This window comes from Xiphophorus hellerii, chromosome 4 (assembly GCF_003331165.1).
Source record: "Xiphophorus hellerii strain 12219 chromosome 4, Xiphophorus_hellerii-4.1, whole genome shotgun sequence".
In the NCBI taxonomy this organism is placed as follows: domain Eukaryota; kingdom Metazoa; phylum Chordata; class Actinopteri; order Cyprinodontiformes; family Poeciliidae; genus Xiphophorus; species Xiphophorus hellerii.
Window position 1 is genome coordinate 12,974,770 of NC_045675.1, and position 69,346 is coordinate 13,044,115.

Sequence of the window (69,346 nt, forward strand, 5' to 3'; positions counted from 1 at the left end):
TGAATTACTTACATCACTTTTAGGTATACATATATTTTATAAACATGATCTCTTATGGTGATATTTGTATTATTAATATGCAAACAAAGTTTGTTTTCTTCTCCGTCTGACATTAAAACAGACTAGACCTTTTCTGTTTTAGTTCAGGTGGGATTGCCAGAACAAAACCTTTATTGTTTCCTTTTAGACTTTATGGCTTGAGTCAAACATTTAGGATATGCTTCCTCAAGCTTCTCATAATAGTTTAGTCTAATTTTAGCCCGTTCCTCCTGGCAGAACTTGTGTAACCGGCACACTTTTCCAGCTCTTTCTACACGTTTTCTGCTGAACTGAGACCACAGCTTTATGACGGCCACTCCAAAACAGTGACTTTAGCATCTTGTGTAATCTGTATAACCTACTTTCTGATATATTTGGTTCCATTTATCAACTTGGAAACCAATTTCTGCCCATCTTTAACTTCCTAGCTTGAATTGTTACTCCAACATTTCCACATAATATTCTTTCCTCATGGTGTGGTCTATTTGGGTAGTTGGGTTCTCTCCAGGTTCGCTGGCCTCCTCCTACGATCCAGTGAGTGTGTGCATGGATGCTTGTTTGTTCTGTGTGTCTCCATGTTGTCCTGCGATGGACTGGCGACCTGTCCAGGATGGCCAAATGACTGCTGGAGATAGACACCATAATTCAGAATTATTTAAGTGGATCTATAATGCAAAATTCTTATTTTGCCCATTTTTTAAAATCCATCCAAATGGATTTTATAGATCTAATTGGATGTATAAAATCCAACTACTTGTAAAAACAGTCCAAGCACTTAAAAACCACCCAACCTCTGTGTTCACACTGCAGCCTGAATGACCTAATTCTGACTTCTTTTTTTTTTTTTTGCCATAATGTCACCTGTATCTGATTTTTTCATGACAGTCTGAACAACACAGGTGGGATTTTTTTCAAATGCAACCCAGACCACCTGGATATCTGATGCGTATCCGATGCCATCTTGAATGTGGCAGTAGAGTGATCAGAGCTCCCTAAGTCATGTGCTGTGCGGACTTGTTTCAATCGTTTTACAATACAAACTGGATTCATTGGCATTACCTTTCACAGGATGAAAGAAAATAACAATTTTTACCAGCAGAATTACTTGACTTTGCAGTCAGAAACTCGCTTCTAAACAACGGAGAAATATTTCCTATGTAGCTAAATTGGCCCAAAGTAACCACTGACTGTTAGCGTAGCTAACGTTTTCATACTGTGTTTTCTAATGAGAGAGCTGATGAGAAACCACTGTTAGAGGGAAAGTGCATTAAAGATCAGGGGATTTTGTGAGAAAAGGTCAGTCAGGATCAGAGCTGGAGCTGCTGTTCTTCTGTTTCACAGCTCAGCTTCGCAATGTCAGTATTTAACTATACAGATGCTACGAGCCCCAACATGCTGAAAATATACGTTTTCTGAATGTGAAAGATTTAGATATGTATTTTCTATTACACTTTTTGACCATTTCTCTTTTATCCTTGGCTTTAGCCTGTGTACCAGGACGTCTCAGAACTCACTGTTTAAAATGACAAGTAGTTGTGTAGTTGTTTAGTAGTTAGTTAGGTCATTTTAAAACTGTTTAGTAGTCATTTAGGTTATTTTAAACTTGTTTGTTTTTAACAAGACTTAATCTGTTCAGTATGATAAAGATAGCTAATTAATAAAAAATGAGCCAAAGTGCTTATTTTAGGCACAAGGCTAATGTTAGCATACGGGCTATATTAGTATATTGAGTCACTAGCATGTTGATACTACCATATGGATGAGGGTTATCGCTAGCATGTTAACTAACACAAAATTACTCCATTCAGTATGCTAACAGTGTATAAATTAAAATGATTCAAAATGCTAAATTTAGCTTAATTGATGCAATATCGACATGCTGGTGACTCAATATTCTAATGACAGCCATCCTGCTAACATTAGCCTTGTACCTAAAATAAGCATTTTACATAAGTTCATATTTATTAGCAATATTTACCATACTAAATGGATTAAGTCAATGTAAGTAAACATGCTGGTGACATCACACGTGCTACTGACATCATTCAGTATGCTAATATTAGTGTATAAATTAAAATTATTTAAAATGCTAAAGTTAGCTTAAATGCTGTCTGTAACGTGTGGCACCAGCAAGTTAATTTACAGTGACTTAATCCATTCAGTATGATAAACATAGCTAATACATATGAAATTATGTAAAATGCCTTGTATTTTATTTACAAGGCTAATGTTAGCATGAGGGCATGGTGTTGCCACCCGTCCCCTAAAATATGGAATTGTATTTGGCTGTTAAATGTTGCGTGAACCGATACGATTTGTTCCGTATTTCTATAAATGTCCAATATGCACGCCTATCAAACACATATCAACACTGAGTAAAACAATAATGACCAAAATAAAACACAGGAAATATCAAGGTCAGCTAAATTGTAGTGGCGGCACCATAGATATTAATACATAGACGCGTCATTGAGCGCTGAGTCCTATGTTACGTCGCTGCTGTCTTGCAGGGCCGGCCCAAGGCATAAGCAAACTAAGCAGCCGCTTAGGGCCCCAGGGCCACTAAGGGGCCCCCTCAGTGGAGCTGATTTTTTTATTTATTTTTTTTGTAATAATTTCTATGTCATTATAATGTCAAAAACACACAATTTCACTATGAAGTGATTTGTTTTTACAATAATATATATTTGATAATGTATGTAGGAATTATTATTTTATAGATAAAAAGAAAAAGAAATTGCTCTTGGGGCCCCCTGGTGGCCACGGTAGGTACCGCATGCTTCGCCGGTAACATGAGCTGCTGTGCAGAGCTCATCCAAACGTCCAAAGCTCCAGTCAGAAGTTAAGTAAGCAAAACAATGTCTCAAGAAAGGACTTATCCTTCAGGGAGGGAGAAAAGAAAGAGAATAGAAGAATAGAAAAAAGCCAAGATAAAGGTTTGTTTTAATCTGCCTTGGTAACGTAAAAGATTTGTAAAGCTGCTAATAGAAAATTAGCTTGATAGCGACCTGGAACGGTCCAGTTCAACAGCCAAACATCTTGCTAGGGTCTTTGTGTTTGTGTGAAACTGAGTTTAAACTTTAAATGAATTGATTCTCCTGCTTGGCTCTGTATATTTCTGAGGTATTTTGGCTTCAATGATGTTTGATAACGTTTGATAATAATTAAAACTTCTCAATGTTTGACATTGTTTAGCAAAATGTTTCTACGTCAGGCTACATAGTTGCTACATCGATGAGCTGCTCTATGCTGTAGTTGGGGATTTGTTGTTTGCTACTGAGCAAAATCATTTTGTGGCTAAAACAAACATTATTTTTACATCAACTACTAAGTTATAACTTATGTGAAAATCATTTGAAAGCTCAGAATCAGTCCAGTACCGGTACTGGTCCACATTCTCAGGGAGAAAAACTCACCTGGTATGAATTAAATTTTTAGCCATTGGAGTAACGCTTAAGAGAAATTAATTTAATCAAAGAATGTCATGAATATATGTGTAGAGCTTGCACCAATTCCAGTTTTCTGGCAGATCCCTGGTTACCGATCTTTAAAAGGCCTGACTTGCCCATTTTGATTTTGACTGATATGAATTTTTTTGTCTGAAATGTCGCTAAATATAGCCAGAAAGTCACTGAGTTGGCAACAGTGGAGTGAATATTGTTAACTGTAAACGTTCAGACCTGACCTGGTGGGTCAGTCGGTCAGTCAAACCTCTCACTGCAGAGCAGACAAGGACAGAGACTGATTTTAAACCTTTGCTGACAAAGATAAGATTAGGGGATGAGATCGGCTTCACATGTAAGTATCGGCCAATAACGATCCGCCAAAATTAAGTAAATCGGCGCCCAGAAATCAACTGGTCGATAAATCAGTTGGCCAATAAATGTATCCTACTATACATGTATATAATGTAAACAGCAATGCCAGAGATGCAATAAGTTTATGGCAGGTGTGTGAATGATCTAATGATCGGGCTGCTGATTGCAGCCAGTCCACATTGTTAGCAGAACCAGAGGGCCCCAAAACCAGATTTCGCTTAGGGCCCCATGGAGGCTTGGGCCGGCCTGCTGTCTTGTATTTGGCAGTAGAGCGATCTGAGCTCCCTAAGTCATGTGCTGTGCGGACTTTGTTTCAACCATTTTACAATACAAACTAGATTCATTGGCATTACCTTTCTGTGAGGATGAAAGGTAATGCCTTTGACACAATCAAAGTTTATTGTTTTTACAATAAAATGTCAAAACATAAAATAAAATAATTTTTTTTTTCTTCATATCTTGAAACGTTAAATGTACATTAAATTATGGAATCATGTAAATATGTTCTTGAATAAAACACTGTAAAAGTGTGTATCTGTTCATCAATGTTAATATAAAAACTACTTATCAGAATAATTTCTATAAAATAAAAACATTGTGCTCTTTATTCAGAAATCCCCCAAAATAATCACATCAAACGTTAGAACATTTCAAAAAGCTTCTGAGTGTTAAGTCACGTTTAACGGTCACTGCGCCGTTACCTAGCAACCCCAGCGAAACCCAGCCCATCACCTAGCAACCCTAGCCAAGCTGAGGTCCAGAGCGTTTGGTCGGCTGGCTTTACCGCTGTATTCGCTGTACAGTGGTTGATGAAAAGGACAAGCGTTTTGTTGTTGACTTGCCATTCAGAAACCAATTGCTGCACATGTACGGCGGCAGAATTGCGCATCTGTTTGAAGCCATTTTTATGCGTGAGTGTGAACAGTCAGTTGGGGGGCGTGGCCAGCAGCCTCTTATTTGGATTTAAAGTGACAGCTCATTCTGAAAGGAGCTCAAAACGGACAAAACTGAGCAGACCAAAATATCATTATACAGAAATTATTCTGTGAAAAACTGTAATAAACATGCTTTGCATAGCATGTAGGCCTAAAATAACCTGTATACGGTCATCTCTTCAAGAAATGGTATTTTGAAATGCATTTTGACTTCTTTTAATACCAATATTTCACAGATGCTGGTCACTTGGGATTACAGGTTGTTTTGACTAAGAATCCTGGAAGAATGTGTTTTCTAAACGCTAGAAGCAATCAGTTAAATGTGTGTGAAAGGTCAGATTTAACTGGGGTTCATGGTCACTACAGACGCTGCTTGACAGTATGAGACACAGAAATCTTCTTCTGTCATTACAGAACCATTCAACAAAACTTTCATCATGGTATTTTGTATGCCTGTGTGTGTGTGTGGTGTGTGTGTGTGTGTGTGAGGGAGGGAGAGACACAAAGAGATTGTTTGGGAGTGTAACAAGGGAGGAGAAAAGAAGTTTCCACTTGGCCAGTGACTGTCCTTTTGTCTGGTTACCTGTCAAACACACCAGCAGGCATTAACGTGGATTTTTACACATGGGATTTCAGATTGCACCAGCAAACACACACACATATACACACACTTAGATTTTCTAAAAGATCTGCAACAAGAGAGGAGTGGAGAGGGGTGCATGAATGGACAAATTAATCAGATTATAGCAGTGACACACTTAAACAGGCTGTTCTCTGGATTAGCCACGGTCCTGCCTACACTTCACCACAATGAAAAGTGCAAGAGGAGAGATCAGATTATCACACAAAATATATATTAAAACTTTTAAATTTGTCTGATTCATTTGAAGTATTACCCATGTTTTAGTTTTGTTTTTGTTCCATGTCCTACAATTTAAATAAAGCCACAGCCTGGACATTGGGAAAAGCTCAGCTCTTGCTAAATATTAGCAGCAGATGAAAATTAGAAGCAAGCTCTGTTGAGTGAATGAGTATTTCTCTATATATTTGACCATGAAGAAGTTTCGATTTCACCCCAGAAGTTCAAAGAGTGCTGCTCTTTATGTGCAGCAGGGCAGCATATGGCAGCCAGTGACCAGGGCTTTGTCTGACTACTGACACCAGATAGATGCCGCGAGGGAGGACACGAGTGTTTGCGACTGTTTCGGGGGCCGGAGGACAGCCTGACAACAACAAAGGGCCAGCTTTAAGCCTGTCTCCTGTGATTTTCCAACTCAGCGAAAAGCTATTGTGGCACTGAAAAAAAGTTAAGTTAAAAAGCTTAGCATGGTATGTGCTAACAACTGCCTGCTGCTCATGTAATACAAGCAAATACTTTTCTGAGCAGCCACAGTGGCAGTCTTTAGAAGGGTAACCGTCACCGTGTCTGCAGCCGGTGTGCAGGTCACTGGTTCAATGTTCTGGTCTCCAGAGCCTGATGGGCTGCATGGACGGTTCGGTTAAGGAGGCGCTGAAAAAGCTGCAAACCCCCGTCAAAATTACGGCTTTTTGAGACTTGATGAGAGACATTTCCAAACTTTTCCCATATAACTTGTGACACTAGTTCAGTAGAATTCAGCTACAAAACAAACAAAGCTGTTAGGGGGGAGAATAGGAATTAAAGACCTGAAATAACTTACTTGCATAAGTGTGTACACTATTGAATAAATTCTTTGCTGTGAAAGAATTTCACATGATACCATGATATTATTATTATGTAAATAATAACATGTAAATGTTTGGTCTTCTTGAGCTGACACCATGAACTACGGTAACTCCAATGAACCCTGAACAATTTATTGGAGTCGTAGTCAGATTTTCTAATTTCCATCCCTCAGCTACATCCATAGTTTCCAGGATCAACATAAGCTCAACATATGGCCCTTCAGTCAGAAGAAGAGTAAATTATGGCCATACCAAGGTACCAGTCAACACTGGAAAAATATCTCAGGTCATCTCTGAGAACATGTATTTAATGGTGACCTATTATGCATCCTAGAACAAGTTAGTATGGGTCTCTGAGCTGTACAAAACATGTTCATTAATTTTTTTTTGCACAAAATCAATCTGCTCAGTTCTGCCTATTTTGAACTCCTCATAATGAGCTTTTTTATGATCTCTTGTCACTTTAAATCCAAATAAGCTGCTGTTGGCCACGCCCACTAACTTCATGTTTACACTGCCTGTGAAAATGCCTGCAAACAGATGCACAATTATACAACTGTACATCTTTGAAAAGCAGAAGTGGAGCCTCATACACAACCAACAAGAATGCAGCAAGTGGTTTCTGGTGGGTCCAACCAAACACTTGTATTTTCCCGTAGCCATTGTAGAGCAAATACAGCTGTAATACCGTCTGACCAAACATGCTGGAGCTCAGCTTGGATTTCTAGGTGGAGAGCTGAACTCTGCTGGAGTTGCCTGTTAAATGTGACTTAATAATGAGGAGACTTTTGAAACAACTAATTGCTCACACACCAAAGAAATTGACTTAATGCCAACAATGGTTTTATGTTTTTTTCTTTTTAAAAAAAATTACTTTGGTTGTTTTTAGAAGCAGAACCAAATGAAAGTATAAAACCTGCAAAATGTGAACTTTGCATAATTTGTCCCCTTTTCAGCACCTTGTTGAGTCTATAACATGAGGATTTAAGGCACGGTGAAGGCAAAATGTGGTCCAATCTCAAATTAGCCAGCTGTACTTATTGAAGTGTCTGTTTATAATTGTTTTAAAAAATATTTTTTTTTGGGTTGGTAGGTTCGGTCTTTGGTCTTTGGACCCTACAGACTAGCAGTTAGCTACATCATCCAGGTTCTTAAAGTTATCTAGAGAAGATAAAATATTAGTTGCTTGAAACCCCACTTCAAAAATGAGTCAGACCTTTGGAGCTTTTGTTAATTTTAATGTGATTTACACTGATTCAGTTTGAAAACAATGAGAAATTATATGACTCTGAGTCTTATCAGGCCTTATGCATTCACATTTAAAAGTGTGAGACACAAACTGTAATATAAAAGATGACTTTTAGGACATGAAATGAGGAAAGAATAAATGTAAACTACATGTCACATCAATATGTACAGTGCATAAAAATGTACAAATATTTGCGAGCAACACAAGGTTGACTTATTTTTTATGTTGCTGGTAAAAATAATGCAAAGCGATGTTAAAGAGTTGTCCTTAATTTCTTCTATTTCTTATTTTGAGATCAGATCATTATGACCTCTGTGTCTCTGTGTTAATGTGACGAATGTCAACACTTAATCCCGTTCATCTTTTTTTAAAAGTTCTGATCATCCGTCATCCAGTTTTAAAGCCTATCTGGTGTGTGTTTATAAAAGAATTCAAACCATATGAGTTTCTTTGATGGCTGCCTCTACTCTCTCAGTGGTCGCTAAATGGGACACACACACACTTACACACACATTTATATACAGAGTGTAGTCAGGCAGGGGCAACTGGGACTAAATCCAGACTGGTGGTTTCTATCTCCAGCTATAAATACCCCTCTTCTTAAACAAGATCACATACATGAACTTGTACGCAAATAAAGAGGCTCATAGACAAAAAGAGATACAGTCACAAACACATTAAGGAAATGAAACACACACATTTGGACTAACATTCGGATCCGCACAGAGAAATGACTTTGGCCTCAGAGGAGGCTTGCTAAGCGGTCTATGATTATGGGGTGTGTCTTTGTCTCATTTAGTGGTTCCACAAGGAGACAGTCTTCTGCTGTGTCAGACAGATACACACACACACACAGACACCCCCCCCCCACACACACACACACACACCATGCAAACACTACTTACACAATCACTTTGTGACGGCAAATCCCTCTGCCTAAATTTGTTCGACAACTTTTTAACGTGCTTGTGCTTTTGTTGCCGTCTTCCGAGTTAATCTAATGCCTTAGCATGAAAATATTTTCCAGCACCAGAGTAGATTTCATTTCTCTTTTATTTTGGAAAAATATCGCATTTTCCAGTTATAAAAATGACAGGCTCTGTACATACGACTTTTCTCTTAAATACAACACAGTCACAGTGGTCTCAAGTGCCTAAGACATGCATACATACATACTTACATACATACATCATCTGCCAAATAAAAACAGCACAACTTAAATTATAACAAGATTAACAAAAACAACACAACAAAAAGAAGCAAAAATAATTACATAATTAAATTAAACGCATACATCTTTCTTTAGATAACAAATAAATTTTAAAAAACAAAACAAAAGATTCTAACCAGCGGCAGGAGGAGTCATGGTGTCCTTGAATTGGCTGATAGTGGAAGACTGGGGCGGGAGAGGACAGTGCATACATCGACACCAAAAGCGGCCATTTACTTCTTCTGTACACACACACTTGCACACACACATATGCACACACACCTCTATAGTGCAATGAGGTCTTGGCAGTTAAGACTTTATAGCGCGGCCTTGTTCTCTTGGAAAAACATCATTACGAAGTCAGGAAAAAAAGAAGCCAAACAGTCAGGTTTAAGTTGAACAGATGATTTGATAATTAAATATGATGCATGTATTGGTCTGATTTATATCCCTTGCCCCAAGCATTGCCCTTTCTATCAGACGTTTCAGGGCTCAGAGGCCAGTATGGCCCAACAGTATCCATGGTGGATCGATCTGCAGTCACTACTGGAGTTTTCAGTTCTCTGTTTCCTGCTGAGAACCAGCTCAGCTACATCTGCCAGTGCTGTAGAGTTGAAGGTGTTCGGCTGTCCTACAAGTGGTCCTAAACTTTAGATAATCTGATATGGAAAGTTCTGCTTGTGATGCCTTGAATAAATTTCTAAAAATGGTCAGCCTAAAATTACAGGGACTCCTACTGTTGCAACAGCTCCACACTCTACTCTGCAGCACTGTGCAGAACATAAACTACCGGAAATCCAGGACAGATTTTACACAGCAATGTAAAACCACAGCACGTAACAGTACTACAGCAGTACTTTAAAGGCTTTCAGTACACTAAAGGTACTACATTGTTCATTCAGTCGGTACATCACCGTACAATATCATCGGTCAATATCCAAGTCAATGCTCCGCTGCTTATCAGGAGAGAATAGTTCATCCACTGATGAGCTGTAAATCTTCCAGTGCTGCAAGGAGACGTCAAGCAAGTTCTTCGTGAGTTCTCCAGCAGTTTTTGACTGTCTGAGACAGCCTTGTGTCTGTACAACGTCTGTACAACGTCTGTACAAGTGCTGGCACCTTGTTCTGGCGCTTCATCCATAGCATAGAGTCACCAAAAGACCTGCGTCCATCGAAGGCCAAGGATATTGTAAATTGACCCGTAGTATCACTGTAGTCCTCAGTCAAGGCCAAGCAGGTGATGCGTCTGCACTGGCACATCATCACCTTGGCTCAAAGTCCTCTAGGAAATCCCAGGGAACAGCAGCAAACAGCAGGAGTAAAACCTCCCAGAAACAAGCTGAGCTCTACTGCTCAGGGTTGGTGTGTGTGGACAAACATCAACCACAGGAAACTTTGTACCGTAATTATACCTGGAAAACAAAGAAAACAAAGTTAGTGATGGGGCACCAGTACAGATGGAAGGTTATTTTTCTGGTGTGGTAGCTCAAACAGATAAAACAGACTGTGTTCTCACCTCTGTAGCAATGATACATTCATCTTTCTGGTCTGATATGACGTAAACAGACTGGTATTTGGTATCGCTGGAACAGGGGTACCGGCTGTCACTGGGAGTAGGGTACATAGCCTCACTGGTTGGCTGGAATTTGAGGTCGCAGGTTGACTGGTACTGAGGATCCCTCTCTGTATGACAGTTTAAATCAGAGGATGGCTGATCTTTTGCTTCGCTGCATCCTGGTGACTCTGCTGATGCTTTCTTTTCCGAAACATCACTGTAGGATGAACAACAAAGAGATTAGAAATACTGTTCTTCATTCTACGTGGGGTTGTAATGTGTTTAGGGTGATTCTTGAGTACCTGTTCTGTCTTTTCCTGAATCCTTCCCCTCTGCTAGGCTCATCCAGTGGCTCACATTTGGGCTCTGGCTGTTTGCATTCCTCTTCTGTACATGGTGACAGATCTTCTTGCCGGAGTTCATGGACCAGGTTGTACTCCACACTTGGGTAACGAGGCTTAAAGCCATTTTTCTCAGATCCATTGAGGCTGCTGATTCCACTCAGACCCCCAATTGACCCAGCAAGGTCCGAATGATAATCTGCTTTCTTATTGGTGTTTTTAATTGATGTCGTCATCATACCACCAAGCTCTTTGTCACTTCGAAGACAGTTATTGGTTGTGAGGTTATTCATGGTCTCCTGGCTATCACTGTGAACACTGTCGCTATGGTGACTGTGTCGGGTTTGTAGTTTGACGCGAACATAGACCACCAACACAGAGCAACTGATCAGGATCACAAGAACGAGGAAAACGCCTGCACAGACAGCCGTCCACGGGAGTCCACTGTCGTCATCCTCCTCAGTGTCAGTATTCCCACTTTCTGAAGATGAATATCGCCGATCTGGTCCATCAACAACCGGCTGGGAACCCTTGGGAACCTCTGGTAGGAGGAACTGGCAGTTATTCCCACCATAACCCGGCACACAGGCACACACATAGCGACCACCACGTTCATGGCAAGTGGCTCCATTATGACACGGGTTGTGAATGCAGCGAGAGATCGGAGAGCTACAGTTTTTGCCCGTATATCCTGCAAGGAAAAGTTCAGAGTCTCAAAAATGGGTCCAAACAATATTTAGCAAGAAAGTAGATTAAAAACGGCCATACCTGGTGGGCAATTGCATGTGTAGCCATCCACTGTGTCCTGGCAAGTTCCACCATTCTGACAAGGAAAGGACTGGCACAATGCAGAAATGCCGCTGCTAACCTCACAGTTGGGCCCTGAAAAGCCCTCTGGACACTCACACAGGTAAGAGTTAACCAGGTCCACACATTCTGCCCCTGTAAAGTGAAGCATCATTAAGATTAGTCTCCCAATTCCCCACCACTTGATTCAGAAGTAAATGTGGAGTAGGGTATACTGATAAAACACAACAACCTACCACTTAGACAGGGATTGGAGGAGCAATGGTCAATTTTCTTCTCACAAGTGAACCCAGCATACCCCATTAGGCACTGACAGAAGTAGCCACCTTCAGGGTTGTCCACACAGCGTCCACCGTTGAAACACGGCCCGTCTGCACATGTATTGGCGCTTAGCTCACAGTTGTTTCCATAAAAACCAGGTGGACATGTGCACTTATAGCCATTGTCATTGTCCTGTGGACAACAATTCTTGGTTAGGCACAAGTTTAAGGCCGTTGCTGTACCCAAAGACATTCTCGTGTCTTTAAAGTGGTACTCACAATGCAGCTGCCTCCATTTCGACAGGGATTTCCTGAGCATTCATTGACTTGGATCTCACAGTTAGCACCGGTGTGTCCAGGAGGGCAGGAGCATGTGTAGCTGCCCTGACCCGTGTTGGTGCAGGTGGCTCCATTAAGACAAGGCTTATGGTGTGTACAGTAATTCAGGTCTGAAAATACAAACAGTTGCACTTATGAGCCAAACAGATTAAATACAAAACAAGCAAAGACAGAAGGAATTCAAAGAGCAACGCAGCATTTTAGTGAACTTGTCTACAAACTCACCCTGGTTGCAGAAGAGCCCACCCCACCCCTCCTGACAGTTGCACTGCCAGGGTTGTTGGCAGGTGCCGTGGAGGCAACCTGGGTAACGGATGCAGTCATCACAGTAACGCCCACTGAATCCCACGCGACACCTGGGAACACACCAACCAGTTAATGTCAAACTAAAGGAGACGGAGGTCAGGGTAGCTTAGGATAGAGAAGGGCTGGACAAGATGGCTGATAAACGTATTATGATATAAGCATTTCATATCAGTCGATATTGGTAATTATTGATTGAATCATTGCTTTAAATATCTGAAATGCTACCAGACTAGTGATATGACATTTACTCTTTTATTCACAGCTTTTACTCCAGGCTGTAGTTTTTTTTTATTTTTAAGTAGTTATGAGGCACAGTGGCGAAACCTTAAACTGCTGCTGGACAAGTTACTCAACGGGTTGCTGCTACTTAACCAAACGTTCCTCAGCAAGTTGTTGCTAGGTAACCAAAGAGTGAGTGAGTTAGTTGAAGCCACCAATTCAATTCAAAAATAATTTATTGATCCCAAAGAGAAATTGCTTTGGTAACTTTGAGAGGCTGAGTGGCTAAAGCCTTTAATCTGCCTACGTCTCCCAGAATGCTGTGCGGTTCTGGAGTTCAGTGAATATTCTATTAGATGTATTATCTATTTAAAGTTGATCATGAGTCTATCGCAGTATATATTGTTATTGATTTACTGTCCAGCCCTAGTTTAGAGACACATAAAAGCAGCTTGTTTTGAACTTACTTGCATTCTCCTGGTTTGTCACAGAATCCATGTTCTTCATCACATCCGGGAAGACAAATAGCTGTAAAAAGAAAACAAACAGATCAGCCAAACCATGAAAAACAAGATTTTCAAACGGCAACCCTGAAAAAAACAGCAACATTTACATTGCTTCTTGCTTGTCTGCCTTCTGAATTGTGTGTTTACTCATCTGACTCCTCTTTCAGTCTCTCTGGTTCACGTTTTAGCATGTTGAAGGGAATCATTGTCATCGGGTCATGTGTGACCACCCTTAGGTTTTGGGTGTTTTGATGAAATACTACCTTTCAGCCAAGCTGGAAGCTATCACAGTTTGGGTCTCAAAGAAGGAGAACCAGCCAAGAAGCCCCTCTTTTAACAGGCTAGCTCCACAACAAAAAGCCCCCCACACAAAGCCCCCTTTCTCCCCTTGACTGTGGGTCAGAAGTCTCCTTTTCTCACCCCTTGCCTCTGTCCTCCTCCTTTTTATTTCCTTCATCCTCCATCCCCTCCCCTACTCCTTATCTCCTCTTCCTCCTCCTCTCCCCTTCTTTCCCTCTCTCCTCATCCCCCTCCACCTTTTCCCCCCAGGGCCAGCTGGTCTGTGAGGAGCTAACCACCAGACAGCTGCTCCATTGTCTCCTCTCACTGAGCAGCTGCCCCCTCCACAACAATACACGACCCGGCTCGGCCAATCACCGGCCCCAGCCGCAACAATATAGGACCCCCACTTGGCCAATCGGGGAGGAGGTTTGGGGGCGAGGAGGCCCCAGCGGTCTAATGGAAGGCACGCGGCGTGTGAATTACTGAGGAGCCACCGCGGCTCATTAGAACCGAGGCCTCTGGTGCAATGGGATAACTGACTGACGCCTGTTGCACACGGGCCCTCCATTATGAGCTGGAAAAAGTCTCCGAGAATAAAGAGAGGCAAACGACTGCTGGAGAAATAAACTTCAGATTGAAAACACTGTTGTTCAAACTGTGCAGGAAAAAGAAAAACCCCAAAATCTTGATGATGATTGAAAGACAATTCCTTTAAAATGGAAGCGATTAGGTAGCAACTAATCAGAGTTTGGTGGTGACTACTTACATTTACCTCTGTAGGTTTTTGGAAAAAATTTACTTTTATAAGTATTTTTGCTATGCTTTTAATTCAGTATTATTAAGTATCTCTGCTCTTACTTGAGTAAAATCTCCGGATCTTTTATCCAATGAATGAAAAACAAGCATGTTTTAACCAAACACTTAGTAGATACAAACACTTGGAGTTTTTGTTAAAGTTTTCCAAAGAAAGAAATTGATTTTGAAAATTTGTGATTTTGTTATATGAACAGGTTTCATTCTGGTCCTTAACAAAATGTACACATAACTTATATTTTGATCCGTCTGATGATGTATTTTTTAAATATTAAATGATTGATCAGTTACTCAGTACTTGAATAGACTTTTACCAAATACTTTTTTGAGTAATTTCTTGGCTGCTTTTTACTTTTACTGGAGTGAAAACATGTTGAAATAGTGCTACTCTTACTTAAGTACAACTTTTTGGGAACTCTACTCACCTCTGCATCTGACGTATGTGCTATTGTTGTGTTAGTCAATAATATACAGACTACAAGACACTGTGAGCTTGATGCACACATCAGCATCCTCTGCATGAGATCCAAATATTAGCCACTGCTTCACCACTAAGTTGGAAAAGCCTCCCTTCACTTTTTATCCCTCCTTCCTGCTCTTTCATTTAGCTTCCCTGCACCGGCGTAATGAAAGAGTTCGATCAATGAGCAAACCCACTCACGTTCAGTGCAGTACTGGCCCTTCCAGCCAGAGTTGCATATGATTTCCCCTCGCTCGCCACAGGTAAAGTGTCCAAAGGCATCGTCCCGGGGCCGGCAGAAGACGGAGCAGCCGTCGCCGTAGTAGTGCTCATCGCACAGGAAGCGGTAGGAGAAGCGCAGCTCCGTCCTGCTGGCCGTCTGCATGTCCTTGGACCATTCCTCTCCTACGGTCAGGTGCCGCTGCGTGGTGAACCTGCTGATCAGCCGCTCTGGGTTGTCTGCAGAAGAAGTGAATCACAGTTTGAACAAGGTCATTTGTTGTCACTCTGAAGGTTAAGATGCAATAGAACAATTTCTACTGTCACTGACTGTAACTCCAGAGCAATAAATGATGGGAAAATGCTAAGAGAGCAAAGGGCAACTTTAAAATAAAACCCAAAATAAGAGTCAAAATGACACACAAATGACCTTATTTTAGGTGAAATGTTGAAATGTAAAAAGCATGAGTGTATCCTGATGATATCTGAGTGGGAAAACATGCCTCTGCACACCAACAAGACCACCCCTTCACACACACACACACACACACACACACCCCTATCCTGTCACCCACCTGTTGTCAGGTCGTCCAGGGAGTCCGTGTGCAGAGCTTCAATGATCAGTGAAAACGTCCCCTGAGGAAAGACAGACATACAGACAGAATCAACAGCTGCTCTGCTTGCAGATAAACCTCCCCCTTACCTTTAGCCTCCAGAGCCACAGAGGGCCATTAGGAGCCCTCATAAACTTCACAGTCTAATTCTAATACTGATTAGAGGCCTAATAAGGCCAGGCTACCTGCTTCTTCTTTTTTTCACACCCCTGCTACTATCACACTCACCGCTGTGAAACCCAAAATGAGGTGGAATTTCACGCTGCGCTGCAAATGATGTGCCAACTCAGAGGATGTTAGATTTCCCACCACGGCTGATCGGAGGGGGAAATCTTTTTGGTGACACCGCCCCTCTCTCCCTCTTTCTCACCCGCATCCCCTCCCTGTTTTATCCCACCAAAGAGCGCAGAGTTACTACAATAGCCCCTCTCACACGCTGCTGACAAAGACCCTCACAAGTGTTGAGTCTGGGAGCATCTGTTAGGGCTTTTTTTCCCCCCTTCATAAAATCCATCACAAAAGTCCAATTCCAACGCCAGTAACATAAAACGTGACGATAAGTGATGTGGGGGATAACAACTGTCATCTCCGGTTACTCACCGGCCACGTGAAGCCGAAGGAAAAGCGGATCGGGTTAGGTGAAGCTGTCCGCGTTGGTCTCCGGCACCTGGAAGGAGTTGGAGCCGAGCACGGGAGTCACCGCGCCGCCGTAGGTGCAGGGAGGCTCCGGAGAGACGCTGGCCTGGTAGTGCTTCAGGCAGACCCGAAAGAAAGTCTTGCACTCGCACTGCTGGTGGCCCTGCGGGTGCGCGGCGCCTCCCGGGCAACAGTTGGTGTTCCCAGCTATTCCCTTCTTGTTGAGAAACTCCTGCAGCTTGAGCTCGAACACGCCTGAGCACAAAACCTACAACACAGGGGGGGAAACACTCATATGGGATCGATCTGAGATAAGAATCTCAAGAGTGAGGAAATTAGAATGAGATTTTAGGAGCCCTGGGTGTTGGGACGTACCTGGCAGGTGAGTGAGGACAGACTGACCATGAGGAGCAGACGCAGGCGTCCCATTGTGTTGACAGCCTCCTCAACAAGCAGTGAAAGCTCCGCGGGTCCGAGTCTCACCACTCAAACACTCATGGAGAAAGTTTTCAAAGCTGCGCTCACGGTCAAGGCGACGCTTTTACGCACAAGGCTGAAAATTAGGAGACACTTTTCCTGGAGCGCGTCAGTCACCTGTCCATCTGCTCACTCCCTCAAAAGTGTCGGATTTTTTTTTCTTTTCGTTTCTCAAAGCGAATCGGACTTTCACAGATTCAAGTAAGATCCAGCGGAATAGTCCCCCTTAGAGAAATCCAGAGCGGAAATATCGGAGTTAATTCCAACTAGGTTGTAGAAAAGATGATCTTCTTCATTTGGTCCAGTTTATTTCTTTGTTTTCAGGATGTTTTCATCCTAAACACAGAAAACAACCTCCGCTCCTCTCCTTTGATGACATGTATCAGTGAGTAAGTCTGATAGGTTTTCTGCCCTGCGCAGGGTTTTATACAGGGCCAGCAAGCGAAGGGTAATAAGATGCAAATGAGGCCCTCTGCCTCTCTTCTTCCCCTCCTTCCACCACCACCACAAGTCCGCCCCGGGGCCATTACAAAGAAACAGGAGGAGGAGGAGGAGGGTAGGAGTCCCCCCTCCAAAAAAAAAAAAAGAGGAGTCCCCCCCCCCTCTCTCTCTTTTTCTCTCAAGGGGACAGACCAAATGGCTACTGAGCTGTTAAATGTACAACAACCCCTCGCTTCCCCTGATGGCTCCCTCCTCCACAGCGCGGAGCCTATTTACATTCCGACAAATTCTTTTACCTCCACACGAAATCCTCAACTCTACCGGGAGATTTATTATTTGCGCAGCGGCGGCAGAAGCCAGTTAGACGGTGGGTTCTCATATCTGAGCTGACTATGGTGAAGTCTTGGCTGGCCTGATGCTGGCTGGCTGGCCGCGCAAGCCAGCCGCTAACGACCATCTGCTCCATCGCATTCCTATGGTGTTACCCCGTTTTTTTGAACGTTCCCACCCAAAACCAGTCAATCTGTTCCTGTTGAAGTAATTTATTGACGCGTAGATCTGCTCCGTGCAGGCTAACAAAACTAAAATGTGCGCCCATAATCGTTAAATTTATTATAGTTTTGCTGGCAGATGAGCTATTTTGGTTAATTAATAAATAGTTCCCTAAGTATCTGTGACAACATCTTAAAAAGAGCTTATCTACTAGTTAAATCACAGCTTTCTATAAATGTTTACTGTGCATTTGTGTTTATCTTGAGTCGCGTAAGGCCAGTAAACATCAATTTTGCGTTCTCCAAACAAAAACATCACGTCGGTGCGCAAATATCCCCCAAATTACGCACAAGGATCACAGATCAGCGCACCTCAAACGTTAATTTTTCTTCATGTCTGTATTTTCCTTACACGCTCTTTGGTATAGGCAGCAAAAAAAAAAAAGTACACGGTGGTGTGTCACTCGCGTGGCTGTCATTAAGGGACTTTGTGAGGAGAGGGCGGAGGGAGGATGAGGAGGAGGGGACTCACAGAGGGAGTAAACTTTTTTCTCTTTGTGCTTTCAGCTGTATGTTAATTGGGCCGGCAGCACCTGCTCTCTCACAATAATACAACACCAGAGACACACACACACACACCGACACGAAAAGCACGGCCAGTTTTATAAACGGTAATCTGAACGTGTGTTTATATACATATAAATAAATATTTTATCATCTAGAGACGCGAGCATGAGCTGGTTTTTACAATCTGCTGCTAAAAAAGTGACCCGCAGGCCTGTTTGTCTCACAGCCGGATGACATCAGCTCACATGAACTCACAGGCTCATTTGCATATGTGTGTGTTGTTGTTTTTTTTATCCGCAGAAAAATGCGGGGAAGAATGCGCACTTGTTGCCATGAAGTTATCATGAGCTGGCCTCTGGCCCTAAAGCAGCTTTAGATGCTAATGGTTCTTTGATCAAACTTTAAGTAAATCCCTCAGCATGCTACTCTTCTTCTGCTGTGTCACATTTGTAAAATATCTTAAGGCTTTCTCATTTCAACCATCGGTTACAGCTAAAATATGCTAGCTGTGAATACGTGGGCTATGTCCACAAAAAGTAAATGAAAGGCTTTAAAGAGAGTTGCTGATTGGCCAGAACAGTTAATTGGTGTTTGGTGCCACACTTGTCAATCACCTCAGGCGTAAAGCTTTGCAGCAGAGACCGGAGAGACGGCCTCCTTTCTCAATTATTTATTTATTACTGTGTTGGCACAGCAGCAGCGGAACAGGCGCGCTGCATCAGAGCGCTATGCCACTTCTTATGTCTATCAACATGCACGCAGGTTGGTGAGGAGGAGGAGGAAAAGGAGGAAGGAAGAAGGAGGGGCCTTAATTAACATCTCCAGTAGAAGCTGCGCTGCAGAGCATCAGTGTTTTGGTTCACAAAAAAGGAGCTAATTCACAATCTACAGCTAACATATGGCCGGCTTTCAGCCATGTCAACACATACAGGGCTGATGCGTTTCTATGTTGAAGGTGGAAAGAGCAACAGAGTGTTCCCACAGCATGATGCTGCCTCCACCATGTCTGGGACAGTGAGTACAATGAAAAGAAACATTGTGCAGCCTCAGCCTGTGTCACATGCACAGGTTAGAGTTTACTAACGACTACTCACATTTAGTCTTTTACATTTATTTAAGTAAAACTTTCAAAAAAATTGACTCTTAGGACTGTTTCTACTTTTACTTTTACCTAAGTAATTTTATTATTAAGTATTTCTACTCTTACCTGAGTAGAATTTCAAGATTCTCTCCCCACTTTGACCAAAATGTGAAGTTTGTTATAATCAAAAAATCACCAGAAATCACCTAACCCCCCAGACCTGCAGCTTTATACTGAAAGAAATTTATTTTTATTTTCTTTTGCCTGATTTTATTGTTTTATAGTGATGTTATTTATATGAATTAGTTTCATTTTTTCCCTTAAAATACTAACATTTACACATAACGTTATATTTTGTAATTTCTTTAAAGTAGTTTTATTAGTTTTGTGTTTTCACAAACAAACTAAAGAACACAGAATTGTGCACCAAGCTTTTATATCACATTTACTAAGTGGAGGAGAAGAAAAAAGGGGTAAAACTACCACTGCACTACAGTCACAGTCATATCATTTTGAATCTTCTTTGGTCTTATGAATTACCTACTGCAATAATGATCAATGATGTAACTTTTAAATGAATGATGTTTTGATCAGATATTATTAATTGAGTCGCCTTTTTATTTTTACTCCTAGTTATGTTGAAGTAATGCTACTTTTACTTGACGACATGTTTTTGGTAGTCTACCCGCCTCTTTAGTCTCTTGGTGTTTTAAAAGTTATGTTGTACTTTAGAAATTGCAATGGCAGTTATTGCAATTTTTTATTACACTTTTATACTAATTTAACAGCCTAGCATCTGATTCATATTATTACCCATATGAACCAATGTTGACTTCTCTCTGTTAAAAATGCAAATAAATAAAAATAAGTTTAAGCTAAAGATATGTTGAAGCAGTGCTACTCTTCCTTGCAGGGCCGGCCCAAGGAAAATGCGAATTAAGCGGGTGATTAAGGCCCCTAGTGCTCCACTGTATAGCATTATAACATACATATTTAAAATGGCATTGAATAATACAAGCTGAATGCTGTTACACATGGAAAAACGATTTCTTTCTATCACTTTTATGATAAAAGGTTGCTGCCACTCTTGGGAAGATATCAAACTTGCTAACTGTAAATTTGGGGTTTATCCGCTGATGTAACTTTCAAATAGATAAAATAATATGGCACACTTAAATTCCACTCTGCTTTCCAAAACTCAAGTTTTGTTTTGTTTGTTTGCTACTCCTCTAGGGTTAAAATAACACTGGGTGATGTAAGCCAATGACAAACAACGATACACAGTAGCGTAGCAACGATAAAGCATCTGGTGTTGACATGTTGGCATGGGGGGCCCCCAAATAAGAATCTGCTTAGGGCCTCAAAAAGGTTTGGACCGGCCCTGCTTCCTTGAGTATAATGTTTGGGTACTGTGCAGTTTTGTTGCAGCATAAGCTTGTTTTGGTGTCTGTGGATTGCCTGACTGAAAGGCCTTTAACCTAAGAGCTGACGCCATTATGTTGCTGCCTGCCTCAGTTTTTCCACATTTACCCCCTGAACTGCAGGACGCTGCTGATTTCTGATTTCAGCCCACAGTGTTGCTGCCACCGGTGCTCGTTTGGCATGCCGTAAAATCTGTGTCTTGAAGGCTTTTATTCAAACTCATCCCGACTTTCAGAGGTCCTCTGTGGTCTCTCTGTATCTACCATCAGTCACTCATCGCCATGACGTGGCGCACATTTCCTGATTATGGCAGCAAAGCGTGACTGAAAGGCATGTGAGATGAGCCCCCTCAGCTCAGCAACATCAAGACGACACTTCTCCCCCCCAAAGCATAATTTATGTCAGGAGATTGTGTGTCTTAAGGAAACAGCAGAAACTCCTCCCCTCTGATCCCTCTTCTTTTGCGTGCGTGCATGTAGATGCGTGGACGCGCGTGAGTGGGAGTGGGGGCGGGGTAAAAATTGTTTAAGTGGAGGTCTGATTGTTTAATTGAAGTGCTTTCCTGTTGTCTATCTGTGTGTGCGCGCGTGTGAGACAGAATAGCTGCATGTGAGCGCGTGCTTGTCGGCGCACGCGCGCTCGCTCAGCGGGAACAACAAAGGGAGAGGTCTCGCGCCCCGCCGCCCATTCATCTCTTTCTCTGGTGAAGTAATTCCCATTGATTCCTATTGAACGGCGAGTCGTGAGCCCCTCAGGGGAGAACTTGTGATTTGTGAAGGGTCGCGAGGACAGGACACGCCCCTCCTCGAGCCCCGGCCATCTGCTCACCAAACACCACAACACCGACCGAGCCGCCACCAAATGTCCTCTCATCACTGACTGCCTACTGCCTCCTATAACGCATCATTTTCTGTGCCATCGTTTTTATTTCTCGGCCTAATCTGCAGCAGCAGCAGCAGCAGCAGCAGAAGAAGAAGAAGCCACGCCAAGCTGTGGATGTAAGCTGCTGGCCTCCGGAGCCAAATCACAGTGGTGGCATGCAGGGGCTGTGAGGTGGCCATATGGCCTGTGAGTGTGTATGTGCGTGCCAAGAAATGGATGGATGGCCATCGTGGGAACCTCCACATCATCACCATCACACCAGCTACACACACACATGCACATTGTTGCACATAGCGTGATGGCCTTTGCTTCAGTCAGCTGTAGAAATCAAAGTTCAAAAGGACTCTGGACTGCATGGGTCAGCATAGCGCTGGTTCTGGTTTACATGGAAGAATACTCATTCAGATTAGCATCACTGCTAAGTGAGATAAAGCTCAACTGAGATGGATATTCAGTCATGCAGAAGTCTAGCTGTTAGAGAACATTGATAGATTGTAAAGGCCAACTGAGTGTAGTTACTTTTGTTTATTGTAACTACGGTATTGTGTTAAAGTTCTACTGACCTTTAGCACGTGACGTCACGCTCTTCAGAACTCTGCCCGCTCCGCCATAGCAACCAATGAGCTCCTGTAAAGCCTGTCAACAAACAGACATCTGGTGGCAAAATATTGCTTTGATTTAGTTGATTTCACTTTTAAAATGGTCACAGGGTATGTTTGTCGGCTGCACAAACAGACAAGGATGCAAACCAAAACTTGTCATTTTATTTTATGGCTTTTAATGAGGATAGATATGGCGGCGACGGATAGCAGCCGTCAATCATAATGACTGGCAGCCCTCGGCGTAACTGCGGATCTGCAGTGAACATTTTTACAAGGTAAGAGTATTACCGTTAATATACTTTATAAGTATAATTAGAAAAATATCAAACATTGTGTTATGGAGAAGGTACGTGTGTAACCATTAGGAACCATGGAAACAATGCCGCACCGTCATAGCAAGGGGAGACGCTGCTTATGACATAGTGACGTCACGTGGCGTGAATTCAGGCAAAGTCGGTAATTTGATCAACACATCACGAGGGAGGAGGTACGGGTCGGTTTCTAAGCTAACTGTTCTGTAAATACCGCCATCTATGAGCCTCAACCAGGTGTGTTACGTTCACAGATAAATTAGCTCGATCCGAACAAGTAGAATCTGTGAATAAACTGGCAAAAACAACTTCAGTCGCTCTGTTCAGTACTGAAGTCCCTGACTTCCGACGTCCATCATGGCGCTTCGAATGATTAAGTGACGTAGTTGCACAGGGTCAATGCTTTTATTTTGGTAACTTCCTAGTTAAGGTAGCTATGGTAACAGAACACATAGCTGTTACCATAAAAAAAACAACGGAAAAACTAATAAAAAGCAACTTAAAATTTTAACTCCAGTCAATAAGGGAACAAGGCGATACAAGTTTATTTGAGTAATTTCACATGTTCATGAAAATTAAGTTAGTGCTTGCATTAATGAATAAATTGTACCGATGTTTTATTTGTTCATGTCTAGCTCTTACAGTGGTTGATGGGTTTAATAAATCTTTATTTAACCATCAGTTCCGGCCTTCTCAAAATTGACTGGATGCCACACAGAGATAGATAGACAATTATTTAACACTGGTGTCATACTATAACTCATATTAATCAATCAAGTTTAAAAGTAAAGTCTTAAAAACATCATATAGTCACCAATTGAGAAACCAGTAACAGACATACAGTATGTTATAAGTTAATATGGTTTGTTCCACTGGCAGATTATTTCTCTTATAACTAGAACTTTTTCCATCAAGATTAAGGAATTACTGACTCAAAACAAACTCATATTTCTTGCTGAAAAGTTACTTGTAAATTAGTTTTTCTTATTTCAAGTGTACTTTGCTCTAGAAACTAGAAACAGACCCTCAGTTTAAAGTATTAATCTTCTGTTTCCTCTAAGGTTTTGTTCTTTTGCAGTGCAAATATTATTTAATTTTAAGAAGTACTCATTGAATCCACAGAAATGGTGTAACATTTTAACAGCTTGTTAATAGGAAGCTTTAGCAACACGTTTTGCCACAACTGGTAATCAAAAAAATAAAGTATAAAAAATCAGTGTGAATTTTGATACTGGATACGAACTAAAAACAACCAGACAAATCCGTCTCCCCTGGATTATGAACAAATCACAGAGAAGCTGCCCCTGGAGATGCCTGACCCGCCGCTCTCCAGGACTCCTTGGCCTTTAGCTTGAGAAGCAGCGGTCTCCAGCAGCTGGATTAGCCGGGCCAGCTGCCCGCAGAGACGCTGGACCCTGACACCAGGCCCGACCCCCAGTGTTCCTGCTATCAGGAGACCTGAGGGGATCTGGACAGGGCTTGGTGTGTGTGACTGCGTATCTGTGTGTGCTGCTCATTCAATCGGACAACTGTTGAGCTCTTACAGATTTGGGCAGCAGAGCTCTTTGTGCGAGTGTGTGCGTGCTTGTATGGCCGATTCTTTCCGGGGGTTAACTGCTGATCCAGTACAAATGGGAGGTGCTGGGGGTGGGTGGGGGCTTTCAGCGGGGCTGAGGGCAGTCGTGTGCTCCTGGAACATCTGCCTCTGTTACCCCCGAGTCAAGCTTTGGTCAGGACAGGAGAAGAGGGGAGGCGGGGGGGGGGGCTGCAGGGAGACGGGAATCAAAGGGGATGCCATCGAAGAGGAGAAAGAAGAGCAAGTGTAGGAGGAGGAGGAAGCTGAAAAGATATAACGTGAATAGGCAGCAGACCCAAACTATGAGAAATGAGAATGAGATGCAGGATTATAGAGTTTAAGCCCCACTCTGGACTGGCCACTGTGTAGCACTTTGTGGGGGGTTGTGTATGAATGTATGCATGCAGATGTGTGCAAAAGCAGGTGTTCAGTTCACTGGAGCAAACGCGTATTTTACGAGCAGGTGTTTATTTATAGGCTGGAGTTTTGATAAGACTCAACATTAAAGCTGCAGTAACTTTTATAAATGTTTTTTTTTTACATATCTGTAAAACTGTCAGCATGTTGTGACAGTTTGAGACAGATAATCTGTGAAAAGATCGATCTCTCCCTGAGCTACTGTTGCCGTCTGATGAAATGCACTGATCCCAACCAACAACAGCAGAGAGGAGGGTCTTAATGCTGTCAATCATCCTCATGTATTGGCTGCTAAATGTGGTGGTAGTGGAGAAACAGGTTACAGTTACAGGAAAACCGTCATTGGTGGCTATGCTAATTAGCATGAACATCCATAACAGGCAATGCAAGCTGCAGAGTAGCAGAGAGCAAGAGAGGAAGCAAGAGAGAGGATGAGTAGCACCTCACAGAAGGTGATTGACAGCGCTAAGACCCTCCTCCTGGCTCTGATTGGTTGCTTCGAGTTTGCACTGGAAGAAGGCAGAAGAGCTCATTTTTCACAGATTATCTGTTTCGTACCAACATGTAACGACAAAGTGATGGTTTCAACAAATATGTAAAAAAAAATACATTTTTATAAAAGTTACATACTGCAAATTTAAGACATTTTATGACATTATTAAACTGAAAAATGGATTAGCTCTTATAGTTTAAATATGAATGTCAGCCAGCTCTAGTCTACTTTTTTAAAAACAAAATTAAGAATGCATTGGTACTCTAATGTTATATTATTTCAATAAAAAAATGTAATGCAAATTTATTTCTCTTCTTGCCTTATAAATGAGTAAAAAGTTTAAATTCATTTTCACCCAACTTAGAAATTTCCAATCTTAAAACTGAGAGGAGGAGGAGGAGGAGGAGTCCTGCTGCTTCCTCTCTCTCTTGTTTGTGACTAAAATTTACAACGCTGCTCCTCCTTCCTTGGATAAAGTGTTTGAGAAGAATACTGGTTGTTTGGGAGGATTGTCCACTCAGCCCATGGAGCATCTGGCTGAGAAACAACAGATGCTGACAGCTGGACTGACTGCCAGCATATGTTCCCTTCCTTATTATTGCTCAGTGCGGACAATAGAATGGACGGGATGGGGTTGCTTTGTGTTGGGAAGGTAGACCTAATAGCTTGTGACTCCAGAGAGGAGGACCACCCCCCTCCCATTCTCTTTGAGTGCAATTAGACCCTTACTTACTCTTGCCTGGAGAGGTATTATGAGGTCTGACTGAACCCACAAAACTACAATTGTTCATTCTCATTCATGACATTTTAGAAAGTGTATTTGTAATTACGGTAGAACCAGAGCACTGGCAACCTCGGTTACTTTTTCTAAAAGCCTGCATATTCATTAACCTTCTGTTTTGGACATATTATTTCACAAAGATGTACTCTTAAACATTAAACATTGAAATTCAGTGCAAGAAATGACTAAAAACTTCCACAAACATTTAGGATTCATACAGTAGACTTTATTTATTGTACTGGAGTTATTCACTAGTTTGGCCCAGTAGTTAAATGGACCATTGGAGACGACAGAGAAATAATTCAGAGTCCACTGCAACAACAATGAAAACTTCCTGGTTATTCCACCAAATATTGATTTCTGAACTCTTCCTGAGTTAAAACATCAGTATTGTTGTTTCTAAATGAACATGAACTTGTACTTCTTTGCTTTATTTGAGAAAGCTCTGCATCTTTTTGTTATTTTGACCATTTCTCATTTTCTGCAAATAAAAACAAAACGTTTGCTTGGATTTTCAGATACATGTTGTCAGTAATTTATAGAATAAAATAACAATCTTCATTTTACTCAAACATATACCTATAAAGAGTAAAATCAGAGAAACTGATCATTTTAAGTGGTCTCTTATTTTTTTTTCCAGAGCTGTGTATATGTGAATATATTGTAGAGTAATTTAAACATGGATTTCTGCAGGATAATTTCATTTTTTGTCTGTGGAAAAAAACATAAACAACAGAATTAAAAATGATTATTACACTGCAAAAACACAAAATCTTACTAAGTATATTTGGTCTAGATTCTTGTGCAAGCAAATCTAACTTAAAAGTAACGTTTCAACCAGAAATAGGAGCTTGTTTTAAGCTATTAATTCCTTAATATTGATGAAAATGTACTAGTTCCATTGGCAGATTATTTCACTTATAACATGGTACAAATGACATGGCAAGGAAGTACTTTCAGCCTTTGTTTGTTTGTAGTTTTCAAGAGTTGCAGGATAGTTGCAGTCGAGGACTGGCGATTCAGATCCCTGATTTAGAATATATAAAAGCCAGAATGTGCTTTTATTTACATCCCAAATCTATTAGTTTAGGTCAAGTACTACTTCCATCTTGGGAAAAAAGGTGCAGGATTGTAAATACCGGTTAACCAGGACAACAGGCTGGACTAGAGATGCAACAGTAAAGGCATCTACAAGAAGAGACAGAGTAGAGTCTCTTCTTGATTCAGCAAATCTTCTACAAGTCTATTATGGAGAATGTAGTCTCTTGCTTGTTGGGGTAGCATCGTGAAACCCAGGGACTTAACAACACCAACTTAGCAACTCTTTATTGTGTAAAATAAAAATTAAAACCATGTGCTCTTCATGAGACAACAACAGATTGTCTTCAGTCAGAGGCTTCTTCAGATTCCCTGTGATACAGATACCTACAGGAGATCCATCCTGCCTTCGTTCACCAACATCTCCAGTAACTCTTTGAAGAAAACTGCATGAGTAACAACAACATTTAATTTCCTCTCTGAGATTAAAGAATTAAAAAATAATAATAAATGCAGATACTTTCAAGAAAATATTTTATATTCAAACACATTATGTACAAAGAAATAAATTAAATCTTTCCAGAAACTTACCTACGTTTTGTTTCGAAACTGCAGATTCGTTCTTGGAATGGAACGCGATGACGTCACGCGCACACCACCGGAAGTAATTTGAATTTTCGTCATGTAAACAGCGCACCGATAAAATAAAAAAAAAACCTGATAATCACCCAGAGGTTTCATAGTAAGTTTAACCTTTTGGCGACAGCAGATAATTAAATATTTCTCGCAGACTCTTAAGTGTTGTAAAGACGTGACACGCAATTGTGAACAGTTCTGTGACTGGTAAAAATAAAAAATGTCCGTATTTTTATGTAAGGAAACTGCCACACTATCTGTTGCGACAGCAGCAGCAGAGATACGCATGCTTCGGTTTCAAAAACTTGTTATAAATAACATATCAACAACAACAATGTTATTTTAACGCTACTCGGTAAAGTTTCGACTTATTCAGAGGACATATTTATTCATCTACTTTATGGATGTGTTTGTTTGCGCTCTGCAGAAATGGGTGTAAAAGGTCTGCAGAGCTTCGTGGAGCGATGCTGTCCAGAGGCGTGTGTTACAGTGAACCTGAGAGACATGGCCAGACAGCATGTCACCAAAAACCAGCAGCGCTGCTCTTCTAACATCACCAGCTGAGTTTCTCTGTGTTTCACTGTGGCGTTGTACCGTAACGCTGAAACGATTTTGTCCTTATTTTCGCTAATAAAAACTGTGAGGGGTGATGCATCTCTCTGGACATGTGTCAAGCCTACTCTTTAAATATTTCTTCAAAACATAACCTTTAGATACTGTGAAGGTGGACACTTTCTCTTCTGTTTGTTTCTTGCTTTAGTTTATTTCCAGGCAATGCAAATCTCACTGAGATATGCCAGGTTTTAAATTAATCTATCACTGAAAGTAACATTGTTTTGTAAAAAAAAAAAAAAACTATTTTACATCCACCAGCCTTTGACTTAGAAACAAATAAGAAAAATTCCAACAAAAATAATTAAAAATGCTGCTTATGCATGGAAGCATGGGAATTAATTATGTAACCACTGATTAGGCTTTTTCTGGCTCACATTAGTTTATGATATTTATTTTCAAATAAAGAAGAAAAAATGGACTTCTGATGTTTTGATATGGATTTCTTATAATGTTAACTATTATTATTGAATAAATGTTTTTCCAAATCATGCACTTATCCAGCTAAACATTTCTTCCCTGCTGGACTTTACTTTGATTTTGCACTTTGTTTTATTTTCCTGTTTTGTTGTTGTGCAGGTCCCACACTTGTTGTTGATGGCATGTCCTGCCTCTGCCACTGGTACTCATGTATGAACTGGGTGTGTGGAGGCCAGTGGACGGAGTATATGGAGGTTCTGAAGAAATGGGTGGAGGCTTTTACCTCTGCAGGCATCAAATTGGTTTTTTTCTTCGATGGAGTCGTGGAAGAACAGAAGAGACCAGAGTGGGTGAGGAGAGACACAGATTTATTTGTTCTGCTTGTTGGGCATAGCAAACATGTCCTGCTTGTGTTTTCATAGGTGAAAAGGCGACTCAGGGTGAACAAGGATATTATAAAAATATTCAACCACATTAAGCAACATGGAGAACAGCCGGGTCAACAGTTCTCTTGTCTGCCATCCGCTCTGGCAACATTCACTCCTTTTGCTCTCAGGTTAGCGTTTCCCTGACTGAAGTTGATTCAGCTTTTTAATTGAATTCTTAAAGACAGATAATGCAGAGTTTTGTTGGATGAAGTTTGATTAGGTGTTGTTTGGTCCACAGGTCACTGGGTCAGGACGTGTTCTGCTCAGTGAGAGAGGCGGACTATGAAATTGCCAGCTATGCTTGTTGCCATGGTAGCATGGGGATTCTGGGACAAGACACAGACTTCATCATATATGACAGGTTTGTAAAAAAAATTATTACATTGGTGTAGCTGGATATTAAAAGTGCTTTGTAATGGCTGCAAAATGGCAGGTGCAACCTAAATTGCTGTGTTGGACTACATGCTGATCTTACACGAAGATGATAATAATAAGTGATGCAAAACGTGGACAAACTGATCTGAACACGTAGTTTTATCTCATCTCTTAAGTGCCCCCTACTTGTCCGTGGCAAAGCTGCGAATAAATGGCCTAACGACAGTCATGTATGACCGGCAGAGGCTCTGCAGAAACATCGGGCTGAGCGTGACCCAGCTGCCTCTGCTGGCCTGTCTGCTGGGTAATGATGTGGTTTCAGAGGAGCTCATGCAGCACATCAGGAGTAGTGCTGTGGCAGCATACAGGTATCAGTCACAAACCTGTAATGTACCGTGAAAAAATGTCTTTGTATTCAATTTAAATCCAAATAAATCTAGTTATTTTATTTAAAGTTATTTTTATTTACAGACAGGAATGCAGTCAATATTGGTTCATATGTATAACATATATAAGCCTTTTGAATAAGCATAAAAGTTATAAAAAATTGTAATTGCAGTTACTGAAATACAACATAAATAACTAAAATATCAATAGACTAAAGTGATTTGCAGGAGTAGAGTAGCAAGTAAGAGCAGCTCTGCTTTAACATATTTTTACTCAGGTGAAAGTAAGAAGTAGCCGTCCAAGAAATTACTCAAGTAAGAGTAAAAAATTATTTGGTAAAAAGTACCTAGTAACTTATCAAAACATCAATCATTTAATATTTAAAAATTACATAATCAGACAGATCAAAATATAAAGTTAAGTGGAAATGTTGACATTTTAAGGACCAAAATGAAAAACTTACAAAATCAGGCAAAAGAGAAAAAAATCCAAATCAATTTCTTTCAATATAGAACTTATAAAACTTTTAAAAAAACATCCAAGCCTGTGTCTTTGTCTAGTTAAGTTTTGGTTTAAATGAGCTACTCACTCACAGTGAGTAGAGGATTCAGAAATTATTCTCAAGTGAGAGTAGCTATACTTTATAGTAAAATTACTCAAGTAAAAAGGACTGTGTGGTAAAAATACTCCTAAATGTAATTTTTGTCCAAATATTACTCAAGTAAATTAAACTAGTTACTAACTAACTCTGGTAATTTACACTTAACAAATGTAGGAAGCTGTGCATTCACTTGGGATTTTCTGGAAACAGTTGAGTGATGAATACAAATTTGTTGGTGATGTTTGAAAACGAGCTAAGATCTTTATCGTTCGCAGGAGAACAAATCCAGCACCGTATTCTGGTCCTCCTCAGGGTGAGGTAGTCCTGGCTGTAGCCCAGTTTGTGAGCTCTTCGTCTGCTTCTGCAGAGGAAGAAACTGGACTTATCCCACATTCCCTGAACGTAGCATCTTCCCAAAGATTGCTACTAAAGAAGGGAATCTGTTCCTACTTACTTCCTGGACACAAAGATTATGAACTGGTTGGCATTTCTGTTCCACCCTCTGCCTTTGAGAAATATGTTAGTCCTGAGATTTTAAAGGTATGTTATGATTCATAATGTGCGTTTTAGCTGTAAATCTCCCTGCAGCTTGTAACATACTGAATGCCAGAAGAGCTAAATATTTTTGCTGTGTGGTTTTCCGCAGGCATGTAGAGAGAAACATGTAGCGGCGGAGGGTTTCATGGTTTACAGTGTTGTGTGCGCTGGAGTCACCGAATGCAGCAACTCTCTGGAGGACGAAGAGGACGAGGAATTGCTGCCTCAGGCCCTCGTCTTCAAGCCGTGCAGACAGCGCATCTATGGTTTGCTGCTGCTGCTAGGAAAAGATGGTACGATAGCAAAAACACATAAAGGTTTAAGTGGATTCATAAAAATGCACCAAAGACACTGATTCACTTTAAGCTGCGTCTGGAGAAGAATGGTTTGATGTCATCAAACAGTAAATTTGTTTGAGACATGTAATTTTCTGTGTGTTCTCAGGCAGCTCTGTGGATGCTCCAGCCATCAGGGAATGGTTCGTCTTCCCCGGAAACCCTTTGAAAGAAGCTGACACGGTCCATCCTGTCCCCATTAACATCCCATGTATGCTTCACTCCTGCTTATTTACTGGAAACGACTGTCTGAAACCGGCCTAAAAACAAAAACATCTGTTATCTTTTAAATGGTGTGTTGCGTCTATCTCGTATTGTGTTCTCTTCTGTCTTAATTTGTAGGTGGTCAACCCAGTCTGGACCTGTTATGGTTTAACTCTGGTCCTGAGGTTTCTGCTCTTCGCCTTGCAGCCTTCCTTACAGTCTTTGACTGCCTTCATTATTCTGACTTGCATGGCGAGATTGGAGACTCTCTCCTGGCGGCTCTTTGTCTCGTCACATACATCGTCCTTCAGGTACCGGCATCTTGCTTCACTGATGATAAAACACTGCTTTTGTTCTGTTCATCTTAAAGGGGACTTATTACACTTCCCTGAATAGATTAGCATCAGTCAATGAGTGATACAGAACGTGTTTGTTACATTTTTTGCACAAAATTATTGTGAGATAATGATATTTTAGTCACTTTAAATCCAAATAAGCCACTGATGGCCACCCCTCCACCCCCAACTCAATGTTTACACTGACACATGAAAATGACTGCAAAGAGATGCACAATTATACAACCGTACATATTTGAAAAGCAGAAGTGGAGCCTCCTGCACAACCAGCAAGAATGCAGCGAGTGTTTTCTGGATGGTAAGTCAACAACAAAACACTTGTCTTTTCCAGCAGCCATTATGCTGCGCATATAGCAGTAAAACCAGCTGACCAAATGCGCTGGAGCTCATCTTGGGTTGCTAGGTGACAGGCTGGGCTCAGCTGAGGTTTCTAGGTAACGGTGCAGTTCCTGTCGAATATGACGTAACAGTCTGGAGGTTTGTTAGACACTAAAAAACATTAACTTACTGCCAAAAACCAGCTGGGTGTGTTTTTTTAAAGTGCTTGGTCTGTTTTTAGAAGCAGTAGAAACCAAAATGGAAATATAAAAACAACCAAAATGTGAATTTTACATAATAGGTCCCCTCTAACCTTTGTTAATAGTAGAGAAAATCCGTGAAGCATATCAGTTGTATTCTCTGATTCTTTGTCTAAGTCACATTAATCATTAATCAATGGCAACTATACTACTTTCATTAATCTGCTTTGTAAAAATGTTCATAACCTTTTCAAAGTTTTTGTACGTTATTGGCATTTCATGAGGCAGACCAACACAGAATAGACCATTATTAAGTAAAAGGGGACGGATACATGATTTAAAAAAGTTTTTCAATAAAACACAGAGAAGTATTGTCTCATTCAACCCACTTTACTCTGTTACCTCTAAATAAAGTCCAGTCCAGGTTGGTGAATACAGTTCACCTGTTAATCTCAGTAGAAACACAGCAAAGAGGTTTGTTAGAGAACATTATAGAATAAAGTGTCATTCAGACCAAGGAACACAAAAGAACAGTCAGAAATAAAGTTGTGGAGAAGTTTAAATGTGGTGTTAAGTTATGAAAACAATATTCTTTGAACATTTCACAGAGAACTGCTCAATGTAGCAGCTGGAAATGGGAAGAGTGCAGCAAACATACCAAACTACCGTCCATGGAGGGGTTGGACACAAATTCCTGTCACACTTTTAAGATTTTTAATTGTAAAAAATTAAGAACCATGTATCATTTTCTTTTCTGTGCCGCCATGTATTGATCTATACGTAAAATCCCAATAACAACTCAGGTCAGTTTTCATGCACTCATCATAATTCATGATTTGTTCACTTACATAAAACACGGAGACATTGTGATTGAGCGGCGCTTCTAAGTGCTTACGTCTCCACCTTGATTAATACGTCTGTTGTGGGTTTCCGTGGTCAGGCCTGCATGTTTGGCGTAGCCTCCACAGAATACATTCTGCTGGTAATGAATGGGTGGTAAGGCTACACCTGCTGATTTACGTAAACAGTAAATGAAAGACCAAATTTATTTGGTGACATGTAAACAGACAAGTTGGCTTTGGATTTGGGATTCGCATCACTAACATACACAACAATTATTCTGCTCTTTTGTCAGCATGTGATGTGAAATTAAACACTGCTTGTTGACACGAAGCGTTGTGTTGCAGTGCTATTGGCTGAGGGCCGCTTTCATCACCCACAGAGTCCGGAGTTAAGCTGCAGACACCGGTCTTTGTAACTTCCGCTCTTACGTCAGCAGCAAGTCTTCAGAGCATCAGAAAGCTTTGAATATCTAATGTCAAAATGGCCGTAAGTGTTAAACAAATTCATAATATGTGAAAGTGGAAGACTTTGTGTGTTTTGAGTCTGCAACAACGTCATCTGGTTATCTGAAGTATCACGGCATCAAACCACCTGGATTAACTTGCGTGCATCATGATGAAGAAGCAAAACAAAAATTAGAAAGCAGTTTGATGCTTTGTTAGTCCTAAAAGACACATAATTATGTCCCTCATTATGAGGTTTTAATTAAACTGCTGTAGTTCATCAAACATGTATACCATTTGATGTTGAGTTTAGTTTGTTATGTGTTCAATTAAATTCCACTTAAAACTACTTTATTTATCCCAAAAGGAAATTATATGTCATCATAACTCATATTCAGATATACAGCGCTGGAAAAAAAATGAAGAGTCCACTTAAAATGATCAGTTTCTCTTTATAGGTGTATGTTTGGTTAAATGAACATTGTTATTTTATTCTATGAACTACTGACAACATGTCTCTGAAATGCCAAGCAAAAATTTAGTTTTTATTAGCAGAAAATGAGAAATTGTCAAAATAACGAAAAAAGAAGCAGTGATTTCAGACCTCAAATAATGCAAAGAAAACAAGTTGATGTTAATTTAGAAGCAACAATACTAGCGTTTAACTCAGGAAGAGTTCAGAAATCAATATTTGGTGTAAAAACCAGGAGGTTTTCAATGGGGTTCAGCGCAGTGGGCTCTTAGTTTCCAGAGCTGTATTTGGTGATGCTGCGGGCAGGAGGGATCTCCAGTAGCAGTCTGTGTTGCAACAAATCTGATGAGGCGTCTGACTGAAAACTGTTGGCATATGACAGTCTCAAGACTTTTGTAATAAGCAATAAATCAACTAATCACATAATAAATGATACAAGGTCAGTAATTTCCATCAGTATTATTGGTTTCCTTTTTCTACCAAAAACTGGGTGACAAAAGTCTTCGGTCTGGAGCTTTGGCCTCAACTAGCAATTGTCAGGATCTGTGTTTTTCTGTGTTTATTTAGAGTTTTCTGTGTCCTTAAGTCTCTTCGTTGTCCTGTCCTCCCCTTGATTGTTCCCAGGTGTGTCTCGTCTCTGTGATTACCCTCCCGTGTATTTAACTCCACCTGTGTTCCTTGTTCCTCGTCGGGTCCTCGTCAATGTTTAGCTTATTTGTCGTCAGTGTCGAGTCTAGTTGTCGTCAGTGTTTCCATGTGCCTGCTGTTCGTTGTTTGTACTGTGCTTCGTCATTAAAACCATCATTATTCATCATACCTGGGTCCGCTGCATCTGCCTCACCAACCCTCACCACCCGCACTTCATGACAGAAGGACCCGACCAAACCGAATGGTGAGAAAGCAGCTTATGACCCAGCACGACCAAGAGGCATGGTTCCAGCAGCAGTTGGAGTTGGCTCAGCGGGATCTCTACAAGGACGTAGAGATCCTGCCATCTCCGCTGCTGCTGGAGGAGATGGGACTGGACTCAGACTACACCCTGGCGATTAACCAGTGTCTGATCCGACCAGTCACCACCCCGGAACCCCCTGGATTCGGCCCCCGCCGTTACTCACGCCGGGGGAGACGGCGACATGAGCCGCCGGTGAACCCGGCCCCTCGTCGCTTTCTGGAGCCGCCACCTCCGCTGCCCGCTCGGAGACAGCGACGTGAGCCGCCGGTGCACCCGGCCCCTCGTCGCTTTCTGGAGCCGCCACCTCCGCTGCCCGCTCGGAGACAGCGACGTGAGCCGCCGGTGCACCCGGCCCCTCGTCGCTTTCCGGAGCCGCAGCCGGTCCCGAGGCTTCGCTCCGGCTCGCCTCCGCAGCCAGCCCCAAGGTTTCGCTCCGGCTCGCCTCCGCAGCCGGTTCCAAGGCTTCGCTCCGGCTCGCCTCCGCAGCCGGTTCCCAGGCTTCGCCCCGGCTCGCCTCCGCAGCCGGTTCCCAGGCTTCACCCCAGCTCGCCTCCGCAGCCGGTTCCCAGGCTCCGCCCCGGCTCACCTCCGCAGCTGGCCCCGAGGCTGCGCTCTGGACTTCCTTCCGAGACTCCCAGTGTTCCTCCCGAGACTGAGACTCCCTGTGTTCCTCCAGAGACTCCCTGTGTTCCTCCAGAGACTCCCTGTATTCCTCCAGAGACTCCCTGTGTTCCTCCAGAGACTCCCTGTGTTCCACCAGAGACTCCCTGTGTTCCTCCAGAGACTCTCTGTGTTCCTCCCGAGACCCCGACTCCCGAGACCCCGGCCCCCAGTGTTCCACCTGAGACCCCGACCCCCAGTGTTCCTCCTGAGACCCTGACCCTCTGTGTTCCTCCTGAGACCCTGACCCTCAGCGTTCCACCCGAGACCCTGACTCTATCCGTTCCTCCCGAGACCCAGACCCCCCGCGTTCCTACTGAGACCCCCTGTTCTCCACCAGAGACCCTGCCTCGGGGGGCTCGTCGTCGCCGTCTGTGGGCGGCCCCCGGGACTCCTCATCGCCACCTCCAGCGCCGTGGACAGCCGCCGGACCGCCTCCGGGGTTCCCGCCTCCAGCGTCACGGACGGCCGCCGGACCGGCTCCGGGGTTCCCGCCTCCAGCGCCGCGGACGACCACCGGACCACCTTCGTGGTTCCCGCCGCCGCGGACGACCGCCACCTCCGTGGTTCCCGCCTCCTTTGCCTCCGCCCACCCTGTGGGTAGTTTTTTGTTGTTTTTGGACTCTTGGCCCTTCCTGTGTTTCCGCCCACAATGGTGGGTTGTTTTTTGTTTTTTCTGGACTCTGGCCCCCCGTCCAGCGCCCCTCCGCCCACCCTTGTTGTGTTTTTGTTTTGTGGGCATCTGGTAGCCGCCCTTGAGGGGGGGGGTACTGTCAGGATCTGTGTTTTTCTGTGTTTATTTAGAGTTTTCTGTGTCCTTAAGTCTCTTCGTTGTCCTGTCCTCCCCTTGATTGTTCCCAGGTGTGTCTCGTCTCTGTGATTACCCTCCCGTGTATTTAACTCCACCTGTGTTCCTTGTTCCTTGTCGGGTCCTCGTCAATGTTTAGCTTATTTGTCGTCAGTGTCGAGTCTAGTTGTCGTCAGTGTTTCCATGTGCCTGCTGTTCGTTGTTTGGACTGTGCTTCGTCATTAAAACCATCATTATTCATCATACCTGGGTCCGCTGCATCTGCCTCACCAACCCTCACCACCCGCACTTCATGACAGCAATTTTGTTTACAGAGACTTCAGTATTCTTTTTTTTTCATTTCATTTGTTGATTCTGTTGTTTTGTTTATTTTGGATATTTTAATTGTCTTCCATTTCAGGTGTTAAATGTTTGTTAGAAATTAGAGGTTATTGATATTTGAGAGACTGTACTTTCATATTTATGCTATTACTATTATATTACTTGAGTCTCAAAACAACAATATAATTGTTTTTCGCTATAACCTCTGGGGCAATTTGTTGTCCATCAATATTTGTTATTGTGACAAGTCTGTTAAAAACTCAGTATCCAGGCAGCAGAGACAATATTCCACGGTAACGTGTCCTGAATGCTAATCCACGTCCTTTACTTTTGCAACTTCTGCGTCAAGACAGAAAATTTAGAGCTTTAACGGCAGATTAAAGTCTGATTTTCTTGTCAGCATGCATATCATGAGCCAAATACTGTATCTGTTGAAGCTTGACGTTTTGTTAAAATCTGTAGCTTAACAATAAGCTACAGGTAACTCAAGCAAAAATAAATGTCATTTTACATTGAAATGTTTGCTGAAATCAAAGTTTTAATTCATTTTCCCGTGAACTTCTCCAATGTGTTTTTAAGCTCCTGTACACCAAAATCACATTTTAAGTAATTTAAACAACACTTCTCTTTTATGGAGGTTGAATTGTAGTTTATGGAGTCGTATTAACATTTCACGTCAATACTTGAAGTTGGCGTCTTGAATGGACAGCTGAGCGACTGACGGGCCGTTTTCCAGACACGCTGATTTCAGTCCCACAGACAGACGTTGACTGGCAGCCGCTGATTTAAATGGATGAAGGAGCAACAGACAGACATGAGAGCAGCTTGTCAAACAGACCATTAGACGAGTAGATAATCAGAGATGAGCCGACGGTCTGACACACAATAGTAGCCGTTGTCTGATCTGTGCTGCATTCACATTCCCCTCTCACTGCTCTATTTAAATAACTTCGGGGTTTGTTTGTTTTGCTCACACAACCGGGCAGCTTTGTTTCTGCTGTCAGCATTGTTTCTTTCTCTGTTGAATTGTTGCGCAGCGAGCAGACCAAACAAACGCACCCACTCTTGGATGTGATTGAATTTGCAAACCATATATTTTCCTCTCTCTGTGTGTGGCGTGTTTCTTATTTTTACGTGTTTGTTTTTTTGTTTGCGTGTCAGGTAGAGACCTTGTCTGAGGAGGACGTGGATGCGTACCTGAGTCAGGCCGTGTGTCTGAGGCTGAAGTCGCCCTTGGAGCTTCGGCAGATCGAGGTCAGTCACACACGGATTATCATCAGCATCATTTAAAAAAAAAAAATGATTCAGATTTTTTTTCTCTCGTTTGTTGTGATAAACTATGTTAGGCTTTATGCTGGCCGAAAAGACAATGCATGCTTGAATTTACAGTAAACAAAGTCATCTTGTGGTAAACACAACTTGGAAAGAGCTTCCATTATTAGAAAGTTTAGGGAAAAAAGGAGAGGAGACGGCAAGAAAAGTGCTGACTTTCCTAGAAATCATGGAACAACTTTAAAAAAAAAGCTGGAGGAAAATGGTACAATAAACTACTCTGGTTGTATTTTGAACTATGGGAAAGTTTTAAGACGGCTGGAGATAGGCACCACTTCAAAAACACAAACTCTTACAAATAACTTTGGTCTAGTTCCCAGTGCAAATATCTTTGTACACTTGAACTAAGACAAAACTAACTTGCAAATAAATGTTCAGCCACACATAGAAGCATGGTTTAAGTCAATAATTCCTTAATATTGATGAAAAAGTACTAGCTCCACTGGTAAATTATTATTAATACATTTCTCTGTATTTTAAGGGAAGTAATCTGTCAATAGAGCAAGTACTTTTTCATGAATATTAAAGAATTATTGACTTAAAACAAGCTCCTATATATTGCTGAAAAGTTACTTGTAAGTTAGTTTAGTCGTATTTCAAGCATATTAAGATATTTGCACTACAAACTATATTATGATTATATTATGCAGTTTCAGATTTTCTCTTGTAGCCTTTAATTTCTTTTTTTCACAATTACTTTTGGATAACAGTCTTGGCTGGCGGTTGTCAAACCTCATGTTGAAAAGTCCAGAACAACGAATGATAAATAAAATAATAAAAATGGATCTTTATTCCTACAACTGTGTGTTTGTGAGCCTAACTTGTTTTTATTTTTCACAGTAAAGTTCTATGACCAACTAACTCGCTCACTCTTTGGTTACCTAGCAACTCACTCACTCTTCTTTAGTTACCTAGCAACAACCTGCTGAGTAACTTGGCTCAGCTGCAGTTTAAGGTTTCTCCACTGTGCCTCATAACTGCTTAGAAATAAAACTGGGTAAAACATGACGGGTCGCACCTCCAGTTTGGGAGTATTTTAGATATTTAAAACAAAAAACTAATAAATAATTATTGATATAAGACACTTATATCGTGATACTTTTTTCAGCCATAACGTCCAGCTCTACCAGGGCCGTAAGAAATTATTTTCCTTTTTCTAAATTCAGTTTTTTTTTCTTCTGTTCTTTTTTAGAATTTAAAGTTTTGGAAAGTAAACTAGTTCTCCAATCTATAGAAAATAATTATTTGGTTAATGTCTTAAGCTTTCAACGGTTCAGTTAAAAATTGACATGTTAATGCAGTGGTTCTCAAAGTGTGGGGCGCGCCCCCTAGGGGGCCGCAGTGCTATTACAGGGGGGGCGCAGGAAGCGGTATGGAAGAATGGAAAAATAAACAGTTACACAAAAGTGTAAAGATGGTTTGTAATTTGTTTTGTTGCAACCTGAAGAGTGAAATAAACTTCAGTGGAGTTTGAAAACAAAATATGTGTATTGGTTTATGTCTGGTTGAACGATGTGGTTGAACGATGTGTGTGCCCAGTTGACTTTTTTTTTTTCTTTTTTGGGGGGGATTTTATTGTAATCCATAAAGGGGCCCAGAAAATCTTTGGGAACCACTGGGGGGCCCAGAAGAAAATATTTGGGAAATGTAAATGCATTTAAAGCTGCTTAAACTTATATATTGATAATCTTGTCGTATCGAATATATTTTATATGAAAGTAAAGAAGCTTTTTTATCTATCAGGTGTGAGAATACTCTATAACTTTATATTTAATTTCAGTTTTCAGGGAGTTTAGTTAATCTAACGGTGAGATCCATCGGTTTCCTGCAGATGAGTGTTTTCACTCTCAGGAAAAACAGCCGCAGCGTTTCCTCCCTTTTTTCCTTTTTTTTTTTTTGTAGCCCCATTTATTTTTACAGCTTAATTACTGTACTCACGTCAAGTAATTTGTATTTTTTGCAGCTCGTCTGTTCTCCACACAATAATTAGGGCTGGGTGTTGATTTGAATGCGACGGTGAGGAGGAACTGAAGAGGGGCTTTAATTCGCTTACTGATTTTAAACTAAATGCACCACGCTGCAGTCTGACACAAAAAAACAGTTTCTAACAAATTGGTGGTTTATTAAATGAGAGTTTGTTTTTAACTGACTGTGTGTGTGTGGGGGTGTGTGTGCGTGTGTGTGTGTGTGTTAGAAGGAGGTAGGTTTTCAGTGTAGACAGGTTTTCGTTGCATTCCTCCCCATGGGACTGTGATTTTGGTGTGTGTGACAGGGAGGCTACGCTGGCGACAGTAGGCCGCCTGTCCTGGCTGACGCACACCACATGGAGCTATTTACACCACACACACTCCTCCCCATTGGACACACACACACACACAGGGACAGACACATTTCAGTCTTTGTCTCTGGCCTTTGTGTGTTCTCATGTTCTCCTACTCTAAGCATCCGACCACTTTCTCCTTTTTCTGTTTCTCTTCATGTTTCTCTGCGTCTCTTTTTTCCCTCTCCGTGTTGGTGTCAGTGTGTTTGTGTTCCCCTTTGGGCCCTTTGTGTCTCAGCTCAGTGATCCATTGTTTTCAGAAGATGAAGCTGTGTTTGACTGGAAGCAGGTGGCAGGCAGGGCTGTGTGTGTGTGTACATGTAATCACTGTTATCAGGGCTGTTTGCCAGAGGACAGGTGAGAGCAGACACACACACACACACTGGGGGAACATCTGCCTGCTGTTACCGACCGCTGTCCTTACCGTCTGCGTGTTTTCAGCTCTTAGTCGTTATTGTCTCCTCCAGTTTCGCCTTTTCTTTTTCCACAGTACACTATAAGTGTGTTTTTTTATTTATGAGGGGTTCTGTGGAGTACTAATGAGCAGTCAGTGTCTTAGATGCAGTAGACAGCTGTCCAAATTGGAGAATTTGGGAGAAGTTACCATTCTAAGACATTCAATCAGTCAATTGGGTTTATTTGTGAAGCACATTTCAGCAGCACGGCGGTTTAAGGTGCTTTACATAATAAAATTGCAAAATTATCATACAGTTAACAATTGACTTTGATGTTTGCCATCCCCAAAATCATACACATCAAATATTTTGGTCAGTGTTTCATTTATTATAGTTCAAAAGCAATTCTAAACATGTGAAGTTTTAGTCTTGATTTAAAGGAACTCAGTGTTTCAGCTGTTTTGCAGTTTTCTGGAGGTTTGTTCCAGTCATAGATACTCTGAGCAGAGGTCTTCATTAAGTGTTTTCATTTAGAGCAGGAGCTACAAACTCTAAACAAAAGCCATCAGAAAAAAAAAAAATCTGGTCGGATGAAAGTTACCGTAACAGCCCTTTTTTTTGACAGAAACTCATTTTTGATTTTTGTGTAAATTTCTCATTATTTTCAATCTCAATCTGTCAGCTGAAATTGAGTCACACGTTGTTTGTGGTGCCAAACACGAATAGACGTAGTCTTGGAGGCTAACCACATCTCATCATTTCTCCCATGTAAAACATGAACTAAGGATAGGAACAGACTGATATTACTCTGATGTTAATGAATACATATCAGGCTGCGTTCACACTGCAGCCTGAAGTGACCCAATTCTGATTTTTTATTTTTTTTTACGTAATTCGACCTGTATCTGATCTTTTCATGACAATCTGAACACTGAGCACTTCTTCTTTTTATGGCGGTTGGGAGAACACTGAGACCGCTGATGCTACTGCGCCCTCTACTGCAGTAGACTGAAAACTTCTGTGACGTCTGGAGTCACAGAGGCTGAAATCTTCCGACGTCAGGAGTCACAGAGGCTGAAAACTTCTATGACGTCAGGAGTAACAGAGACTGAAAACTTCTATGACGTCAGGAGTCACAGAGACTGAAAACTTCTATGACGTCAGGAGTCACAGAGGCTGAAGACTTCCGACGTCAGGAGTCACAGCGGCTGAAAACTTCTATGACGTCAGGAGTCACAGAGGCTGAAGACTTCCGACGTCAGGAGTCACAGAGGCTGAAAACTTCTGACGTCAGGAGTCACAGAGGCTGAAAACTTCTATGACGTCAGGAGTAACAGAGGCTGAAAACTTCTGACGTCAGGAGTCACAGAGGCTGAAAACTTCTGTGACGTCAGGAGTCACAGAGGCTGAAAACTTCTGTGACGTCAGGAGTCACAGAGGCTGAAAGCTTCTGTGATGTCAGGAGTCACAGAGGCTGAAAACTTCTGACGTCAGGAGTCACAGAGGCTGAAAACCTCTGACGTCAGGAGTCACAGAGGCTGAAAACTTCTGTGATGTCAGGAGTCACAGAGGCTGAAAACTTCTGATGTCAGGAGTCATAGAGGCTGAAAACTTCTGACGTCAGGAGTCACAGAGGCTGAAAACTTCTGTGACGTCAGGAGTCACAGAGGCTGAAAACTTCTGTGACGTCAGGAGTCACAGAGGCTGAAAACTTCTGACGTCAGGAGTCACAGAGGCTGAAAACCTCTGACGTCAGGAGTCACAGAGGCTGAAAGCTTCTGATGTCAGGAGTCACAGAGGCTGAAAACTTCTATGACGTCAGGAGTCAGAGGCTGAAAACTTCTGATGTCAGGAGTCACAGAGGCTGAAAACTTCTGATGTCAGGAGTCACAGAGGCTGAAAACGTCTGACGTCAGGAGTCACAGAGGCTGAAAACTTCTATGACGTCAGGAGTCACAGAGGCTGAAAACTTCTGATGTCAGGAGTCACAGAGGCTGAAAACTTCTGTGACATCAGGAGTCACAGAGGCTGAAAACTTCTGACGTCAGGAATCACAGAGCCTGAAAACTTCTGTGACATCAGGAGTCACAGAGGCTGAAGACTTCCGACATCAGGAGTCACAGCGGCTGAAAACTTCTATGACGTCAGGAGTCACAGAGGCTGAAGACGTCTGACGTCAGGAGTCACAGAGGCTGAAGACGTCTGACGTCAGGAGTCACAGGGGCTGAAAACTTCTATGACGTCAGGAGTCACAGAGGCTGAAGACTTCTGACGTCAGGAGTCACAGAGGCTGAAAACTTCTGACGTCAGGAGTCACAGAGGCTGAAACGTCCGACGTCAGGAGTCACAGAGGCTGAAAACTTCTGTGACGTCAGGAGTCACAGAGACTGAAAACTTCTGTGACGTCTGGAGTCACAGAGGCTGAAAACTTCTGTGACGTCTGGAGTCACAGAGGCTGAAGACGTCTGACGTCAGGAGTCACAGGGGCTGAAAACTTCTATGACGTCAGGAGTCACAGAGGCTGAAAGCTTCTGACGTCAGGAGTCACAGAGGCTGAAAACTTCTGTGACATCAGGAGTCACAGAGGCTGAAGACGTCTGACGTCAGGAGTCACAGAGGCTGAAAACTTCTGTGACGTCAGGAGTCACAGGGGCTGAAAACTTCTGTGACATCAGGAGTCACAGAGGCTGAAGACGTCTGACGTCAGGAGTCACAGAGGCTGAAAACTTCTGTGACGTCAGGAGTCACAGGGGCTGAAAACTTCTATGACGTCTGGAGTCACAGAGGCTGAAGACTTCTGACGTCAGGAGTCACAGAGTCTGAAAACTTCTGTGACGTCAGGAGTCACAGAGGCTGAAAGCTTCTGACGTCAGGAGTCACAGAGGCTGAAAACTTCTGTGACGTCAGGAGTCACAGAGGCTGAAAACTTCTGTGACGTCAGGAGTCACAGAGGCTGAAAACTTCTGTGACGTCAGGAGTCACAGGGGCTGAAAACTTCTATGACGTCTGGAGTCACAGAGGCTGAAAACTTCTGTGACGTCAGGAGTCACAGAGGCTGTAAACTTCTGACGTCAGGAGTCACAGAGGCTGAAAACTGTGACGTCAGGAGTCACAGAGGCTGAAAGCTTCTGACGTCAGGAGTCACAGAGGCTGAAAACTTCTGTGACGTCAGGAGTCACAGAGGCTGTAAACTTCTGACGTCAGGAGTCACAGAGGCTGAAAACAGTGACGTCAGGAGTCACAGAGGCTGAAAGCTTCTGACGTCAGGAGTCACAGAGGCTGAAAACTTCTGACGTCAGGAGTCACAGAGGCTGAAAACTTCTATGACGTCAGGAGTCACAGAGGCTGAAAACTTCTATGACGTCAGGAGTCACAGAGGCTGAAAACTTCTGTGACGTCAGGAGTCACAGAGGCTGAAAACTTCTGTGACGTCAGGAGTCACAGAGGCTGAAAACTTCTGTGACGTCAGGAGTCACAGAGGCTGAAAACTTCTTTGACGTCAGGAGTCACAGAGGCTGAAAACTTCTGTGACGTCAGGATTCACAGAGGCTGAAAACTTCTTTGACGTCAGGAGTCACAGAGGCTGAAAACTTCTGTGACGTCAGGAGTCACAGAGGCTGAAAACTTCTGTGACGTCAGGAGTCACAGAGGCTGAAAACTTCTGTGACGTCAGGATTCACAGAGGCTGAAAACTTCTTTGACGTCAGGAGTCACAGAGGCTGAAAACTTCTTTGACGTCAGGAGTCACAGAGGCTGAAAACTTCTGTGACGTCAGGAGTCACAGAGGCTGAAAACTTCTGATGTCAGGAGTCACAGAGGCTGAAAACTTCTGTGACGTCAGGAGTCACACAGGCTGAAAGCTTCTGACGTCAGGAGTCACAGAGGCTGAAAACTTCTGACGTCAGGAGTCACAGAGGCTGAAAACTTCTATGACGTCAGGAGTCACAGAGGCTCAAAACTTCTATGACGTCAGGAGTCACAGAGGCTGAAAACTTCTGTGACATCAGGAGTCACAGAGGCTGAAAACTTCTGTGACGTCAGGAGTCACAGAGGCTGAAAACTTCTGACGTCAGGAGTCACAGAGGCTGAAAACTTCTGTGACATCAGGAGTCACAGAGGCTGAAGACTTCCGACATCAGGAGTCACAGCGGCTGAAGACTTCCGACATCAGGAGTCACAGCGGCTGAAAACTTCTATGACGTCAGGAGTCACAGAGGCTGAAGACCTCTGACGTCAGGAGTCACAGAGGCTGAAAACTTCTATGACGTCAGGAGTCACAGAGGCTGAAGACGTCTGACGTCAGGAGTCACAGAAGCTGAAAACTTCTGTGACCTCTGGAGTCACAGAGGCTGAAAACGTCTGTGACGTCTGGAGTCACAGAGGCTGAAGACGTCTGACGTCAGGAGTCACAGGGGCTGAAAACTTCTATGACGTCAGGAGTCACAGAGGCTGAAGACTTCTGACGTCAGGAGTCACAGAGGCTGAAGACGTCTGACGTCAGGAGTCACAGAGGCTGAAGACGTCTGACGTCAGGAGTCACAGAGGCTGAAAACTTCTGTGACGTCAGGAGTCACAGAGGCTGAAAACTTCTATGACGTCTGGAGTCACAGAGGCTGAAGACTTCTGACGTCAAGAGTCACAGAGGCTGAAGACTTCTGACGTCAGGAGTCACAGAGGCTGAAGACTTCTGTGACGTCAGGAGTCACAGAGGCTGAAAACTTCTGTGACGTCAGGAGTCACAGAGGCTGAAAACTTCTGTGACGTCAGGAGTCACAGGGGCTGAAAACTTCTATGACGTCTGGAGTCACAGAGGCTGAAGACTTCTGACGTCAGGAGTCACAGAGGCTGAAAACTTCTATGACGTCAGGAGTCACAGAGGCTGAAAACTTCTGACGTCAGGAGTCACAGAGGCTGAAAACGTCTGACATCAGGAGTCACAGAGGCTGAAAACTTCTTTGACGTCAGGAGTCACAGAGGCTGAAAACTTCTATGACGTCAGGAGTCACAGAGGCTGAATACTTCTGTGACGTCAGGAGTCACAGAGGCTGAAAACTTCTGTGACGTCAGGAGTCACAGAGGCTGAAAACTTCTGACGTCAGGAGTCACAGAGGCTGAAAACTTCTATGACGTCAGGAGTCACAGAGGCTGAAAACTTCTGTGACATCAGGAGTCACAGAGGCTGAAAACTTCTGTGACATCAGGAGTCACAGAGGCTGAAAACTTCTGACGTCAGGAGTCACAGAGGCTGAAAACTTCTGTGACATCAGGAGTCACAGAGGCTGAAGACTTCCGACATCAGGAGTCACAGCGGCTGAAAACTTCTATGACGTCAGGAGTCACAGAGGCTGAAAACTTCTGTGACATCAGGAGTCACAGCGGCTGAAGACTTCCGACATCAGGAGTCACAGCGGCTGAAAACTTCTATGACGTCAGGAGTCACAGAGGCTGAAAACTTCTGTGACGTCAGGAGTCACAGAGGCTGAAACTTCCGACGTCAGGAGTCACAGAGGCTGAAAACTTCTATGACGTCAGGAGTCACAGAGGCTGAAACGTCTGACGTCAGGAGTCACAGGGGCTTAAAACTTCTATGACGTCAGGAGTCACAGAGGCTGAAGACTTCCGACGTCAGGAGTCACAGAGGCTGAAAACTTCTGACGTCAGGAGTCACAGAGGCTGAAAACTTCTATGACGTCAGGAGTAACAGAGACTGAAAACTTCTGACGTCAGGAGTCACAGAGGCTGAAGACTTCCGACGTCAGGAGTCACAGAGGCTGAAAACTTCTATGACGTCAGGAGTCACAGAGACTGAAAACTTCTGTGACGTCTGGAATCACAGAGGCTGAAATCTTCCGACGTCAGGAGTCACAGAGGCTGAAAACTTCTATGACGTCAGGAGTAACAGAGACTGAAAACTTCTATGACGTCAGGAGTCACAGAGGCTGAAGACTTCCGACATCAGGAGTCACAGCGGCTGAAAACTTCTATGACGTCAGGAGTCACAGAGGCTGAAGACTTCCGACGTCAGGAGTCACAGAGGCTGAAAACTTCTGACGTCAGGAGTCACAGAGGCTGAAAACTTCTATGACGTCAGGAGTAACAGAGACTGAAAACTTCTGACGTCAGGAGTCACAGAGGCTGAAAACTTCTATGACGTCAGGAGTCACAGAGACTGAAAACTTCTGTGACGTCTGGAGTCACAGAGGCTGAAATCTTCCGACGTCAGGAGTCACAGAGGCTGAAAACTTCTATGACGTCAGGAGTCACAGAGACTGAAAACTTCTATGACGTCAGGAGTCACAGAGACTGAAAACTTCTGTGACGTCTGGAGTCACAGAGGCTGAAATCTTCCGACGTCAGGAGTCACAGAGACTGAAAACTTCTATGACGTCAGGAGTCACAGAGACTGAAAACTTCTATGACGTCAGGAGTAACAGAGACTGAAAACTTCTATGACGTCAGGAGTCACAGAGACTGAAAACTTCTATGACGTCAGGAGTCACAGAGACTGAAAACTTCTATGACGTCAGGAGTCACAGAGACTGAAAACTTCTATGACGTCAGGAGTAACAGAGACTGAAAACTTCTATGACGTCAGGAGTCACAGAGACTGAAAACTTCTATGACGTCAGGAGTCACAGAGACTGAAAACGTCTATGACGTCAGGAGTCACAGAGGCTGAAAACTTCTGACGTCAGGAGTCACAGAGACTGAAAACGTCTATGACGTCAGGAGTCACAGAGGCTGAAAACTTCTGACGTCAGGAGTCACAGAGACTGAAAACTTCTATGACGTCAGGAGTCACAGAGGCTGAAGACGTCTGACGTCAGGAGTCACAGAGGCTGAAGACTTCTGTTACTTCTGACGTCACAGAGTCTGAAGTCACTGTGAAGTCTTTGTTACTCCTGAACTTTAACTTTCATGTTCAACTAAAGGTTATTTTAGTCATAATTCTAATTACTATCTTAAAAAATATATTTTTTATTTATGACTTTTTTATGCAATCAGAAATACACTGAAATATACGAATAAGGAATTAATTCAAATCCTTTTTAAATAAGAAAATATTAATTTTATTTCCTAAATAGCATGCTTGATCAGCGGTAGCAAAGGGTGCATCTGCAGCTGAAAATGATCTCTAACATCAACATTTGAAAAGCTGTGTCCTTTGTGCTTGACTTAACGTTAATGCGCTGTAGAGTTGAAAATGTGTTTTAGTGTGAGATTATTTTTTTCACTGAATTTGAACCAGGTGAAGCTAAAACTGCCACTTGATGAGTTTTGGGCAGAACGTATTTACAGACAGTTTTTCTTATCTCAAATGCAAAATGTATATATTTTTGTACATTTTGCCTTGAGTACTGTTCTGAGGATGTTGTTCTTTTGTCAAATAACTTTTTTGAGTCTTTATACTCCAGTTAATGATTAATCAGTTACTAAATTAGTTGACAATCACTTCAATAATTGATTAATCACCATTATCCCCATTAAGTATTTCAGCTCCCAATATTTGCGACTGTTTATTGCTAGCATTTAATTTATAAAAAGTTTTAGTTTTGTCTTCTGATTTATAGCACTAAATCAGAAACTCAGTCCGATTGTTAGCTTTTATTTATATTAACAGTACCGTATTTTCCGCATTATAAGGCGCATAGAATAGACGCTACAGTAGAAGCTGGGGTTACATTATGCATCCATTAGATGGAACTGCGCTAAAGGGAACGTCAACAAAACAGTCAGATAGGTCAGTTAAACTTTATTAATAGATTACAAACCAGCGTTCTGAAAACTCCGTTCATTCCCAAAATGAATAAACAGCTGTTTTATTATTTTCCCCGAGGTAAAGTCAGTGACGTGGTATTTTCTTGACACAGTTTATCTTTTAACAACAGCAAGGTATAACATATAGTGGAGGGGAACTTTTCCTCGATTCAATAAACACGTAAAAAACAGTCTGATACTGTTATGGTAAATCAAACGTTAGTGCGATCACAATATATATCCACTTCCTCACCATTGATTCATTCATGTTAAATTCTCTCGCTGCTCTATTCCCGTGTTCTACTGCATCACTGATCGCCTTGAGCTTAAACTCTGCGTCATAAGCGTGTCTCTTAATAGGAGCCATTTTGGGGTCTTTACACAAAACCCAGCGTGCACTGCACGCTTCTTCTTCTACGGGGGAAAATGAAATCGGCGGCTGCTTACCGTAGTTGCGAGACCTGTTGTGGCTCAATATTGGTCCATATATAAGGCACACCGGATTATAAAGCGCACTGTCGGCGTTTGAGAATTTTGAAGGTTTTTAGGTGCACCTTATAGTGCGGAAAATACGGTAGTTTTATCATAAAACTGCAATGTTGAGATAAAAGATTGTAGATTTCAAAGGTATTTTAATGTGCATGTCGAATTTTTTCACAGCTGGAAATCTCTGAAGTGTGTCTTGTGTGTTGTCTGTATACACAAGTGCAGCATCACCTGTTCTCCTGTTGAGAGAGTAGAGATTGCTTGACTCATCCATAGACTGCAGCAGTGCCTGCAGTTTTTAAGATTTAGTATTAAAATCACTAGGTTTTCACATGTAATTTGTTTCTCTTTAACGTAGCTTAGCATGCTATTTACCATCATCATGATTGTACTTCTGGATAAAAGTAAAACTTGGTCAGGGCGCTCACATTCTTGGACTGTTTTGTTATCTTGACCTTATCTTCGCTTGATAGTCTCAACTCTTCAGGAAGTAGGTAGACAGATAGCTGGACGGATTTGTCCTCGCTATCTGACAGCTAACAGGGCAGCGCAACAGTGAAGTGGGTGGCTTGAGCTGGATGTAATTGGCTACTTTATGTCAGGGAAGCAGATAAGGTCGGGCAGTTGAAGTTGCCAAAGCAGATTTATTGCGGTGTATTGGGGCAAAAGTGTATTTGTGCCAAAAAACAGAAATTTTGAGTTTATTCTAGAAAATTCTTGGAATTAACCTAAAAATTTTCACGTTTTTTTCTTGCAAATTTTTGACTTTTCAAATGCAGAATTTACAAGTTTTTTACAGAACATTCCAGAAATTAAACAAAAACTTTCTGAGTTTTTTTTTCTAGCAAATTCCTCATTTGGAGCTCAGAAATGTTCACATTTATTTCTAGAAAATTTCAGTTGTTTTGGAAGAAATTTACTCCTTCCTTTTTTTCTATCTATACAATCTAATACGCCGTTGTACTGATTAGCTTTGCCACCATGTGGGTTAAGTTTTTTCTGCAAGTTTTGATTCCTAACAAAAAATAAAAACATGGATGAAAACAACTCATTACTGGTGCTAACACTGTTATGAAAACCCCAAAAAGCAAAAGGAAAATCTAGTATTTTGTATCGAAACACAACCACATGTCTCACAAGCAAACAAACAGATGTGGTGAGTTGATGTTGAAGTTTTAATGAAAGAATAATTAAGAACGTACAACACAAGAAGGGAAACACAAGGAGCAAGAGCAGAAACAAGCAGGCAAAACATAACACTAATGGAATAAAGATAAATAAACAGAAGGAGTAAATAATAAACATGGACCAACAGGGTCTCACATTGTTTAGATAGCAGGAATTTGACTACTCATAGGTTCTCCTCAATCAAAATAACAAAACTTAACCAAAACAGAGAGACGTAGACTGACTCAGAGTAAATTATTGTCCTGGAAAAATGGCTCCACCACCAGAGCACAGCTGATAAACAAACTGACAAATACTCCGAACTAACTCATCCATGAAGTGATAATGCAGTATGAAGCGAAACACATTAAATACCTGACCACACAACCAGAAAACCACCTTCTTTCCACACAGTTTGGGTTATATAATCAGGTTCAAAGGCTTCCTAGGTGGTCTCTTGTTCATTAATTTGTCTTGAACACAAAAAGGCGTGAAGGATAAATTGCCAGAGAAGATTATCCATTGTTTAGTTCTTGTAGTCTCTGCAGTGGTTCATTATTCAACATGTTCCGAGGAAATGGATCGTTTTTGCAATGAGGCCGTTATTCCATTGCATTCAGCGATATTTGGCTCTGATTGTAAGATTAGTTTTGTGATTTCTTGAAACAAGTTGCTTTGCAGTGTCTGTTATATCAGCTTATTAGTAAAACTTCCTTCTAAAATGTTATTTATTTATTAGATTATTTATTTATTTAGTTATTAGAAATTGACGATATATCTGAAAAACATATCACAATATCAGCATTTCATATCAGTCGATATCGATGACATCGGTAATTGTTGAGTAGTTTTTTGTTTTAAATATCTGAAATACTGCCAAACTGGTAACGTGACCTTCTCTGTTTTGTCCACAGTTTTCACTCCAAACTTGTTTTTTATTTTGATTTGTAAGCAAACAAAAAAGTTAAGTGGTTCGATTAAAAATCTTTAGAATGTGCCAATTTCTTAATCTTAATCTGATTAAACGTCAGAATAATCAGTTACTAAAATAATCTTTAGTTAAAATTATAATAAAAGAAGATAAAATTTAGGAGTAAATAATTCTAATAAAGTCAAGCTAAGATAAAGCTAGACAATATAGCTAAAAGTGTGTCAAAAAAAAGCATTTCATATTGATAATTATTGATTAGTTTTGTTGTTTTAAATATCTGAAATGCTGCCAAACTAGTGACGTGACCTTTACCGTTTTATCCACAGTTTTCACTTCATGCTGTTGTGTTTTTTATCTTTAAGCAGTTAAGAGGCACGGAGGAGAAACTTTAAACTGCTGCCGCGGCAGTTACTCAACATGTGGTTGCTAGGTAACCAAAGAGTGAGCGAGTGAGTTGCTAGGCAACCAAAGAGTGCAGTGAGTTGGTTAAACCCACCAACTTTGCTTAGCTCACCGAGGAGGGTTAAGCAGATAAAGTCTATATCTACCAGAATGCTTTGCGGTTCAGTGAATATTCTGCATATTGAGTATTAAATATTCTATCAGATCTATTATGTATTTGTTAACAAATTTGTGTCTTTGTTTTGTTGAATTGTCTTGCCTTTGTGAAGCACTATGTGATCTATATGTCTGTGAAAGGCACTAAAAATTTTTTATTTTTACTTACCTACTTATTTTAATGCTGATATTTATCACGTGTCTTTTGTGATTCATATTGGAATTGATTTATTGTCCAGCCCTAATTGTTATTAAGGGGCCCAACATCCAATCTTGAAGAGTTTTCACTTCTTGGAAGTCAAATGAGTCCCATATATTGGTGCTAAAAAAGTAAATTACTTGAAAACAGAATCCCTTCAGAGCATGCAAGCATGACTTTGATCACCAATGTTCTGTTTCATATTTTTATGCCTCCTAACTCTCGCACCCGTTAGTAAATCAAATAGAAAAAAAACAAATGTGGTGGAGGCAATCCAAAATGAGAACCAGAGAACTTTCTCTGTTCTCAGCTGCCTGTCCTTTCGAGTCGAGCCGTGCAGCTGGGATCGCTCTACGTCCGAGGACTGAGCCACCTGCTGGGAGCCAACAATGCCAGCGGCTGTGCGCTGCCCAGCGCCGCTCTGATGCCTTGGCACGGCTTTGACGGACGGCTGTTCCACTCCAAGTACCTGCTGGCACACAGCGGCGCGGAGAAGTCTGAGCTGCTGGACAGAGATGTGAGTGCAGACTTAAGAGAGCTTGATTGAGTCAACACTAAGGCAGAGGAAAAGAGGATTCATTCACATTTAAACATCATACTCCTGACTGAAATGTGAGAAATGTGAGGTTTTAGATATTGAGTTAAGTGAAATCCTTGAAAATGCTTTTCAGGGTTTGGAAAGTGGTTTATTTTAATATGAAGTCCTTGAAGGTTTTTAAGGACTTTTTATTAAAGTGTAGTCTAATGTTTAATTAAAAGCCTAAATTTACTGGATGGTTTTACATACCTTGGCATTAATATTAGTTCCTCGTATGATCAAATTTACCGAAAGAATTACACATCATTAATTAATAAAACCAAGACAGAGCTGGAACGATGGATGGATCTCCCACTATCTTTGATTGGCAGAGTTAACTCAATTAAAATGTCTATATTACCTAAATTTATTTACTTATTTCAATGTGTCCCCTTAAAAGTCCCAATGACATTTTTTAAAGATTTAGATAAAGCAATATCTCTATTTTTATGGCGGAAGAAGGTCCCAAGAGTTAAGCTTCTTACTTTACAGGCTCCCTATGCTAAAGGTGGATTAAATCTTCCAAATTTCAGAATGTATTACCTAACCTCCCAGTTCCGTATTTTATGGATGTGGATTTATTCAAATGGCAACGATGTGAGGTGGATCTCGATAGAGCAACAAGAGTTGAAATCCATGTCATTATCAACCATTCCCTTCTTGAGTTCAAAAAAGCAACTTTCTACAATTACATCAAATTCTTTAATTCTAGCTACCTACAACGCATGGCTTCAGTTACACGCTCTCTTAAACCTAAACATAAAATTGTTGGTTAACACACCACTTAAAGATAACCCCAACATTCCTCAACCTATAACAGATGGTATACTACAAACTTGGGTTAGAAAAGGCATTAGATCAGTAGGCGACCTTTATACCAATAATGTTTTTGCCAGCTTCGATCAATTATCTGAATTTTATGACTTGCATAGGCACAGTTATTTCAAATATTTGCAGATTAGACATTGGATTAAGAGCCAAACATTAGAGATATTCCCAAGTAAACCAGAGGAAACCTTGCTTGAATCATGTTTATTAGATCCTAAACGTACTACTACAAAAGGACTTATTTCTTGTATTTACAAAATTGTTCTTGACTATTCACCAGCTTATGACAAGTATTCGAAAAAATCGAAATGGGAGTTGGACTTAAACTGCAACTATGATGACAAAAGCTGGAGCAGATTACTAAATTCATCTCAAACAATATTAACATCAACAAAACACAGACAAATTCAATTTAATATTTTTCACCGCATATATTATACCCCATATAGGTTGAATAAGGTGAATGCCAGTATCACTGACAAATGCCAGAGATGTAAGACATCTGTAGGGGATCTTCTTCATATGCTTTGGAATTGTGTACACTTGCAAACCTACTGGGATAATGTAATTCTGGTAACATCAGCAGTTTGTGGACTTTCTTTAGATCCTGACCCCAGGATTTGGATACTTGGAGATATTATGTCCTTGAAATTAAATTCTTGCAAGAAACACTTTGTTTTGTTAGCATCATCTGCAGCAAAAAAATGTATACTTAAAAATTGGAAATCTATGGAACCTCCAAACCAGAAACATTGGATCAACGAACTGTTGTCATACTGCACTCCTGAAAAAATTCTCCATTCAATACGTGGGACATTGGCTAAGTTTGACCGGATATGGACTCCCTTCCTGGACATTTTAACCAGAATAGACCTGAGAGACTGATCTGTATTGATCTTTGCTGCCTTGTTTCAATTCTTTTAATATTTTTGTTGTATCCTTTTCCCTTTACTCTGGCCTATCAAAAGTGTGGGTAGTGCTAAATGTAATACTACTACATGTGTTGTTACATGGAGAGAGCGGGTGGGCTGGGTGGGTTTTATTTCTGAATTTTTTTTTTTTTTTTTTTTTTTTTTGGCGGGGGGGGATTTCCACAGGGAAAAAAAAAAGAATAATATTGTACTTTGGATGTAGATTTTGTATGGACATACATTCTGAATAAATATATATATACAAAAGGGGAAAAAAAAAGAAAAAGTTTCCCACTTGGAGAACTATAGCAGTGAGCCAGTTACAATGAGCAATAAATCAATTCATTGCATGATAAAAAAAAAAAAAAAAAAAAGCCTAAATTTACACACTGTTAAAAAAAAGTCTTTAAAAAAGACTAATTTAAATTAGAGAGAGTGGTTTTTACAGTGCAGTTGGAACCAGATATTTAAAAATAATAAAAACACACTTTTTATTTCACTGTCAGGAGTTAAATCAGACTAAAAATTTCTTGTTTTATATTATTAGTTAGAATCAGCAAAATTATTTCTCTTTGCTAAATGACAGAAAAGCTAGCAAGAACATTTTTTAAAATATACAAACTTTCTTTGTATAGTGTGCTTTAAGCATTTAATTTGAACAGGAAGGTCATTTATATTAACATGATTTGTTAGGATTTTTCCAATGTGATGAATATTTATTGTTCCTAATGGCTTAATGACTTATTGATCTGTGTAGTGAAAATAAAGTTAGACTTTTATTTTACATGTAATTATGGTCATTGTTAGACTTTTTGTTCATGTTTTGTTCTTGGACCAATCAGGTTTATATTTAGTTGAATTTATATCCTGCTGTGGAATGCAGAATACTACCACAAGACTTTATTAATAACAGTAATAAATAATATATAGTAGTGAACTGAAACTGTCTATTTTTTTTTACTTCATTTGGTGCTGTAGAAGTTTGAAAACTTACTTTTAAAATGCTTGAAAAATAATTGAATTTCATTGTGGGAAAAGTGTATAAACCCTGTGAATTACTGTATATGTGGCCTTATGTTGGTATAAACTCTAAATAAATCTGCGTTTCTTTCTAGATGTTCTCCCTTTCTCAGTTTGTTCAGCTGAAGGAGAAACTTCTGGAAACCTGCAGGAAGAGAGGCAGGATCCTCCAGTCCAGACCCAGAGAAACACAGAAAAACCTTCGATACTCAAACACTTCAGGTGAGACTGCAGACTCACCATTTATTTCCTGTTAATATACAACGTTCGATAAAGTAGATGTTGATTCAGCGGGATGCATAAAGCAGCGTTTTGGTCCTCAATTAAGTTTTTGTTTTCCAAATCAAGAAACAAACCTCAGAATTGCTGGAGAGAGATTACATTCCTGTGTTTTACTCCTGATGAAAACATAAACTGGAAACCACACATCAGTAATTTAAAGACAAACATATCAGAGACAACTGGGTTATTATATAAAGTGGAAGACTCACTGAATGATGAAAGCGCTGGTGATATTATACAATTCACTGATTGTTCCTTGCTGGACCAATTATGTAGAAGTCTGGGGGAAATGCTTGTAAAAGCGTTTACCAAGTCATATTTTTATTTTGACAGAAAGCTAATAGGATTATGATCAGAAAATGATACAAAGACCCAACAAATCCGTCGTTCCTGAACTTGAAATTGATAAAATCTCACAACTAATGCACAAGTAACGTTTAAAATACAAAATATATGACCGGTAAATTTGCACAAAAGATTTATTCAAAAAGATTGCATTTATAGTTATATAAAGTATAAGAGATTTTTTAAAAATCTAAAAAAAAAAAAAAAAAACCCCGACGTATTTCAGTTGTATTTCCAAAAATGGAATAAATGTGCTGAATAACATGTCTGAAGAAACCAAAGTATATTAATTTTATAATATCACTATCTGTACGCTATAACAATCAAAATTACTTTTTTTTATTTCATTGACATTCTCCTGCATATTCTGTAAAAAGAATGGGTTTTTTTTTGTTTTTCTGTAAAGGTGTTGTAAGAAGGTATTACATATGTATCTACATGTTTCTGTCTTGAAGAAAAACATTTTATTAACACAAAAAAGAAGTTTATAAATAAAACTACTTGAAAAGTGTGTCTGAATCTATAAAACTTATCATTCAACTTTTCATTGAATGAAAATAGAAATATTAGAAGTTCTGAATATTTTTTTAATAACCACCTCTAATTTAGTTCACGTCCCTTTAGAATAAAGAAATACTTTTTATTTTTCTTTCTGTGCTGTGGATGTTTATTCTCTATTGCTTTTTGTTTGATGTAATTATGCCTGGACTCTTTGGAACAGATGTTTGATCTTGAAACCTTCCTCAAGGGTCAGAAAGGAAAAAAAATTAAGAGTCGTTCTGCTGTTTTTAGGATCCTGTGGCTCAAATGCATTCCAGAAAACCTCAATGTCCTCGTTGAGCCATGGGGACCCTAAACGTCAAACCTGCTTTCCCAATCTGTTTCTTGTTTAGTAACTTTCTACTGCAACAGGATGAACAAGCTCAGATATTGAGCAGAAGAATCACTGTGAAAGCTGTTCATATCAGGCACTTCAGAGGCTGAAGTTGGAGTCTTAAGAAGATTTCACAGTGTATTTATTTACATCTTTTCAGATGTCTTTTTAAGAATGAACAGAAAATGTAACAGTTTATTTGCAGGTTATACAGAGAAACCTCAACTCATTAAGGTAATAAACCAAAACAAAAACATAAAATAACACGTGAGCCCAATAAACTGAAATAAGGCAATTATAATAATATTTAAAAGAGAGTTAATTAACAATATAAGCTCTTTTTGCTGAGTGAAAAATAAGGATGGAGTTCCTTTCTCTTAATATACAGATCTGGAAAAACTGAAGAGTCCACTGCACTGAACCACATTGAAAACCTTTTACTTATTCCACCAAATATTGATTTCTGAACTCTTCCTGAGTTAAAACATTAATATTGTTGTTTCTAAATGAATATTAACTTGAGGTTATTATTTGAGGTCTGAAAGCTCTGCATCTTTTTCTGTATTTTGACCATTTCTCATTTTCTGCAAATAAATACAAAATTGTTGCTTTGAATTTCAGAGACATGTTGTCAGTAGTTCATAGAATAAAAGAATAATGTTAATTTTACTCAAACATAAACCTGTAAAAAGTAAAATCAGAGAAACTGATCATTGTAAGTGGTGAGCTGAGCAAAGTTGGTGGGATCAACTAACTCACTCACTCTTTGGTTACCTAGCAACTCGCTCACTCTTTGGTTACCTAGCAACAACATGCTGAGTAACTGCCGCAGCAGCAGTTTAAGTTTCCCCACTGTGCCCCAATTAAGTTGTTTTCTTTCAGCATACTTCATCATAGCTTGAAAGAATATTATATTTTATTATTTTCTCAAAAGTAGTTTTGATCTATAGACACATCATATTTTATTATCTGCTATTTTTCTCATTTGGAAGCTTAATGTAAAACAGAACGATACAGCAACTTGGAGAGTCAGAAAAACATCAACATAATGTTTTAATATTTCGAGAAAAGATGCAGCATTTTGTCTGGACTAACAGTTTATTGTATTCTGTAATCTAGAAGAGTACAGAATTTATTTAAAGAAAAAAAGTCCAAATTTAAGAGTTGTTTTCTTCCTCACTTCATTTTTTTAAATCATAAGCTTTATGTTTCACTATAGTGCTCTAACTGATCTGACAATTGATCTACGCTTGTAGTTCTCTTAACAGAACCACATTACCCAGAGGGCCGTGCTGTAATGAAGTCCATGTGTGCTGTGGTGGTAATGCATACTTCTTTTTGTGTGCGGACACTCACACGCCCACACACACACACACACACTCGGTGCTGTGTGCGGCTTGGTGGTGGCTTGCTTTGTCAGGGCAGCAGTAATAGCAGGTTTCTGTTTATAGGCTGGGAGAGCTCTATTTTAAGACACACAACAAGACGAACTGATTACAGACTCCTCACGTCTGTCTCTCCCCTTCCCCTCCATGGCTCCCCTCTCCCTCACTCCTTCACTCCTTCAGTCTTTGTCCTTTCAGTTTCATGCTTTTCTTTTCTCTTTAAATCCTAATTCACCTCCTTACCTTCAGGTTGCATGCTGATTTCTAGCGCCACAATGCAGCTGCAGCTTTTAACCGTAACATTTCCAACCTTCGTCTTTGGGTGCCGTGTTGGCGCCGACTCTCGGATTTGCGCTGGACTGTGAGCTTTCTGCCCAGGGCGACCCGTTGTGGGTCTCAGTAGGATGTTTCTGGTTTCATAGATGAATGATATACACTCCTCGTGTCTCAGAGCTTCATTTCTGTTGGACACAGACACCAATCATTATTACAGAACTGTGGGGAGATGAAGTGTGTGTGTGAGAGAGTAGTGGTGGCGCTATGTGGTATCATTGAGAAGCCCGGTTTGGTTTTTGTTTGGAATCGGGCCTGATGTTTAGTCTCCTCAGCGAATATCTCCTCTGCCTGTCTGCCCTCGCAATCACGCTCCGACATTGAGTCCAGAATAGCTGCTCTCCCACGTCCTAAAGGGAAACAGACGTTAAATTGCAGAATATAAAATATGACCAGAGAGCTGCGATCTTCCTCTAATAACAATCATTTTAATCCTCACAGATTCAATCTCCTTGACAGGTTTTAGAAGATAAAATAGTCAACAAAGTAGAGCCTAAAAATCTTGTGTGGTTGTGGCCTAACATGCCTTTCACCAGCACTTGGCATCTATTCGTGTGCTTTTTTTACTCACTTAACACTCAGACTTTATATTGTGGCCCCTTTCAGTTTAGTAGACCACATGTCTCTTTTGATAAAGTCTAAACCTGGACTTGGATGTTTTTTATTTTTTGTAGTTTGTAATAAAATCACACACAGCTGCCTGATTTGCCTTTGTTAAAAAACAAACCCTACAGACTTTTTCTTAACTTTAAATGCGGAGCGTCAACCAGCATGTAGTGGTGTTTTTTTCTGACGAGATCTCAGAAAAATAAAACTATGGAGAATAAACTAATTGTCGATGTTTGTTCTTGACCTGTAATCTACGACCAATCGAGCTATAACTACAGAGACGGGAATATAAAGGACCTGACTTGGGAGAGGATCAGCGAGGAAGTTGGAATGTTAATAAGTTATAACTTTTACTATTTATATTTCCCCACATTTGAGCTATCCAAATCCATCCAGCAAAAACATTAAACGTTAAATAAATGTTGTATTTAGTTGGACGAAACATTGCAGGAGACGGTGGAAGAGTTTGAGGGAGTCTCCTCTCAACACCCTGACGGTTTTGACACGTCTCACATGAAGCGTCGGAAACGTTTTTTGACACGCGAAACGTTTTCGGTGTGAACGCAGCATAATGAAAATGCAGCTATAGATTCAACAATCCCTCATTTCAAAGCGTCAAATCTTCCATTTCCTCTGTTTTTCTAAAGTTTTGTTATTGTTTTCACCATCTGTTTTCCTCTCACTCTCAGGTTTCCCTTCAGGAGCTGATCAGGCCTGGAGAGGAGAGACCAGAAGAGACCTTCAACATGGACAAACATGGAGGCAAAGAGAGGCGGCGTGTGGAGAACAAAGCGGCTATGAAAACCCAGAAACACCGCAGTGGAGAGCAGATCACAGAGGGGGAGGTCAAAGTTTCCATTCACATCGCTCTAACTCCTACGAAGGTCGACCCCTGAACCGGAACCGGCATCCCAAACAGAACCGAGGTCGGCTGCATCACAACAGAGGGAGATACCAGCTGGCTCCCAGGTAGGAACCGTCCGGCTCAGAAATATCAACAGATTGTCCTTTTTTTTTTTTTAAAAAAAAAAACAAAAACTGATTTCTTCTTTCGTCTCGTCTCAGATGGCAACACCCTCCTGCTCCCTGAATATAACAGAAGCTTGAAGAGAGAGGAACTAAGGATTAAAGAGAATGACTTGATGAAAAAAGACGCGATGAAAAGGAGGAGTGGATCAAATTCCTCTGAACAAACTGATTAGTGGATGATCTGTTGGGAATGTTTGTCTAAAGGATGGAGCAGGAAGAGAAACGGAGCCTAAACAGGAAACACAATGGTGATGGTGCCATGGTATGTTTAAAAGAAATCCTGTAGTCTCTACTTTATACCAGCAAAACCTTTTATATTTAAGGACAAAAACATTTAAACAGGACGAAGAACTAATAAAAATAAAGCTTACTTTAGCACGCAAGTTTATGGTTTGACTCCGAGTTTGGCGCTGTCTCTTATCTGTTACAAAAGGAAAATCTGTGTATTCAGGGAAATAATCCTTCCTACAGTAATGGGCTTTAGAGAAAACATAATGCTGGTGTCAGATATCAAATCCACCACAGCTGATATTTGGCCAAATAAAAGTGTCTTGAATGCAAATTATTTGTTCATACTCTGAAAATAAATGACAACATGCCAAATCTTATCCAAGAGTGTTTTAAATTACAATTTATTTCTAAATTTGATAACAATTTGAATGAGTCTCAGTCCTGCAGGGGCTCCGCTGGACATATCATATAAGTTATTCTATTGGTCTGTGCAGCTAAGCTAATGTTTTTAAATACATTTCTTAAAATCTATTCTCAAACATTTTATATTTCCAAAGTGGAAACCATGAAATACAGACACTTCCAATAGCTTTAACCAAACACTCGTGCAGATACCAAACAGTTAGTTGTTTTTGTTGTTGTTGTCAAATTGGTTATAAAATTAACTATTAATTTTAATTTGCTGCTGTAAGTCATTTTTGCACAATAGAAACTTTACTGGGATTTTATGCGATTGACCAACAAATGTGGGTGAAGTGGAATCAAATTTATACATATTTTTATTTTCTTTTACAGGTAAAAATGTGATGTGGTCATCTTATGACGCTCCTGGAGGCGTCATTATTATTCATTGAGTCATATCAGCAAAACCAGGCAGTTTCAATGCAGGATGAGTTGGAATCTGTCACAAAAATGGTCGTAGTGCCCTTATTCTTATCCAATTTATAAAAAGATGTGTTTTAAATTAAATCTGAGAAAGTTACCAAAGTTTCACTCAGTAAAATATGTATCTGTCTGGCTATAAAGCTATAAACTGTTTGGTTTCTGTGAAGTGAATTTCTCTTACATATTGGCCAATAATTTAATTTTACATAATTGCTGCCAGTTCTTATACTTCATAAAATATTTCATCCTATCTGATGATTGTTATGAATGTTTTCTACAAAAACGAGGCAATTCGTACAGTTTTTGTCACTTATTGAACTTTTAAAAATCACAGCGCCACAACGAAGGGAAAATAATGCAGAGTTGAATTGTTTCGTGTTCATGAGGATGATCGACAGCGCTAAGACCCGCCTCCTGGCTCTGATTGGTTGTTTCTAGTTAGCACTGGAAGAAGGCAAAGGAGCTCGATTTTCTTCATATGATTATCTCTCATATCAAACTGTCGCAGCATAGTGACAGTTTCAACTAAAATATAAAAAATATTTTTAGAAAAGTTACATACAGCAACTTTAAGCACTGTTTTGTGCTAGGAGTGTCACTTAAAATCCTGGCCAACATTATTATTCCTATGCAGTGAAAAATAAAGCAGGGAAAGTTTTCCAGCTGAAGCGTTTTGTCTTTGTTCAGTGTGAGTGTGTCTGTGTGTGTTTGTGTTTGTGCATGTGGCTGTAAGCAGATTAGAGAAGAAACGTGAGAGCGATTTACTTAACAAACGGAGGGAGGTCAACTGTTGACGGAGTGATGGTGGCTCTTACAGATCTGAAGCACAGGGGTTTGGCTTTACAGAGGCTTCTCAGACACAGAGAAATGCATTTTTAGAAAATAAATATGCAATAGTTGGAAAAAAGCATGTGTCATACCAAATTTTCTGAGAGAAAATAAGAAAAAAACAGTACTGTAGTAGTCAAACTAAAGGTCTGGGGGCCAAATCCGGCCTGCAGTAAGTATTTATGTGGCCCTCCACATAAATAAAACTTTCACTATAAAAGTTGCGTTCTTAAATATTACTTTGATCAAATCAAGGGAGTTTTTATTTATAAGATGTGGGGGAAAAAATTATAATATTATTTAATTTCAAGACGTTCTCATCGAATCCAGTGACAACTATTTATTATTTTTAACAGTTAATCGCGTAGCTTTATAAGTACATCCTGCCACAACGGGCCTTTTGAGGATATTCAAAGATACTTTATTGATTCCAAAGGGAATTAAATCAATTATACTAATTTTGTGATCTTTGTGTGGCTCAAAAGGAACATTTTTGTGTGCCTGATTGTGTCTCAAATAAGACACAGTGGTGTCAAAACAATCAGAAACAAATTAGAATCAGAGTTATAGTTTTATAAGAAACCATCTATAATGTTTTTCATTTTTCATGTCAGTAAATTTGTAATAAAACTGATTTGGATTCTTAATTAACCGAGTGCCTGTCCTTATGCTTTAAATATTATTTTCTATGCTTATATGACATGTAAGGCAAATAAAATACACAGACGTTTGTGATTGTAATGTGACAAAATGTTTAAATTACATTTTTTAACTAATTAATTAGAGTTTAAAACTGAAACGTGTTTCTGGTCAAGATACATATAAATACTACAAACACAAAGGAAGCACTCCAAAAGCACAAAATCTTACTAAGTATTTTTGGTCCAGTTTCGAGTGCAAATATCTTAGTAAACTTGAAATAGGACAAAACCAACTTTCAAAAAACTTTTCAAAAAGAAATACGAGCTTGTTTTAACTAAATAATTCCTTAATATTGATGAAGAAGTAATAGAAGTGAAATAATCTGCTACTGGGATGATTACTTTTTCATCAATATGAAGGATTTCCTGCTGAAAAGTTAGTTTTGTCTTATTTCAACTGTCCTAAGATATTTGCACTAGAAACTAGACCAAAAATACTTTGTGTTTTGGCCGTTTTCCCAGCTTTGTTGGCGATCTGTGAAATCAAATATGGTTTTAAAGAAGCAGTAAAAAGTCTGCGTATTTACTGTGTTTGCTGGAGTTATAAAAGGATGCAGGGGCAGGAGTCTGAACCTCGACAGAAAGTGACTGATTTACTCATAAAACCTTTTTTAATGGGATGTAACCACACACTCCACTCCCTGCCTTTCTTCCCGGGCCAGTGGCAGCAGAAGAATCAACAGAGCGTGTGGGTGTTGTGGGGTTTGTAACTGCGGTGAGTGCAGTGGGTGGGTGTGGGTGCGTGCGTGGGTGTGTGTGTGTGTGTGTGTGAGAGAGAGAGAGAGAGAGAGAAGGAGGCACCTGGGTGGGGCGCACTGCACGCATACACAACCCATTCTAGATAATAACAACAGCAGTAAGGAAGACTTCTGTGGTGAGAGGATGGAGGGTGAAATAAAAGGCGAATTGGAGGAAAATGGTTGATTTTAAAAACTAAAGGACACAGGTTGATGTGTGATGATGTAAGGTGGGAGAGAAGAGAGGAAGTCAAGCTTATTTGTATTGATCCTGTGCAACTGTCAACTTAGTCATTCGAGGCGCCATGATGGACGTCAGACATGAGGATCTGGAGTATTGAACTGAGCGACTGAAAATGTTTTTCCAAAGTGTTTTTGTCAGTTTATTCTCGGCTTCCACTTGTTCGAGTTGAGCTAATTTGTCTGTGAACGTAACCCACCTGGTTGAGGCTCAGAGGGAAACCGGACCTCCTCCCTCCTGACGTGTTGATCAAATTACCGATTTTGCCTGAATTCTCACCACATGATTTATATCATAAACGGCATTTCCCTTCACACCGGAGCAGCATTCAAAGTGTACAAAACACCACATGCAAACCAGTTTTACCCGTACATGCTAGGCTACATGACAGTGGGGCATAGTTTCCATGGTTACCAATGGACACGTACGTTCTCCATAACGCGATATTTAATATCTTTGTAATCACACTTACTGGTACTCATAAAGAACATGACCGTTAATCTTCTTACCTTATAAAAAGTGTTCTCTGCAGATCCACAGTTAGACTGAGGGCTAACAGTCCTTATGATTGACGGCAGCTATCCACCGCCATATTTCCTCACTAAAAGTTATACAATACAACGACAAGTTTGGTTTCCACCCCTGTCTGTGCGTCCGACCAGGCAGGATCCTATGGCCATCTTTAAAGTGAAATCACCTAAATAAAAGCGATATTTTGCTACCAGATATCCGCTTTCTGACAGGCTTACAGGAGTGCATTGGTTATTTTTTTACGTCCATCATGGCGGAGTTCTGAAGACCGTGACGTCACGTAAAAAGGGTCAGTAGCACATTTCAGGAACAAGTTTGTTCAAAGCGCTTTACATGATAAAAACACAAAAAAATACAAAGATGTAGAACACAGTGAAAAATCGAGGCATTACATTTTGTCAGGTGAAATCATTATACATCAAAATGTTGGTCTGGGTTTCATTTATTAGGTTTCAAAAGCAACTCTAAACAGGAGGATTTTAGTCTAAATTCAAAGGAACTCAGTGTTTCGACTGTTTTGCAGTTTTCTGGAAGTTTGTTCTAGATTTGTGGTGGACAGAAGCTGAATGCTGCTTCTCCATGTTTGGTTCTGGTTCTGGGAATGCAGAGCAGAACCAGAATCAGAAGACCTGAAAGGTTGATACAACAGCAGCAGATCTTTAATGTATTGTGGTGCTGTGCCGGTCACTGATTTATAAACTAACAATATTTTAAAGTCTGTTCTCTGAGCTACCGGGAGCCAGTGGAGGGACTTTAGAACTGGGTCAATGTGCTCTATCGTCCTGGTTTTAGTGAGAATGCGAGCAGCAGCGTTCTGGATCAGGAGAAGGGAAGATGAGCTGCAGGGAGTCTGCCATCAGCCAGAGGAAACCCAGTTGGCAGTCTGACAGATCAGCTTCCTGTGTGTGTGGTTTAGGTCCGGGCGTGGTCCCTCCAGCAGCAGCGACACAGACAGGCAAACTTTCTCCAGAGGCCTCCTCCCTGAGACCGCCTCAGACCTCCTTCCTTTGTGATGGCGGTCTTATCGAACCGCGCTGAGACTTTTCTCCAGCTGAGGTCATTGAAAACACTCTCATGGTCGACTGTTTATGGAACTTTTCACGTCACAACCACAAATTTAATTGAGATTTTATTTGAAAAATCATTATGAAGTGGTTAAAAAACTGAAAGAGGAAATATTTTTTGGGGGGGTTGCGTGGAAAAAAAGGATACATGATTGTTTTGTTTTTTTTCAAACACAGCCACTTCCTCCTAAAATTTTACCGTTATTAATATTCGGCCTGGACGATATGGCTGAAAAACATCAAGATACAAGCGTTTCATGTCAGTCGACATTGATAATTATTGATTAGTTTTTTAAAAATATTTGAAATATTTTCAAACTGGTGGTGTGACGGTTCCTCTTTTATCCACAGTTTTCACTCCACGCCATTGTGTTTTTAATTGTAAGCAGTTATGAGGCACAGTGGGAAAACTTTAAACTGCTGCTTACTCAGCAGATGGTTGCTAAGTAACCAAAGAATGAGTGAGCTAGTTGTTGCTAGGTAACCAGAGAGTGAGTTAGTTGAAAGTCTTCCCAATTCTGGATCTGAGTTCAGTGAAATTTTTTAATATTCTATTAGACGTATTATCTATTGATACTGATCATACGTCTATCACAATATATATTGTTATTGATTTATTATCTAGCCCTAAACTACCATTTTAAAGACGTAAATTTGTACATTTTTGCACATTTTTTCTTTGCATCTCAGCTTAGGCTAAGTCAGATTACTGTGACCAGCAATTTTTAAGTTTTGCCACAGATTCTGAATTGTGGCGAAGAAGAAAAATAAACATAACTTTACTCCTCCCCATAAATTTGCTTTAAAAGTCCTTAAAATTACCAAAAAGTTAATATTCCTAGTTACTAGACTAATAAACAGCTCAATGCGATATTATTGGGACTGCAGTTACACTCATATTTGGTGCTGATAATTTAACTTTCCTTGTGATCAACCAGCAGTGCTGCAGTTTTACCCCCAAAAACTTTTTAAGACTTCATCCTGAATTGCTGGTTTGTCCCAAAGCATCCGTGCACCCATACTTCACACACAAAAGAATCCCGGGGGCAGAAATGACTGTTATTTTGTTGTTGTCGATTTCACAAAGGCACGCAGAGGGACACAGGCATCCAGAAATACACAGAGCCATGGTGTACAAATATAACCCTCGTGTATTTACAAAAGTCTATAAATACAAACTGCTTTCTTTAGCTGAGGCCAACACAGAGAGAGAGTGTGTGTGAGCCAGTAACCAGTTCAAACACACTACAGACTGCTGCCCTAATGCCATGTGGTCAGTGGAGTTGGACACACACACACACACTGACAGAGGCAATGATTTGAAAGGAATAAAGTAATGAGAAGCAGGGAGAGAATGAAGAAACAGATGATGAAGTTTGAGCTCATTTTGAGATTTATTAGAGGACGATAAAACGTTCTCGCTGCCACGCCGGTCCAGTGAAGCTTATCAGAGTCTGAAGGTGATTATATAGGCTCAACTCTGTTTTCATCAACTTATTTCCCACATATCAGGCAACAAAAAATATATTTTTGTACACTTTGTTCAGTTTTAAAGGGGACCTGTTACGAACTTGAACTTTCATTTGGGTTTTTCTGTTTCTAAAAACAACCCAAGTGCTTGAAAAACACACCCAGCTGTTTTTTGGTAATATGTCAATGTTTTTTGGTGATGGTCAGTGAGAAGCACTTCCCATCACCTAGCAACCCCAGCAAAACCCAGCCTGTTACCTAGCAACTCAAGCTGAGCTCCAGCATGTTTGGTCAGCTGGTTCTACTACTGTATGTGCTGTACAATGGCTGCTGGAAGAGATAAGAGTTTTGTTGTTGACTTTGAATTCAGAAACCTCTTTCTGCATTCTTATTGGTTGTGCGGGAGGCGCCACTTCTGCTTTTCCAAGATGCACGGTTGTGTAATTGAACATCTGTTTTCACACGAGAGTGTAAACCCAAGACCTACCATCTGGTTTGAGAAGCAAAGTTTACAGCTTCTGTTTGTTTGGACTTTGAATTCAGGTTAACTCCCAGAAGAGATGATTGAGATAAAAGCCAATTTTTAAAACTATTTTCTGCCATTTGTAATTTCTTTTAAAGAAGAAAAAGCAAAAAAGAAATTATTGAAAATTACTAATTGAATTAGGTATTAAAAATCTAAGATTTATTGCCTTGTTCTAAGTAGTAGTAACAATAAACTTTATAAAAGGGACAACACAGAGCTCAAACATAAATGTCACCATTTGATTTGTTTTACCAGAGTATAGCACAAGCTAATTTACATCTGCAGTCCCTTGACTGGTCGTTAAAATACAACACAATCATAAAATAAAACAGAAAATATAACACCAAAAGTTGCTTTCTAGCTTATAAATTGTGGAGTACTTATTACTTTAGACCAACATTTAGCTTTATAATTTTAATATTGGAGCAAAACCTAGAGAAACTCCTGTTAGTTTATAAATTGTGGAGTACCAGAACAAGAATCAAACATGGAGAACCAAAATTTAGCTTTATACCTTACATATCTATAACAAACTTGAAACACAAACTCACGGCATACACATAGTCATACAGTTAACGTTTACATATCTTTTACCAATATTCTCAAGTTGGATTTGAAATCTCTCATGGATCAAAGATGGATGTTTTTCCACTTTTCACTGAGATGTGTCCTGGTTGCTAAAGAAACGCTTGTGAAGTGTGTTTCCCCGCTGAGATTTTTAAATTAGTTCAACAGAGGTCCTGCTGTAGGTGTGCCTGTTCGCGCCACAGCTAACATCAGCCCGAGCTTTTAGGACAGGAACCTCTCCCTCCCTGGCTGTTTCTCCTTCCAACTATTCTCCGTCTTTCATTCCCAACCACTCTTTTTATCTTTATTACCCTCCATCTATCCCTCTTCCTCACTCTCTCCCCTCCACCCTCGTCTGACCGTGAATGAATGCTCTCTGACTAGTGGAACATATGCTGCTGGTTGTTCAATACCCTCCCTCTGAGCGGGGGCACATCCACGCATGTGTGTGTGTGTGCGTGTGTGTTCATTGAAACATACGCCTCCTGTTGCACATCGGCCATCTGTTCCTTGAATGGACTGATGGAGTGCTGCTGTAACCATGACTATAGGCCATTCAGTCAAACTGCCCCTGCCTCCCTCTCTTTCTCTCTGTTTCTCTCTGTGTTTGTGTGTGTTTATGTTTAGGAATTGGCTGGCAGAGTGGAGGAATTCCCACATGTTGATGAAAGGATGCTGACCTTCCACAGCGACCTGCTCCTACTTTATCCAGTCCTCCTTTGGTCTCCACATTCACAGAGATTTGTTTTTACTGTAGCTGAGGAAGCGGTGCCCATCGCCCAGCTGGAGCACTTATAAACCCCGGAGAAAGGGAAGCACAAAGTAATCAGAGAGCAACGCTGAAAAACACCAGATAAACAGGAAAAAAAGACCACTTTACATTTGAAACCTCAAATTTTAATATGAAAATATGTTGTCACCTTCCTAAAATAATGGCCTGTGTCATTTTTTTGCTAAAATGATTTATTTTTTGGCAATAACAAAAATCATTATTTTACTAAAGTGACGATATACTAACTTACATTTATTACCAGAGGTGGGTAGAGTACCCAAAAGTTGTACTCAAATAAGAGTAGCACCACTTTAATTTATTTTTACTCAAGTAAAAGTAAAAAGTAGCCATTCAAATGATTACCCAAGTAAGGGTAAAAAAAATAGTATTTGGTTAACAGTCTATTTAAGTACTAAGTAACCGATCAAATGATCAATAATTTAATATTTAAAAATGACACCATCAGATGGACCAGAATATAAATTTGTGTGGTAATGTTGGTATTTTAAGGATAAAAATGACAATAAGTAACAAAAAACAAAATCAGGCAAAATATTTTTTTTTCCAAAACAGTTTCTTTCAATAAATTTTTATAAAACTTTAACAAAAACTCCAGTGTGTGTCTGTGTCTGGTGAAAATTGGGTTAAAAATATT

General features: G+C 40.7%; 2 protein-coding genes across 3 annotated transcripts; one reads left to right on the plus strand and one right to left on the minus strand.

Annotated features, from left to right (window-relative positions):
- Positions 1–8,780: 8,780 nt before the first annotated feature.
- dldh (dihydrolipoamide dehydrogenase) lies at positions 8,781–17,224 on the minus strand. Its single transcript, XM_032560933.1, is given in 13 exon segments — positions 8,781–10,367; positions 10,472–10,727; positions 10,813–11,542; positions 11,620–11,793; positions 11,895–12,111; positions 12,198–12,367; positions 12,483–12,613; positions 13,250–13,310; positions 15,045–15,302; positions 15,638–15,698; positions 16,277–16,325; positions 16,327–16,580; positions 16,688–17,224. Coding segments are annotated over 13 exon segments (2,421 nt in total). The 5' UTR covers positions 16,742–17,224; the 3' UTR covers positions 8,781–10,361.
- A 10,298-nt stretch (positions 17,225–27,522) lies between these two features.
- On the plus strand, positions 27,523–60,741 carry fam120b (family with sequence similarity 120 member B). 2 transcript variants are annotated; one of them, XM_032560937.1, is made up of 15 exons: positions 27,523–27,633; positions 27,955–28,086; positions 28,719–28,909; positions 28,982–29,115; positions 29,226–29,348; positions 29,539–29,730; positions 30,626–30,890; positions 30,997–31,180; positions 31,332–31,433; positions 31,565–31,737; positions 37,961–38,053; positions 52,256–52,462; positions 55,377–55,503; positions 59,799–60,078; positions 60,175–60,741. In XM_032560937.1, the coding sequence occupies exons 2-15, from the start codon at positions 27,957–27,959 to the stop codon at positions 60,197–60,199; spliced, it is 2,226 nt and encodes a 741-aa protein (XP_032416828.1). In that variant the 5' UTR covers positions 27,523–27,633; positions 27,955–27,956; the 3' UTR covers positions 60,200–60,741. The 2 variants fall into 2 exon arrangements, with proteins under 2 accessions (XP_032416828.1, XP_032416829.1); XM_032560938.1 differs by lacking the exon at positions 27,523–27,633 and having other exon boundaries at positions 27,979–28,086; positions 28,719–28,905.
- The last annotated feature ends 8,605 nt before the right edge of the window (positions 60,742–69,346 follow it).

Excerpts from the sequence above, each read along its gene's own strand:
- fam120b (XM_032560937.1), top strand. The coding sequence starts at position 27,957 with ATGGGTGTAAAAGGTCTGCAGAGCTTCGTGGAGCGATGCTGTCCAGAG. Across the intron at positions 28,910-28,981 it reads AACAGAAGAGACCAGAGTGG|GTGAAAAGGCGACTCAGGGT; the intron begins GTGAGGAGAGAC and ends GTGTTTTCATAG. Across the intron at positions 60,079-60,174 it reads AGATACCAGCTGGCTCCCAG|ATGGCAACACCCTCCTGCTC; the intron begins GTAGGAACCGTC and ends GTCTCGTCTCAG.